General features: G+C 38.0%; 2 protein-coding genes across 5 annotated transcripts in view; both read left to right on the top strand.

Annotated features, from left to right (window-relative positions):
- Positions 1 to 481: 481 nt before the first annotated feature.
- SP6 (Sp6 transcription factor) lies at positions 482 to 23,310 on the top strand (the record flags this gene model as incomplete). Its single annotated transcript, XM_081345440.1, has 2 exons — positions 482 to 619; positions 22,170 to 23,310. Exon 2 carries the CDS (start codon positions 22,207 to 22,209, stop codon positions 23,308 to 23,310), a length of 1,104 nt encoding a protein of 367 aa, XP_081201566.1. The 5' UTR covers positions 482 to 619; positions 22,170 to 22,206.
- Positions 23,311 to 62,132: 38,822 nt separating this feature from the next.
- SCRN2 (secernin 2) overlaps positions 62,133 to 72,089 on the top strand; it is a 16,667-nt gene continuing 6,710 nt past the window's right edge. For 3 of the 4 annotated variants that reach the window (XM_081346434.1, XM_081346433.1, XM_081346431.1), the window contains exons 1-5: positions 62,133 to 62,275; positions 64,093 to 64,281; positions 65,056 to 65,237; positions 69,674 to 69,873; positions 72,056 to 72,089. The exon at positions 72,056 to 72,089 is cut by the window's right edge and continues 182 nt beyond it. In XM_081346434.1, the coding sequence (XP_081202560.1) occupies positions 64,108 to 64,281; positions 65,056 to 65,237; positions 69,674 to 69,873; positions 72,056 to 72,089 (590 nt within the window). In that variant the 5' untranslated portion in view covers positions 62,133 to 62,275; positions 64,093 to 64,107. Of the gene's footprint in view, positions 62,276 to 62,614; positions 62,796 to 64,092; positions 64,282 to 65,055; positions 65,238 to 69,673; positions 69,874 to 72,055 lie in introns of those variants that run through there. The other variant, XM_081346432.1, reaches the window with a different exon arrangement.

The raw sequence follows: 72,089 nt of genomic DNA on the forward strand, positions 1-72,089 counted from the left end.
AAAACGGACTCGTAATTGCAGCGGAGAACCTGAATGTGCCGTCGGTGAACATGAGAATTGTACGCGCGTAACAATCGGGCTTCGAAGAGTAAAATGGGGTGGGGTGCATAACAGTATCTGCAGCCAAGCGTTATTTCCCGGGATCAGGGGCCAGTTGCTGAGTTGAGCCAAGTTGAGTAAAAGATGCGGATCTTTCAAGGGGTTCCTATTGCCTCCCGGCCGAGAGTGTGTATACAAGCGCATTGTGTAGTTATGCTAGCCTTCAGAGAGAGGAGTGTGCGCGTTTTGTTTCTCTACGTGGGACCTACTGCCAAGGCACTTGTCCATACTTGGAAGGGTTAAAGCCATCAGGTACTGGGTGGGGCTGAGGGGCGTGACTTGAATTTACTCCGTCCTTCCCAGCTGTGAAGGCTTGAACCAGTCACTCCTAGAGTAGCTCTTAACTTGCATATACCTGTCTAGCTTCCCTCGGTCACGTTCCCTCGCTCTGGGTTCCCGAGGACTGCCTCACTTCTTCGGATTCTGGATTTTGCTTTGGAGACCGCAACACGTTTTCCTGACAAACCAATGTGGAAAAACCTGCCGCAAGATCGCTGTTTCCACCAGCAAGTTTAAACCAGTATGTAACTCAATTTCTCTTCCCTTCGGTTTCTTTTCCTTCCCTTTTCTTTCGTGCTAGAAAACAAGCCCGCATTCAAAGATGCTGAACTTATGGAAGAGTTAAGCTGCTGTATAAAGACAGGGACTTGCACAACGAAGATTACAGGTGGATAAACGATAAGAAACTTTCATTTTGGCCTCTACTCTTTCGTTACAAACGGTCTAAACTTTTGGCAGATACTTCACTTTGGAGTGCCTTGTGGTGTCCTTTATTCTCTGCATAAAAAAAACTTCTAACAATTATAGAAATTATATTTTTATTTCGTGAGATACTCAGAATAATGGAGTAAATTAAATTTATGCACACGTTTTGCTTGAGCACAAGTCCCGTTGAATGGAGTATGACTTCTCATTGAGAAAGCATAGATACGTTTTCCAATTAAAATAACTGAAAGGAATAATGATTACAGAGAAAGAGGGCTTTGTGTAATTAGAATCAGCTGTATTAGGAAAGTAATATAAACGATCACTTTTCTTTGTATTTCAGTATGAAAGTATTATTTTTGTCAGTTTGAATTTAATCTAATATTCTCCAGGTAAGTATATATGGAATTGTAGTCTTATTGGACTGTACATTTAGTTGCATAAAAGTGACTTAATATTTGTATAATCTAAGAATACAGCTCAGATTTAAAATATTAAATATTGCTGAAAAAAGGACAAGGACCAATAATGTTCTGCTGGATAGTGTAAGGAGATGATTACTAAGCTTGTTTTAAAACTCGCATTTCAAACCCCCAAAAGATCTGGGTAGCACTTGACTAGGTGTGAATATGTTTCAAAGTTTAACATTTAAAGCATCACTGAAGTGATAAAAGTGCTTAGTGCAAGTGTCAGTCCAGCAGGCAGATGCAACAAAACCCTCACTTTGAAAAAATATTTAAGAATTATATTGATATCAATATAAAAATATTGATATAATTCTTAAATATAATTGAATATGATTAAATATGATCAGTATAGAAATATTGATATCACTATTGATATAGATGGATCTTGATTCAGAATGATGTAGAATTTATGAATGAATTTGGGTTCTTCCTTTAAAATAAGAAATCCGTGTTCAAAATTACATTTAAAAGGAGAGGGAATTAGATTTGATCTATGGCTTGATTTAATTACTGTCCCTAGCTCAAGGCCAATGATAAAACATAATCTCAAACTGGAGAACATGGCAGCTGTTCTCTGGTACATGCAGTCTTTCATTATAAGAAATGGAACTAGGCTGCAGGTGATTTTTAGGTTGATATTATTGGTGATTCTCTTTCATTGTATTATTAAAAGCATTCTGATCTTAGGAACTGGTTTCTGACATAGTGTCTGGCTTTGGAATTGGGAAAACTCACCTACCATTAGATTGTGTTTACATTATCAAGATTTATATCATAATAATCTTGCAACTTCACAAATTATATTAATTGGAGCACCCTTTAAAAAAACTTGGTGATATATCCCCAAATGTAATTTGTGGGTGTGAGAAACAGATATTTGAAAATACATGTATTATGGAAAGAGGATTGACTATGGTTCTCAATTGAATATGCATGCATGCCCAATACAAAGTTAATATTCTGTATTGTGTAAAATAATACGGAGGCACTGTTTTGCATAATAAATGCTCTGCGGAAAGCCTTTTATTAAATCTCTGCATTGGGGCTAAAATAGTTATGACTGGTTGATTGATAAACAATTACCATCCAAAGATGCTGGACTTTCTTGGGTTTTTTCTTTGAAAATGTTTAGCGGAAGGTTTTTGAAGCAAAAGCCAAGAAAGTTCAGTTGCCTTTTGGAACAATGGAACAACCACGACCTGGACTGAGAATTTCCATAGACCATGACTATTCAGGTGTGGGGAAGATATATCAAAAAGGTGCAAATGCTTTCATAAGGATAGGGAGATGAGAAATAGGGAGGTCTTTTTTTCCTTTGAATTATGGAAATCCAGCTTAAGTGATTTGCACCACTGCACCACTAAAACCAAAGCTAGGTCAAAGATATATCAGAATAATAATAATAAACCTAGATACAGTTAATGTTGAATACTCATGGAGAAGACAGTTTGTACTTATGCAACTTCCATTTACCTCAGGCACAATGGGTAATGAAAGGGAAGTGGGAATTTATACATTCAGGCAATATGTTAGATCAACTGAAGGCTAACAAGCTACTAGGTGTGCAGGTTTCCAGTTTTCCAAAAATTTCTTGTCATACATTTTTTATGAATTATTAACCATTCATAAAGAAAGAAAAAACATTTCCTTTTCCTTTTTCTAATCATTTCATCATCTTGGGTCATGAAGCAGTCTCAGAAATTTTTAAAAATTTTTTTTGCTGGTTCCTAAACCATTATTGCTGTAATGGTTCAATGCAAAATTTCCATTGTTTCCCATCTATCTTTGGCTGAAACTTCCTAGCAGATGTGCCCATGCATTCATCCTGTTTGTTGTCCTGACGGTTCCTTCATGGAGCTCTGCATGAGGCTGCCTGAAGTGTCCTCTTTGCTTTCTTTGCATTGTGGTATGGCTGCTGGAGTGAAGATAAATCAAGAAAATTGAGAGCTGTTGTGCATGTTCGATTCTCAGTGGGGTACCTATAAAATATCCACTTATATTACAACTGTGATCATTGTAGATTCGTGGGCAACTTATGAAATCATTTGCGAGGGAGATGGGAATGGCTACGGCTGAGTAATTGTATATTCAAAAGGTTATGTTTCTTTGTAGTGAGTGAAGCAAATTTTCAGATAGTCATGCCATGGGTGAAGGCCTGTCATCTTCTATTTTTAATTTTATCCCCCCTTTCTAAAAAAAACAACAAATTTGTTACTTGTCGGAAACCATACACGATCCCATCAAGGATACTTTGTGTGTATTATTTTTATTTATTAAATCTATATGTTGGGCATCTTTCTACCATCCAATTTTACAAATATATTCTAATGTTTAATCAGACCAGCAGTACTTATCTATGGAGCATTCAGAGACTGGAAAACCAGTCGTTTACTTTTAGCAAACAAGCTGAACTAGATATTTCGTGACTCACTGTTCACTTTTTAAATTGCAAGTTACGCCAATTTTCTTTGAATAAAAGTTTTTCTTGAAATGTATTAATTGTATTAGACTAACAAACCAACCCCCAGATTAACATTGAACTAACTAAGGAAAAAACCTGGATTTTCCCACAAAAACTGCCTCACATACGTATAAACCCTACTAGTGTGCTTTAAAATGCTTAGGCTTTCTGATGGTTCTTTAGAAAACTTGATAAGAAGTTCTACCACATATATATTTTTCTTCATGTTAATATTAAACTGGTAATAATTCTGTTGGTGTGGAACAGTGTTCACCTTGGTGATGAATGATGTCCCCTTTCCTTAAACTTTTCAAGAATTGATGTGGAATTCATTGTAGACTTACCCTGGAAGTAATCCTATTGATCTTAAGTTCTGAGGAAGTGTTTAGAGCTGAATTGTATGAGAGTCCCAGTGATTAGAGTTAAGATATGGAATAGGTTGTTGGATTTTATGCATATATCCTCTATTGATTTACTTTCTAATCTTTAGCAAGTCACGTTTTCTGAGCAATCTTTAAGAATAGTTGAACAAAAATAGAAAAATTAGTTTAGTGTATTAAAACATATTGATATCATATAAATTTTGTACTTCAGTTGGTTTTGTGCTCTAATCAGAATGATGATATGGTATTGTGCAACAAGTTGCAGGTGTTCACAGTCCAGTGGCATTTTCACTGTGTTGGAGAAGCGAAACTAAAATTGAAAGAAGGTGAGTCGTTCATTTAGTGAACTTTCCATAATTGTAAACATTGCATTATAGCATTCAGAATTAATCGATTTGTAAAGCAAAGCTGTCCATGATACAAGAGAACTCTGATTAGCCTCTTTCATGCATGCACACACACACAAACACACACACACACACAGAGAATGTGTATTTAGCCATAGAAGCAAATTTGATCAGTCATTTGGAAGCAAAAATCATTTTCATCATTGGGCCATTTTCACGGCCAAAATCAGACTATGCTATAGGTGCCATCCACATTAGGCACTTCCACATATAATATCATTATAATTCCACATATAATATTAGCTACTTCTGAATAAACCTTTAGTGAAAACGGAGTATGCCTATTACCTATTCCAGTATAAAATTCAAATGGATTTAAAAGGAAGGGAATTTCTTTTTCTTTGACAGACCAGCTTAAATCTCACAAAGCTATGACCTATAATATTTTTCTTTTTGTTTTTTGAAATGTTTGCAATACATTTGCAAACATATTTTAAGGACACATAAAGAACAATTTAATACATAATGTTGAAATCAAGACTATTTAGTATTAGTTTTATGCATATTTAGTAATCCAGAAACATGACCCACTTTTTAAAAGGTATTTTTTCCCATTCCAAAGCAATTTCTATTCATTTTCATTAATGATAAAACAATTGTTTTCTAAGCCTTAAGAATCAGTTGTCATTGCTATATAGCTCACATCTTTCATATGCTTAATATGCTTTTATTCAATAATGCCCTTTAAAGTAAATTGTCCAAAGTTTTATTTTGAAACTTTGTAATAAAAATTGGGCCAATTGGCATGTTTAGCAAAGTCAAGATATGTGTATGATGGACAAATGTTTGAAGTTGGTTAACTCATCAAAGCAATGGTGAAAAAGAGTTTAGATAGTGCAGAGTTTGGCCCACTACTGATATGGTTTATCATGTACTATATCTAAAACTTTGCCATGTTTCTAAAACTAACCTAGACATTTTAAGTGGAGATTGCAAATTGCTTGGGTGATTTAAAACATTAATTCTTTGATCCCAATGCCAGTTGCTAGTTATGCAAGTTTTTGGCTATATAGATTTTTGTATGTACCAGTCTGGTCATATGGTTAATGCTTTGGATGCTTTTTACAGTTATTTTTATAACTGTGTAAGTGTGGATGGTTTAAGGAAAGAGACACGTTGCTGTCTGCAAAGCAGGTAATTTGGTTCAAGGTAATTGAAATGAAATGAAAACAGGCAAACTGAACCAAGAACAACGAACCACCTAAGTACCTATAAAACAGGAAACAAGTATGTATATTTATATAAATAATCTATTTGTATGTATGTTTATATAAATAATCTATTTGGATCCAGAGGTTAAAAAAATACTTTTTTAAAATAGACGTGAATAGGATTCTAATCCTGCTTATTTGAATACATCTGGTCCACATTTTTCAATTTTTCTCTGTTAGTATCACTCCAAATTCATTCCCTGAACACAGTTCTAAACTTATTTTGTGGCAAAGCCATATTTGCTCAGTTTTAACCAGGGCCAAGTAGATTTTAAGCTAATATGTTTTTTATTAAAACCTCCAAATAGTATGGAGTAGTAAACATCTAGAATTTAAAAAATTGAGCCCAGGATTATTATTTTTTCCTGAATACATGAATAAAGGTTATGATGCTTCTGCACAAAGTGTCGTCTTGTTTACACCAACTATTCTCCATTATGGCAATGAAAAGGTAAAGTAGCAGTTAAGTTTTAGTTCCAAGTTGCACATTTCTCTTTGGTGGATTTCTGGGGAGGAGATCACAAGGAGAAGATGAAGATGTTTGGACACTTGTAAAACGTTACTCAATTTTTAAAGATATTTCTGTTAACAGGAATTGGAAATCTCTAATAAATTATAAGCATCTGCCAGCAGATTTTGGCTTTTTGCCCACTTTGTTCTATACCATCTAATATACAGTATGTTCTGAAGGGGTGATTGTTCTAAACACATACAATTCCTTACCTGCAAAGGCTACGGTTGCCAGATGGATCTCTTATTCCATCTGACTTTCAAAAAGTAAATTCTGTGGGTTATGTTGATATAAATTTCAAACATTTTGATTTTGTGCTATAAGGGCAAATGTTTGTCTAAATATCTAAATACTTTTGCTACAAAAATAGCTACAACAAAATGATCTTTAGTTGTTCTGCAGATTAAGAAGTATAAATGGGATTACAAGTAGATTTGAAAAGTTTGAACATAATTCCAAGGGTTTTAGCTAACAAAGAAAATACTTTTTCTTTCTGTGATTAGTATTAAGAGCCATGGTGGCGTAGTGTTTAGAATGCAGTATGTGCAGCCTACTTCTGCTGACTGCTAGCAGTTCAAGTCTCACAAGCTCAAGGTTGACTCAGCCTTCCATCTTTCTGAGGTGGGTAAAATGACCCAGATTGTTGGGGGGCAATATGCTGAGTCTGTAAACCACTTAGACGGGACTGTAAAGCACTGTGAAGCGGATATAAGTAAGTGCTATTTCTGTCATAGAACTGAATTTTACATTGATTTCAGCAAATACCTATAGGCAGTTTAGCATTAAATTGTGGTTCAGTTTTTACTCAAGTGCTTTTCCAGCTAGAGTTATGAACAAAGGTATATGGGATTTGTTTTAAAAGATTGACATCATAGTTTTTAATAAGCTTAATTAATTGATGAAATCTATGCTACAAACTTCAGATGCTGTTTTTGAGACTCCTGATGAGCAGGGATACTTTTTTCTTTGAAGTGTGTGGCCATAACTACTTAATGGGACAGCCACTACTGTTTACATACTGGCAGCCATACAAATTATATGAGAAGCAAAATTTAATCTGCAATTAAAACTTTAGTCAGCGGCACTGATCAATGAACTACAGCTCTTATTTAAATATATGTGTGGGAGGGTAGGAGAACAAAGTTTATGAGGTTATTACTTGTGTTCATTATCAAACATCTTTCTCCAAGCTTGTACTCCCAAAACATCATGACCAATCAAATCAACTTAGGAAATATTAGTCTAAAGTTTGACAGCTATAATAGATAAGGTAATTGTGATGAGTATAAGCAAAAGCAGTTATAAATGCTTGGACATTGTTCTTTATATGGAGAGAATAAGTTGAACTGGGTTTAAGATAGAGGTTCCAAGGTTGAATGTGATCCTCATAGTCTTGAATATGACTTCAGAGAACCTCCAAAAGTTATCAAAATGTTACTTTTAATGTTAAAGAAAAAAATCATTTGGTTTCAAAAAAGGGGTCTCGGTATCATAAAAACAGAAAGCATAATAAAAATCAGAATAAAAATGAAACTCTTACCATTAAAAATATACATAATGACCATTTGTTCGGCAAAGGCTATTCAGAATAGCTCTGCCATTAATTAATTATTCACTCACATTTATATGCTTAGTCTTCTGTTTCTAGACAGTTTATGGAAAATGAAATAAAACATTCATGAAATAGTAAAATCCTTCCATAAAACCAATAAATTATAAGCCAAGATATTAAAAACTATAAATAAACCCATAGCAGCTAAATTCCATTTATTTTATGTTGCTGCAATTTTATTTCAGCACGTTGATGGAGACAGATGTTAACGGTGTAAACATGCATTTGATGCAAACTGAATGGCAGTTGGGAAGGGTCAGGAAAGGAAAGGAATAATATTTGCCATTTAAGCACTGATTAAAATATAGAAGCCTGCATTTAAAAAAAAGTTCTAGCTCTCCTGAAGCCTACTGATGATTGTCTTTTTTAAGACAATTATCGGGTGCAAACCCCTTTTTTATATATATTTTAAAGTAGTCTCGTTCAATTTGATAAAAATAATATTCTTTCATTCTTTTTTTCCAATTTTTTTTGTACTGTTAGATGAATATACAAACCTTTGCTTATAATGTGGCAAAAGAACATGAATGTCACATATATCGCTATGCAATTAATATACCAAATTTTAATCATTAATTTTATTTGTTAAAATTGTGAAATACAAAAAACCCCAATATATATTAATTAGTGATTATTCAGTGAAGGAAAAAACTAAATAATGCTTTATATTTTTAATGTTTTATGTTGTAATTATTTTATATTACTGTTTTATAAAATTGTATGCCTACCTAGAGTCTCCTGACAGTGAAATGGGCACCATATAAATTTAATAAATATCTTGCAATAATTAAATGAACTAAACATAACCAACTCCCACTTAATAAATTAAGAAAAATCTAATAAATATAAATACCTATATGTAATTAATTCAGTTGTTTATATTAAATCTAGGCCGCGTAGCAGTCTACTGAGTTATCTCCTTATTTTTATAACACAAAACTTTTCAGAAATGGATAACAAACTCATCCTGAATTCATTCCTTAAAATGAGTGTGATTTACTTTTCAATGATATAGAATTATCTTCTTTGTTGTACCCCAAAACTGACAGTCGATTCAGAGATGACAAATTACATGTTTTAGGAATATAAATCAGCAACATATTAGAAAAAGAAAATTTCTTCCTATATTAAATTGTACTGATTTGAAATAAAAAACTAACTGTTTTTAATAGTTTTTGATGAATGAATTAGTCTTAAATCAAAGAAGTTAGATTTCATATTTTTAATGCCTGGATCCATTGATTTTCCAAAATTGGGAAATTCAGTTCTTCAGTTCTTCTTCAGTTATATATGAAATATATAACTGATATTTTCAATTCAGCTTTTAACACTTTAGAAAATTGAATATTTGACTTCCATTCAAGAACAGCATATCTTAAATACAATATCTCTCCAACTAATACACTGTGTGAGAAAACACTATGTGGGACACACACATGCACACACACACGTATTTGTGTTTGTATATAACTTAATTTTGATAATGACTGAAGAGGTTTCATAATGATGGACTGACTTGTAGACAAGTTCCCCAATGCCTTCCCCAAATCAGTATCTCATGTCTAATAAGCAGTCACATTAAAGCTGAATTACCAACAAAACAAATTCTGAAGCACAAAAGGTATACAATAGGAATTTATTTTATTGAGCAGGTAAGAGAGATTTTGGAAGAGACTTCAGAGTGATGTCCTAACTTGCTTTTTATTTTCTAAATTCTCTGAGGCTTGTTTTCTCCATTACCCATTCAGTATTGTTATTCTTTCTTCAAAGAATGAAAAACAAAGCACCCTCTTGTCCTTCATTTAAGTCAATAAAACATTCACAGGTAATCCTAATGACCAGTAGTAAGAAAGTATAACACTGATGTTAATGGATGGCTTGAGAGCAGTAAAGTTTGAAAAAGAGAAAGTAGAGAAGGAGAAAGAGCAAGAAGACAATGTAAGAGGAAATTGAAGAAACTATAATGTTACTCAAAAACTGCCCAACTAAAGCTTGGACTTGACATTTAACCTATCCAGTTAAAGAAAATCTAGAGAGAACTGTACTATGATATAACTGACAGAGAGCTAAATGATTTTGGTAATGAAATCTAGGAAAGAATTTAAAAAGTTTAAAGTTTTTCAAGGAAAGACAAAGAAGAATAAAATTATTTTAATATGCAAGAAAACAATAACAGAAATCTAGGCATGATATTGACAAAAAATGTATATACTAAAGTGACATAGTGGAAGATCAGATGGTGATTTGGTCAAACAGCATGTACAATGTAGAAAAGGAAGTTCCCGGAAGGTAAATAAACTATTAACTGAGTGGGAAGTATAATATAATGGCATTTAAGAAAATATCACAAATATTGTTTTTAATAATTAGTTGTATACTGAGGCAGGAAACCCTATACCGTCTCAGACAAATGGTTGTCCAATCTTGTCTTAAAAACTTCCAGTGTTGGAGCATTCACAACTTCTGGAGGCAGGTGGTTCCACTGGTTAATTGTTCTATCAGGAAATTTCTCCTTAGTTCTAGGTTGTTTCTCTCTTCGATTAGTTTCCATTCGTTGCTTCTTGTCCTGCATTCAGGTGCTTTGGAGAATAGCTTGACTTCCTCTTTTTTGTGGTAATCCCTGAGATATTGGACACAGCAATCATGTCACCCCTAGTCCTTTTCTTCATTAAACTAGACATACCCAATTCCAGCAACTGTTCTTTATATGTTTTAGCCTCCAGTCCCCTAATCATCTTTGTTGCTCTTCTCTGTACTCTTTCTAAAGTCTCAACATCTCAACATCATGGTGACCAAACCTGGATGCAGTATTCCAAGTTTGGCCTTACCAAGGCATTGTAAAGTGGTATTAACACTTCACGTGATCTTGATTCTATCCCTCTATTAATGCAGCCTAGCACTGTGTTGGCTTTTTTGGCAGCTGCAGCAAACTGCTGGCTTATATTGAAGTGATTGTCCACTAGGACTCCGAGATCCCTCTCACAATTACTTACTATTGAGCAAGGTACCACTTATACTGTACCTGTGCATTTGGTTTTTCTTGCCTAAATGTAGAACATTACTTTTTTCATCATGGAATTTCATTTTGTTACATAGCGCCCAATATTCAAATCTGACAAGATCCTTCTGTATCTTAAGCCTGTCTTCTGGAGTGTTGGCTATTCCAGCCAGCTTGGTATCATCTGCAAATTTAATGAGTTCCCCCATCTATCCCCTCATCCAAATCATTGATGAAGATGTTGAAGAGCACTGGGTCAAGAACAAAGCCCTGGGGCACTCCACTACACACTTCCCTCCATGTAGATGGAGTTCCATTGAGGACCACGCACTGAGTAGGGCCAGTTAGCCAGTTCTGAATCCATCTGGTGGTGATGCTGTCTAACCCACATTTTTCTAATCAAGTAGTAGATTGTGGTCTACTTTATCAAATGCCTTACTGAAGTCCAAGTAAATTATATCCACAGCATTCCTCCAGGTGACTAATTTTGTCACAGGGTCAAAGAATGCAATAATATTTGTCTGCCATGAAGATGGAAACTACATCAGCTCTTTTCCAGTCCTCTGGTAGTTCTCCATTGCTCCAGGATCTTTGAAAGATATAGTTCAGATTCTGAGATGACATCTGCCAGTTCTTTTAGAACCTTGGGGTATAATCCATCTGGTTCTGGTGATCTGAACTTGTCTAGAGTGGACAGGTGCTCTCTTACCATTTTCTTGCTTATTTTAACTTGTGTTTCTAATCTGTTTTTATGGTACTGTTGGGTTAGGACGCTGAGCTTGTCGATCGGAAGGTCGGCAGTTTGGCGGGTCGAATCCCGAGTGCCGCGTAGCAGAGTGAGCGCCTGTTACTCGTCCCAGCTTCTGCCCACCTAGCAGTTCGAAAGCATGTAAAAATGCTAGTAGAAAAATAGGGACCACTACGGTGGGAAGGTAACAGCGTTCCGTGCGCCTTTGGCGTCTAGTCATGCCGGCCACATGACCACGGAGATGTCCTCGGACAAGCGCTGGCTCTTCGGCTATGAAACGGAGATGAGCACCGGCCCCTAGAGTCGGAAACGACTAGCACACATGTGCGGGGGAACCCTTACCTTTACCTTTTGATAGGTTGGACTGTTTTTTCCCTTTGTATAAAGACGGATACAAAAAACAAGTTAAGTAGTTCTGCTTTCTCCCTGTTGCTTGACACTTTCTTGCCACTTTCTCCCACTAATGGACCAATCATTTCGTTAACCTTTTTCTTGTTTTTTACCTGTTGAAAGAAGCTTTTTTTTGTTTGTTATTTTTGACTTTTGTCACAAGCCTTAGTTCATTTTGAGCATTAGCTTTCCTCACTTCGTCTTTGCAGGCTCAGGCTATTTGCTGATATTCTGCATTAGTTATATGCCCCTCTTTCCGCTTTTTATACTTGTCCTTTTTGTCTTTCAATTTATCAGAGAGTTCGTTATGCAGCCAAGCTGGTTTCATGCAACTCTTGCTTTAAATGTGTTTGTTACACTTGTTATCTCAATATACAATTTTGGCACACCAAACAACATATTTATCCACATATCTTGAGTATTAATAATGGGTGCACAATTGATGCATGCCTCTGAATGGAATGGGAATTCAATGAACAATTTAAACAAGTGTACCTTATCTGTAAATATCATACTGAAATTAAGCCTCAGGGTTATAAAATATCAAGAACAAAATATCAGAGAGGCAGATGATATAGGACAGTGATGGCAAACGTTTTAGAGACCGAGTGCCCAAACTGCAACCCAAAACCCACTTATGTATCATTGGGGGTTGGGTGGGTGTGGCCCATTGGGTGGGCGTGGCCCATTGGGTGGGCATGGCTGCGGTGGTAACAACAGACTGGGTGGGACTGAAAAGTTCAATCAATCAATTCCAACTTTGCGAGATCTTTTTTTTCCCCGTGAGAAGTTGAAATTGATTGATTGATTGAACCTTTTTTTTTTGCACACGGCGGCAGAGGCCTAAAGTGAAAAGGTTTTATAAAACCCAGCTGAAGGCCTAGGACTGGGGCGATGGTGTGCATGCCCGCAGAGAGGGCTCTGCATGCCACCTGTGGCACCCGTGCCATAGATTCGCCACCACGGATATAGGAGGTTGAATGGAGGATAAAAGAATGTAGTTTTAGATAAATTAAACTTGCAACTGAAGTGCCCAAAGGGGAAGTAATCCTGTTTCTACCAGTTCTTCCGTAGAAATATTACTTAAATGAAAATGAAACTTCCATGGTCAATTTTGTTATCAAAGAAAATGAAAGACAATAACTTGGGAACCAAAATAGAATTCTTAAAATTAAAAAATCCCTATGAAGAATGGTAAGGATTAAATCTTTTTAATGAGCATGTTTATTTAACATATGGGATATCATACATGAACTAGCAAGCTATATTAATATTTCATCTAGATTAGTAGCACTCAATAAAATAATAAGATCCATGTTCAAATACCAATGTCTAGGCCATCTAACCACTGAAGTGCAGCATGGTTTATATGAAAAAAAAATCAGATAGTGAACTGGTATATGCCCTCAGCTTACAGCTGAGGATAAAATATTGTGCATGAAAATGCCAACATAGTAGAGCAGAATTACTGCTAACAGGATATACTCAAAATGTGAATGTCCATAGTAGTTTTCACTTTAGTCTAATTAAAATAATACTCGTTGTGTAAATTAATTTAATTCACATAGGTAAGAAAAAGAGGCAGTTTGGTATAGTTGTTAAGATGCTGGCATAGAGACTATGACATAGTTATAGGCATAAAAGCCAGCTGGATGACATTAGGCCAGTCACTGTCTCTCAGCCCAACTTACCTCACAGTGTTGATGTTGTGAGGGAAATACAGGAAATAGTATTAGGCATTTCATTGCCTTGAGTTACTTATAAAGTAATAAAGGCAGGATAAAAATCAGATAGATAGATAGATAGATAGATAGATAGATAGATAGATAGATAGATAGATAGATAGATAGATAGATAGATAGATAGATAGATAGATAGAACATTGTGTCAGGGAGGCTAAAAAAGTCTCCTCAAATCCATCACAGATTCTTTCTTGCAATTTAATTAAGATGGATTACAATAGATGCCTTGAATGTATTTTAAATTAATAATTCAAGATCTCATTCTAAGTGCTGAATAAACTTGTCTTCATTTATGAAATATGTAAATTAAAAATAAAGGCAGGCAAAGAAACCTGTTCCCTAAATTCACATGTTTTATCCCAAAAGAATTGCCATTCCTCCAAAGAATTACAGAAAATTGTAACTACGTGAAGGGACTTTGCTTTTTTGTGGGACAAAATTGCTAATTTCCATCTGAGGTGCTTCCCCACTTTAAATTTTATTTGGTTTTGCCTTAATATTTATTGAGGGGGGAATTAAATCTACTCATCTAATATACAAGTTTTGCATTTTTTTTGAATTGGCCTTCTGAAGAAGGTGTTTCAGATTGAATAGGTTTTTGCATAATAATTAGAAAAAAATATGCTAAATTTTTAATTCAAATAAATAGAAGAGATTGTCGTATGGTTCTTTGAGGTGAAATAACACTATCTTAAACCAATTTTCAAAATTGTATGTGTCTACCTGGGAGATTATTACTGTGTCTTCTGGAAAACTCAAGTGCCATAATGAAAACAGAATTGCTCCTATATCTTTGATTCATTAAAAAAATAGCTTTGTTTATGCATTGTGTGCATTTTCTTTAGAAGTTATCCTGTCTTTCACATGAATACATTGTTCTATGTTTGTAATTGATTAGCTTATAATTTTTATAAGTAACAAATATTCAATAGTTTACATTATTTAATAGACATTATTTAATATATACCTTCTTTTAAAGCAGTTGTACGGACTAGGCATCCTACACACACACATACATGGGGTTAGTATCACTAAACACTCTTGATAATGGGACTTTAATATACTATCATATCCTTTCATAGTAAATCTGTTTTGCAATTTAAAAATTAATGGGGCGTAAGTAGCTAAATATGAGTTTTTGTTGTGCTTATGAAGAATGACTCTTTTAGATTATCTTTCTATCCTTGGAGCTTAGTTTAATTAAATATAAAGTAAGACACCAGTTAATATGCATGATATTTTATATGTACTTTCTTAACAAGATTTATCTTAACAGATAAATTTATCTTAACAGATTGGGATAATGTATATATCTGTTGTCATAATTGTTTATTTTGAACTTTAGCTAGCATAATTTTTTTGCAGTATAATGGCCACTGATTATATGTGTGTCTAGTCTCCCCTTGATTTCAAAATGTATACTGGAACAAAAGATACAACACAAATAAAATTTAGGTATTGCATCCAGGATCACTGAAATCATTTGAACATTAGGTACTTAGATCTAACTTCAGATAATCAGCTAAAACTAAATTCACTTACCTGGAGTGGAAAACAAACATCTCTTTATTTTCAAAATGAATTTATGTTTATAAAAGGCATTGCTTTTGAAGAAGTTTTCCCATTTATGTGGAAAATAGGGAGAATGCAATTTTTCAGATGATAAATTTTGCAGATTTTTTAAAATCCGTATTTATATTCATATATTGCCTGATCAATCATTTTTAGTTGATTAGAATTAATAAAAGTAATACATTAAGGCCATAGTATTGTTGAGACTTTAATGTCATGCAAATGTACTGGCAGAAACCCCGGTGAACAAAGTAAGACTTGTTTCTTAGTAGATTTGTTTTGTTCCAAATGCTATTGGCCACCCAGTATAGAAGATACTCATAACTTGGGGATTTGGTGCTAATGGAAGGAATGCAAGCATAGAATAGCCACCAATCCAATCTTCTTAGAGGTTATCTTTTCTAAGCAGACTAACTTTAATTTACAACAGTACATAGAAGAGATTTTAGAGAATTTTATCACACCTTACCTTGAAGGCTGTGGCAGGTTTCAACGTAATTAAAACAAAACATAAACTTCGTAAACAGAATCACTTGAAACACAGCAGTAAAAACACATAAAAACAAATCCCTAATTTATATAATTTTACTGATTGTAAACAAACACAACAAGAATAAATTATATAATCCAAATGGAACTTTTGGGTATGGTAGGTAATATTTTTTAAATGAAGTGATCAGCATGACATACTTATCCAATGATGGTAGCATACTATATATCATATACATCTCAAATAAATATGCTTTTTTTCAAAGAACTGTTGTAGTGGTGAAATAATGTCTTAGTAATATTATCTGAGAAAATATGCTGATGTTTTGCTGATGATTTATATTAATGCTTAAAATTTCATGGATTGCATTTTCTAATCGCTGTGAAGTGTAATATGATTATAGTAAATCAGTCATTGGAATATTTTCTGTCCATAGGAGACCATAGTCATAAACAGAATAAGAAACTTCAGAATAAAAAACAAAATCATAACCATAAAATCAGAAAAGTAAAAAAAAGAAACAGACTACCTATCATCAGACATATCTCTGGTAATCTGCAACTGCATCTTCCAGCCTGTGGTAGAACAGGCAAACTGCGACTCTTCTAGACTAGAAAAATCATTGTCAAATTGAAGATATTGATTCTATAAATTATTTTTCACATGATACTTGTAATTGCAAGAGCCTATTTCAAAGATAATGTTCTATGAATATTAAGCTTTTTTAAAAAAAATTGCTTAAAATCTTAACAAAATAATAATTTGTCCTTAAAATATTTTACTACTGTTTCAGATAAATATCTTTTCTGATAATGGTATCTATCCTTTGTCAGCTGTGCAGAAATGCAGATTGGGTTCCTGAGAAGTTCACTTTTTGATAGAGTTCAATTTTATTCATACTTCTACTCCCTCTTTGTTTTATCATTTTAGGTAGCATCTTTAAATTCTGTGGAATGTATAGTACATCTGTCTCTAGAGCAGCACAAAATATTGTCCAGTTATTCACAATTGTGCACTTTTGTGGCCTTAGCAAAATAAAAAAAGAATATAGCCATGAATTTTCTATTTTCTAACTTTTTCCTACTTGCAAGAGGTCAAAGAGAAAGTAGGGCAAATACTGTGAAACAGATTTTTATTGCTTCAGAATAAATTGCACCTTAAGAGTCATAAGACTCTTCCAAGCATTTCTTTTTAAAAAATGATCTAATATTTAGAAAAATTTACAAGAACATATTACTCTGCACTTGTAACTCACCCATCTTTTCCCAATTCTGTATAAAATATGCTGAGAGGAAAAGACAATCTGATTGTACAATATCTTTTGATTGCTAATGCTAGCAGTTCTCCAGCTAGGTGTTCGATAATGGTGCAATATTGTAATGCACATTAGTCAATAACAACAAGAAAGTCTGATTGAGTGGATGGGTGGGCAACAAAACAAAACTATCATAAAAATGGTTTGGAGAAAAAAACAAGAAAACAGAAGAGAAAAAATATAGAAAGGAAAAATATGAAAAGATTAGATGAAGGACTATTTTGTGTGACACCAAGAGAAGTAATACTATATAATCAGGATAAAATGCTTGCATGGATGAGCTCTGTTATCTTTCCATTAAATAGCTATTTCTATTAGTGGCATTAAAAGATGCTCAAAAGCAAATTAGGTTTATATAGTAAATATTACATATTTCCTAGTAGCAATTCCTCATTCGATTCTCCACAAATGAAGGAAAGTTCCTAATTGAACAGGATTGCCTACAAAATGCGGAATAGGGCTTTCAGTATTGCGGTGTTTATTAACCTCAACTATTTTAAGATGTGTTTTGAACTCTCTAACTGGGTCTCTAAGTGCCACAGCCAACTTGCCCCGGCCAACTCACCGCTACCAAGTTGCCATGGCCAAGTTGCCATGGGATAACTCTGCCACAGCCAAGTTGCCACAGGACAACTCGCTGTAGGATAAGAGTTACGGTAATATTGAAGAAATTGTGGAATAGAATCATTAAAGAAAGGATGCTTAAGGCAAGATGAAATGAAATTGAATGACACAAATTAAAATAATGTTTTAATTATTTTAAATAATTAAACTGGATTATTGAATTGTCCTGTGGCGAGTTGGCCATGGCAAATTGTCCTGCGGCAAGTTGGCTGCAATGAATTGATTGTGGCAAGATGGATATCGTGAATTGGCTGTGGCGAGTTGTCCCATTCCACTCAAACTCCCCAAACAACATATTGGATGGGGAATGCTGGGAGTTCATGTTCACTCATCTTAAAGCTCTTGAAGTTGAGAAACATAGATGTATTGCACAAAGCTTTATTTTGCAAAGCTGATCTTTCCATCAGTGATGAAAATCTAGGATGATTTCACCTCTGACTAAGATACCGGTACCCGCTTTTCAGGAAGTTAGAATTTAACATTGTAAGGCTTCCCCAGATGATTGGTTGAGAGGACTCACCTATCTAAATTAATCTTTACAGGATAATCCTATAGTTCAAGTTATGCTTATGTATGATTATGCCATATTTACCAGCCAAACAGAATACAATACCTTTAAAAAATCTGTAGTATTTAATTGGTAAAGAATTTATTTTTCTGTATTCTGAATTTTTCCAATAAAGGATCATTGTCTTTATCTTTCAATCTTCATTCTCATATTGCAGAAGCCTCCATTTCTCTTACTGCACAATGTTTTCAAACTTATGGTGTTATGTAATATCCTACTCTACATTTCACAGTTGTATTAAAGCAGTTGCAGAGTGTGACATGTGTGACTACTTCCCAAATAGTAGTTTGATAGTGATGCATTAATAGTGGGGTGACCATACATCCTCTTTTTCAGAATGGTTTCCCAGATCAGGTTAAAAATTAACTGTAAAAAGGAAAAGAAGAAACTTTAAATTGCATCTCGACATGATAAGGCTTGGGTAGAAGACTGAAAAGGTGCACAAGCCACAAGGTTAAGGAGATGTCTATTAAACAACTTCCTGGTTGCATGTATGTATGTAACATAAGAGCATGCAAATTTTAAGCAGATATGAGTTTTAAAAAAAACATTCAAAGGCAAGTGGTTCTATTATTGGTCTGGATTCTTCCCATCAGAGAGTTATCTTAGAAGTCCACTGGAGAATGTTTACGCTAATCAAATATTTATAGGGCATTTCTGAAAAGCAAAAATGAGACTGATCATTTTAGCAAATGACCAGCTTTTTCAGCAAAGCAGCTCTTTTATATTTTAAGTTTTTATTCGTCATGGTAATCATTTTTAATACAGTCATTGCCACCATTACATCACAAGTACAGTTTCCAGAATTTCATAAGGAAAGAAAAATAAAAAAAATGAAATAATCTTGCTATCAGTTGCTACATTAGCTTTGGGATTATGTCCCAGTGAATTAATTGGAGGAAAGGGATAATTTCCGAATACACAAAGAAAATATTGTATTTTAAGCTGCCCAGAGTCACTGCTCAGAGTTAGATATTGAAACAGGTGGCATATAAATTTAATAAATAAAACTAAAATTGGAAAGGAACACTGTAGATGAGATATTAGTCATTAATGCAATCATGCAAAATCCCAATCATGATTAGTAACTGGGATAAAAACAATCTTCAACAGTTTACTGAAAATTTATCAAACTTAATAGTAGTCCCAATTTCTTCTGCTGTAATTGTATTTTCAGAATAGGATCTTGAAGGGTAAAGTAAGAAAGACAATGGATAGTTTCTCCTTCCAAATAAATAGAAAGTAATGTATCTCATAAGCAGCATATTTTGGTTCTGTTTAAAATTTAAACTGCCACAGAGAAATCAATAATGGTTTCTATTCATTTTTAAATTGTTTCCTTTATTGCTACATCTTGTGAACTTTTAAAGTTCCTAAAAAATTAATATGTGTCCATTTCTACTTATACATTTATATTCATATGAGCTTTGCTAAATTTACATGTTTTTATAAATACTATAATAATTATTTTTACAGATATTCATATTAGGTAGTGAGTAATAAAATTTGTAGGAATGCAAATTTTGAATATTTCTATATTGATTTTAAAATGCAAAACTATTAAGATTTACAGTAAAAGCAAATCAAATTAGTGTTTCCAATAGCTATGTATTATTGGGACTCTGGAATAAACTATTGAGACATTTTACTTTCCCTTCTGTTGTATTATTGGGACTCTGGAATAAACTATTGAGACATTTTACTTTCCCTTCTATTGTTGGTTGTGTTGTCTCCTTGATTGAGACAAGAAGAAAGGTGGAGTTACAATACTCCTGGGCATCAAAAAGGATGTGATTGTTCACTGCTTGCAAAAGCAGGTTGTTTGGACGAGGAATAATTTAGGAGGAAGATTAGTCAGTTATGGTAACAAGTTGATTTGATCTAAAAAGGGAGGAATGGAAGAGTGATAAATTTGAACAGTTTCTCCTCTGATTAGACCAGGGGTAGGCAACCTCGGCTGACTCAGGAATTCTGGGAATTGAAGTCCATGAGTCATAAAAGAGCCGAGGTTGCGTACCCCTGGATTAGACCTTCCCAACCTGAGGGAAGTCCTAACTACTAGTCCCATCATTCTCCATAAAAGTTGTAAACCAATACATCTGGAGGGCACTGAGTTGGCAAAAGCTGAGCTGACATAGATAGAAGGATTTCTGAGGTGTGTGCAAATACAGGAAGCATAATTCTCCACGCAGACACACAATGAGTCAGAGCATGGTATTCTGGAGAAAGGGATAGGCATTCTTTGGGCAGTTCCATCAACTCTGATCTTATCTGTTTTCTAGACTATCTAGAGTAATTGGTTGAAAGCTGATAGGAGTAAACTTTTTCTATATGGAATAGTCACTGGTTTGTCTTTGTGTGTGTGTGAGAGAGAGAGAGAGAGAGAGAAATTGCAGCGTTTTAAAGTCCGTCTTCTATATTACATTTGAAACATATTTGAAAGACAAAGATAATTAAACAATTGAGATCAGCATTGGTTTTTCCTCCCTCTCTCCCTCCGGAGAAATATAGACTGAATATTTTGTATTCTAGGTACTTGGCAAGCCTTCTCTTTCCTCTGGGCTGAAGTGAGAGTTGTGCAACTAAATGAACTGCATATAGATGATATAATTACTGTTATCTGTTCTTAGAAGCTGACAATTAGAGGGTCTGTCTCTAAGAGAGGCTTTTAAAGAAGGAAAAGAGAGTAAACTATGTTTAAATCTTCTCTCCACCCCATATTCCTACCACAACCATCTCTACCACAGTGCTTGTTTTTCCCCCCTTTAAAGATAAATATAAGATAACTACCATGAAAATATATAGCTAACTTGGTTAGAAGTATCATGGTATGAAGTGGCTCTTGAGAACCATTGTTCTTTCAAGAGACTATGGATATTATGGCAGGTGTTCATATCAGAGTTATTTGAAGGAAATTGCTAGTTTGGCATTGCTGGCTTTAAAGGACTGGAGTGAGGACACACAAAACCACATACCTTAATCCATGTGAACGCAGCAAATTTTTGGAAAGACGGTCATATTTCTCAGTGGAGAGTCTAAGTCTAAGATAACTTCTTTACAGTATATGCATTCAGCAGAACATTCAGCATTATAGGATATTGATCTTTGGATTTGGGATTTCTTCCACATATTCTTTTAATGATATATTTAAAAACTGGCTTTCTTCTTCTTCTGAAGGTTTCAACAGTAATTGTAAACAGCACTGCAAACTATAGTTCTTAGGATAAAAGAAGTTACAACAAGTTCTTTTATAATGGACTTAATTTAAAGACTTAACTTGTTCATCAATGTATTTGTTTTTTCATGTAAGAGAAAGTTTTAAAAATTGCATGTGTTTGTCCAGAGAGTTAATACTGGAGGAGATTTAAATAAGAAAATTCTTGGCTCAACTGTCCAGAACTACTTTTATTTTAGAATAGTTCTTTGTACAAATTCTCCAAACATTGCAAATGAAAAACTCAAACTATTATTCAACAACTGTCAGACAGCATAAAAGATGTACTTTCAAAGATCCATCAGAACACTGAAAATAGGGCAAGCTTTTGAACACAATAATACAAACCATTTTTATCAGCCCCAATGTATTTTGAATTCAGAGCTTTTCCTTAGGAAAATAATTATTGGCAAAAAGTGATAACACAATTTGGTCACAAAATTACTCTCATGAACTTTAAATGCATTAAGTTTTGAGAAGTTTCCATTACATTTTAGGCATATCTTTCCCATTTTGTCAAAAACATTTGGGTTGGAACCCAAGCCAGAAAGTTGGGTTGTGCTAACTAAAAGCGAGTTAATTTTAATTCATGGATACTGTGAGTGGTGATGTCTTACTTCTGTTTCTTCCCTCTTTCTTCTTTCATGTTCAGGTGTGTCTTAGAACCTATTCACCACGGGAGTTCTGCAATGCTCACAGCCGTCTGTGGTTCTCTTGGCAACCAGTGCTCAGAGACACCTTGTTCTTCTCCAAGCCACTTGGAGCTGCAGCCTCTGCAGACATATCAACCTCACACCAGCCCAGAAAGTGGGGGAGATTTCCCATCCCCTCTGCAACCCACAGAACTTCAGCACTTGCCTTTGGCTGCACCTGACACGGAATACTCGGGTAACAGTGGTTACGAACTGCATGGGTCTTCAAGGGTAGATCTGGACAGCGAAAGCCAGCTGCCACCCGGGTCATACTCTAAGCTTTTGCAAGCAACGCCAGACATGTCTCAGCATTATGAACCATGGTTTCGACCTACACATTCAGGCAACACCACTGATGACAATAATGTCAACCCATGGTGGGATCTCCATGCTGGATCTAGCTGGATGGATCTTCAAAGTGGTCTCCAACCACCAAGCCACACAAGTGGTCTTCAGCCAGCATTGGGTGGCTATGGTTCTGCAGAACACCAACTCTGTGGTCCACCTCATCATCTGCTGCCTTCAGCACCACACCTCATGAACCAAGAAGTTATCAAATCCCTGGATTCTACTCAAGAGCCTCACCCAATGGAACAAGCTGGGGATAGTAGTGGAAGGCCAAAAAGCTCAAGGCGTTCAGTGACCCGGAGCTCTGGCCAAGCTGCTTGTCGATGTCCTAACTGTCAAGAAGCTGAAAGGGTGGGCCAGTGCCCTGACAATTCCAAAAAGAAGCATCTCCATAACTGTCATATTCCTGGTTGTGGCAAGGCATATGCCAAGACATCCCATTTGAAGGCTCACTTGAGATGGCACAGTGGTGACCGTCCCTTTGTCTGCAATTGGTTGTTCTGTGGAAAGCGCTTCACCCGCTCTGATGAATTGCAGAGGCACCTTCAGACCCATACAGGAACCAAAAAATTCACCTGCCCTGTTTGCAACCGAGTCTTCATGAGAAGTGACCATCTAAGCAAGCACATGAAGACACACGATGGTGCCAAGGAAGAAGCAGAAGGAGAGGCTAAAACTGGAGCAGAGCTTTCTGCTAAAATCAAACGGGAACCTGAGGGAAGCGCTTCCAGTGCTACTTCTCAACCTAATTGAGCCTTTTTCTTTTCATCTTCTCTCAAGGATATCCGGTCCTTCCTATCTCTGTATAATGGTCACTCCTGGGTCTGTAACGTGGTCTTTCCTACTCATGGCTACAGGATCAATCCATCCTCTGGCATGAACTTTAGTCTGTCCTTAAATGCGATGTTATTTATTTTGTAGGAGGAAAGGGCGATATTTTTGGGACAATTTGGAAAGGCCAGGCCTTTAGCAGTTTTGGGGTGGGACTTCATATTGTACATTTGTTTGGGAACTATAGGAAGATACTGTTAAAAGAATGGTTTAAAGAGGTGGGTGGGTTAAGTGGCATCTTGAGAACAGTTACAAATGGAGGGATGTAGTCCTTGCCTCCTTTCATTTGATAGGTTTCTTGTTTTTGCTCTATACAAAATCACAAACATACCGAGGGTTATACTGGAACCTCATTCTTTAGTTTAAGCTTTTAGAGATTTAAGGGTTTGGATACTAACTGTCCCATGTTTGGTTCCAGTTTAGTAGGTAACATGGTAAATCCAGCTTAGTATGCAAAATGCCAACCACACTTCAGTTTAGGTTTATTTATTTTTTTGGGTGGGGGGAGGATCACGAGTAGAATTCTTGGCTTGCATCTCAGACAGCTACCTCACTTTGTTCCCAAAGCAGAGATCCTAGACCATATCCTTACTTATGGATACAGGTGGCTTTAAAAGTAGATTAGCTTTTTTATGGCAGTTGGTGGCACTTGTAAATTATTGTAACATGGAATAACATAATCCAAGCTTTAAATTTTCCTGAAGTCCCAACTGAAATATAGATTTATATTTGCCTTTGGAGCTAGTGTTTTGCTTAGATTATCTATTAAAAGATAGGTTTTCTAAAATTGTTTGTATTTTCAATCAAAAATGAAGCATCTGGTCTCTCCAGGAGATATGACCATTTCCTTTTCTGAGAAGAAAAAAGAATGAGAAGATAGAGAAATGTGCAGATTGAAGGAACTGGGAAATAATTTTTTTTCCTGCCACTGAAAAAAGACACCTGAATATTTTTGGGTGTAGGGCAGGATGAAAATACCATATTTTCACATAATATGCTGTTCTGTTAATATCTAGAATGCTTTCCTATGATTGGGTGCTTCTTTAATTTCACAGAAAATTAAAGGGAGAAAATTCATGTGTTGATCGAGTAGAAATGGCTAGCACTTTTTCTGTACACACACTTTAAAAACGTATGTTCTCTCAGTCCTCCAAATCTTTTCCCCTACCGTGCCTTTAAGATTTCTTTGCAAGGGAAGTATGTACTAAAGTGCTGGGTTAGGACTCAGTTTCTGATTGCCTCAGGGCAAATTCAGCAATTAAGGATGTGTTTTTGTTTTGTTTTGTTTGTTACATTCTTACTGTAGCAGATGGCAAACTAGTTCAAGCACATGAATTGGTTATAATTGGTTATCATAAATTGAGGCTATCTTTCACTTACTTTAATACCAGTCTTGATTTCCAGCTGTGTAAAAAGTGATTTAACTTTTGCTCACAGAACTGACTTACAAATTTAACCAGGTTCTACAATTAAATCAGATCTGATTTAAGATCTGATCCTAGAACAATTTTTGTTTCAGATGTGGCCTTTATGTCAGACATCATGTGCAAATTTTTGCAAATTGCAATTACGTGTTGTGCAAGCAAAATAATATAAGCATTAAAAAAATCTTATTTGTACTTGTTTTTTTAATTTGGATAGAAATATGCAGATTTCTGCTCAGAAACTGAATGTGGAAGGGCTGCACCATACTGTATACTCTGGATTGCTAGTAATTCTTTTTGAGCCAGGTAAGTGTTTGAGGTATATTTTCACGAATGAAGGCAAATATACGTGTCCCAGGATAATGTTGCAGGATTCAATCTGGGTCGGTCACTGGGACGAGAAGTTTAGTTTTCTGAGTTTTCGGACTTGTGCTGAAACCCATCCTCAGGGAACTTCTCTCTCACCAGAATGGATGTTTTGGGCTATTCTATGCACAGTATTTATGTGATGCCTAGTTGTGTGTAGTTTTTTAGTTGTTGATTGAAGTGTTGATGGCTGGTTATTAAGTCGTTGACTGCTGTTTATTTGTGCTGCCAAGTCCTTGGCTCCTAAGTACCTGATAAGCTGGTGGTAAACAGTACTTCTGTTGATTGACAAGGGGCCCATTTTCCAGGCTTCAATCATTTTCCTGGCTACTTTGGCACCTGCTTGGCAACAACCTTAGTATTCTGAGAAATTGAATTATATCCTTGTTCATTGCAGTGTAAGGCTACCAGTCAGTTTGGGTCTCCTCATCTGACCGCTCCCTTGTGTGCCTGCAATTTGGTGATTAGTTTTTTCCTGTCTGTCCTACATAGTCTTGGGGGCATTGGATGAGTTGCCCTATGACTATGATTGCCCCGTGACCTGCATAGGTTGCCCTTGTGACTATGTAGGACAGACGAGGAAGAAGCTAACCACCAGATTTCAAGAACACAAGGGAGCAGTCAGATGAGGAGACTTGAACTCATTGGTAGCTTTACATTGCAATGAACAAGGACATACATTCAATTTCTCAGCTACTAAGATTGTTGGTCGAGCAGGTCCAAATGTAGCCAGGAAAATGATTGAAGCCTGGAAAACAGGTCCCTTGTCAGTCAACAGGAGTCACCAGCTTATCAGGTACTTAGGACCCAAGGATTTGGCAGCACAAATAAACAACAGCCAACAACTTAATAACTGGCCATCAAACCTCAGTCACCAACTAAAAAGCCACACACAACTAGGCATCACATAAATACTGTGCATAGAATAGCCCAAAGCACATATTCTAGGGAAAGAGAAGTTCTCTGAAGATGGGCTCCAGCATGAGTCCAAAAACTCGGAAGACTAAAACTGTGGTCCCAGTGAGCGAAGGTATATTTTGCACAAAAAGCAGTAATGTCCTTGTGCCCGTCTCTTAATCTCTCAGCAGACTACTTGAGCTTACCATAAACGGTAAGACTGGTTGATACTTAAAATATTTTTTAAGATCAAAATTGGGAAATGTATTTTGAACAGTTGTCTTCACTATAACAACAGCATTAACTTCCATAAAAACAAAACATTTCTCCCAGTTTTCTAGTTTCCCTCTAAAACTTAAGTCCAATACTATTCCAACTGATATTGTAATTCTCTGCTAACTATATTCTATAAGACAGTGAAGTTTTGTAGGCAAATCTGATTTAGGGTAATTTATTCAAGAATATTCTTCAACCCACCCCCAATTTGTTTAGATTCTTCAAAGAAACTTCCTATACCCCACAATCTTACCATTTTTCTTTCTCATTAATGCCCCCACCTGGGAAGTTCTACCACACTGCCTGTTACCCAGTGGGGATTTAACCCATGCACTTTCTGGCTGGTGGCAATGTTCTTGGCTGCTCCTGCCTCCTTCCTCCTGCACAGTATGTTATGCATTTCATACTATTGACAGAAGGGAAGACCTTTAAGGAAAAGAACAAAATCACGTGGGATCTCATGCAGCCTCATAACATGAAGGTGTCCAGACATGTCCAGGCCAGAAAACAAGAGAGGAAGGCAAAATCTAACAACAATTGCTTGGGAAATGCTCATTAAAAACTTAACTCGGCTCAAAGGAAGAATCCTTTTATATTTTTTTCTAAAAGAGGGAGAAAATATTGGCTCTTTCCTTTTAATGTGCTCTCTCAGTCCCTCCAGCATTAGAAACAAAGTTTTTGGCTGCAATTATATTACAAGCAGTTGCAATTACAACGTTTACAAGTTTAGATGGGCTTCATCCATTAAACTTCAGCTAGGGATGTGCAAGCTAGTGATCCTGAAAGAAGATTCTTTGCATGGGGTTCGACAAAACTTTCTTCCTATTAACCAAGGCAACTAGTGACAACAGATTTCACCAACAAAGTATGTTGCAGACAGGGTAGTGGGAGGGAGAGAGTAAATAAAGTGGTTAATTTGAGAACTGAATTTTAGTTTAATGGCACTCCAAAAATTAATATTGGATGAAATGCGATAAACTCAAGCAATTTATTAGCTATTAGGCTTTTATGAGGAAATTCTTCCTAATTTTATATGCCTATGTGTAGAAGTTCTGTAACAAGGACAAGACATCATGCATGTGTTGAGATGCTCCCTAATTTTCCTTCTTGCTTGTAATAGAATGCAGATATTGAAATCAATGAGTTTATACTCCTCCCTGACTCTAAATGCCTGTAATTAAGCTAGAGATTCTCTGGGATGAGAGACAACATGCTCTCCTTACTGTTGCCTTTTACTTTCAAATATTAAGTGGCACATGAGGATTGCCTACAACTCATACATTGTGCCACAATTTGAATAATCACATAAGCGCCTTAGATGGTGACTCGTGTGATCATGAGTGTCGTATGTATGTTGTATGTTTCCTTTAGAAATGCTTTTCACTAGAAATCCTTTCAGAAGGAAACTATCAGCAAAGTTTAAGCTTATAAGATCTTTATCGAGGACCCAGATTGTTGGGGGCAATAAGCTGACTTTGTAATAATGCCGCTTGGGGGGGGGGGGCGAAAGCCCTAATAAGCAGGCATATACATAGAATGAAGGCTATTGCTAAGCACATTGATTTGTGCTTCTTAGATTGTAAGCCGCCCTGAGTCTTCGGAGAAGGGCGGGATATAAATGGGATAAAAAAAAAATATTGTCCTGGAAGTAATCAGTCTCAGAAAGTAAAAGGCAACAATAAGGAGGGCATGTTATAAGCCTAAACTTAGTTTTTTTCTGAAAGGATTTCTAGTGAAAAGCATTTCTGAAGGAAACATACAACATACATATGACACTCATGATCACACTAGAATGGCCATCCTCAGGTTCCACTTAATATTTGAAAATACTTCTTCCTTCTCTTCCTGTTGAACATGACCTTTGCTGAAAAAATCCTCACCTGCTGTGTACGTAGAAAAAACAAGTCCAGACTCTCCACTTCAAAATACATTATTGCTTGTCTGACTCCAGAAATAAAATTGCCTCTGTCTTTATAGATTCCTATCCTCTATTCAAAGGATTGTTCCTGTTCAAGACTGGTTTAAAAAAATTAAAGAACAGCAGAAAAGGTTGGATCTGCTCTTCCTCTAAGCAGCATATTGACTAGCAAATTGGTCAAACCTTGGTCAAAGGTTTCTTCGTTATGGCAAGATACAGTGCATTAACATGACTGTCTTTATTTTAAATTTTGAATGTACACATTCAACATAGCATAAGTATGAGAAAAGGCCTTAATAATGCAAAACAAAAAAGTGTCTCTTGCCTCATTTTTTGTTTCTAAGTGGCTATCTTATAATAGTGACATTTCATTTTCTGGAGAAGACAAGACAGGCACTAAAGATGAGTAGGCCTACATGTCTCTCAGCATATGCAGGGTTGTGTGTGTGCAGGAGAAACTTCATTCCTGTGTGGAAATCCCTCAAGCAATGGCTGCATCTGCCGGCTGCATTTTGTGCAACTTGGCTTGTCCATTGAGTGCCTGCCAAATGCCTAAGACACCTGCTCCTTTCCCACACCCACTTCTCTCTCTCTCGCCTGCCACTCTCTTTGCCCCCGGGGAGAGCTGATGCAGGTGAGGGGGAGGTGGGAAGAGTTCCAAAAAGCCAGAGAAGCAGGCCCAGCAAGGATTCCAATGAGATGGCCCAATTGTGTGGGGCAAAAAAGGGTGTGTTGCAGCACCTGTCTCCTGTACAATCCGGCCCTTACATTTTAATTTTAACTTTTCTGTTAAAAAGAAAGCTGGATGAGTTAGCTCAGTAGGAGGCACTTCAGCTAGTGTGTTGTAAGGATGGTTTGAGAGTATTCATTTGATATTGAGACTTCTTCCCTAATCTAGAGGGGTTTCATCCGAATTTCTTTTTCCCCTCCACTTTCAGAAGATGAGACACACTGATTTTTGCAAGAATGTGACAATTACAAGCCAAAATATTACTTTTTTATTTTCTTGGTCTTTCCCTCCTAAAAGCTCTATTTTAAAACAAAATAAGTTGCATTATGTATTAAATGTTATTGCAATTATAAATCCACCCCACCCAAGCGTAAATATTTGAGCAAATAACAATAGTAATACTTCAAATGCTAGCTGTATGTCTGCAAAGAAATTAAAAGGAAGGGATGAAGGAAGAAAGTAAATACAAAACAATCACGGGACACAGATTTCAAGACCTTGCTTCAGTTCTAAGTGGAAGTTAAAGCCTTGGAGTTGGTGCTGCCAAGATCTGCTGTTTACCCCAAACTTTATTTTTTCATAAAGATACATTTTTAGCCCTTGCATTGTAACATGTAATACTGAAGCATTGTTCTAACCTTATCAGAGTTATCCTAAGTGGCTTTTTTGATTTAAAATAATCCCATTTACAATTTCTGGGCTGTGGTTCAACTCACTGAAGGACACCTATTTGGGTTCCTTGTTGAAGCAGTTTTGCAACATCAGTTACAACAATTAACAGTTCTAGAACTGGCAAAAATGTGTGATAACTACTATGACAAAATAGACTGGATTTACCTATTTATCATCTGGCATATCTTGTATGGACTAGCAATATATATTCAATATTTCACCTAGATTAGTAAAACAAAATAAAATATACATGTTAAAAAGTTCTTGGTTCAAATACCAATGTTTAGGCTCTCTAACTATCATTTATATTAAAAATTGTGGATTTTAAATGCTAATAGGATTTATTTCTTCAAAATAAAATCCAAAGTCTCCAAATTCAGAAGAATGGCACGCATAATTATGGTAGCAATAGTTTCCTTTATGACTTGTTTCAGTCCAGTTTTTATGCACATAAATATTTGAGGGGGCAAATATGGAGTAGTAGGTGGAGGAATTAATGGAAATGCTGTATATAATAGATGATGAAGGTTTTCTTTTAAATTATAATTAGAGGAAATATTATTAACAAGATCTGGAAATTATCTTTTTAAAAGTATCAAACTTTAGGATATTCAGTTCTAGAACAATACCTGACAAATACATTATTCTGCTTGACCTATTTTAGCCCAAGATTTTATGTATGCTTTGATCTAATGAAGAAAAACTCTGTAAAAATGTATAATTTTCCTCGGCACAAATTGGTAATGAATGCATGTTACAACTGAATGGAATCTCCAAGCTACACAACCGAGTCACTGAAATCCATTCAGCTGAGTTCAAAAAAATTTCCTGTAAAGGAAATGCCCTTGGTCTAGTTCTTGGATTGTCAACAAACACAGAGCCAGTTTTACATATATTTTTGAAATCTCTTCCAGGGAATGGGTGTATTGTAGCTTAAAAGATGGAAAGAACTAGCAGAAGAAATATGGAAAAAAGAATTATGGAAAAAAGGGGGAAAAAAGAAACTCATTCCAGTGCAGTAAAAGGGCATCCATAAAATACTGCACATTCTCCTAGTTTGGCTCTTTTTATCCCATTTCTTACTTGCTAGATCTGAGCGATATTTTATGGATCTAATTTTCCAAAGCTTGCCTTATCATTTTTAAAAAAAAACAATGAAAGGAATGGGTGAGTGAACAAAGAGCAGCAGGGATTATTGGCAGTTGAAATGTGGCACCTGAAATACAGGAAGTCCTCAACTTACTATTAGTTGCTTAGTGGACATTTGACGTTACAACAATCCCCTAGGAGTTATTATCCATTTCCAATGGGCACCTCCCCCCATGGTTATGTGACCACATTTTTGCTGCTCAGCAACTGACCTGCATTTACAGCCTTTGGCAGCTTCCTGCAGTCATACAAGACAGTCACATGACAATTTGCTTTGCGACCATCACAACTTACAACTGTAATTATGAGGGTTAAATATGATCGTTAAGTTGAGAACTATCTGTATAGCTCAAAGATGCCAAACCTGATGTCCATGCAGCTGCAAGAGCCTTGGATGCTCTCCCTCACCGTCATTTCAGAAGCTGTTCCTGAATTATAATGTTTAATGTGATAAACAGGGAAAGTATTGAATGCATGGAGAATAATTATGTTAAATGCATTTCATTACATTTTGAACAACATGACAAAGACTCAATGCAGCGCTGAACCCAAAAGAAGAAGTGTATTCCTGCTTATAACTCATCTCATTTGCAGGGCAGAATAGAGGTTCTGTGTTATTTTTTCTCTGCCTTCAGTTGAATTCCTGAACAGAACAGGGATCAGGTGAGAGGTATTGCATATTTTCCAAAAGTAATTTCTGCTTGGAATATTTCCAGGCAGCATAATGTAGGCAGAGGAGACTTACTTGTCTCTGTGGGAAGTGTTCAATAGAGTTAACATATATCAAACTGGTAATCACAGCTTCTTCAAGCCTTCTTGAAGCCAAGAGGAAATTCTTTTGTCTTCTGCCAAATAGCGTATTTTGCCAGTGATCTTATTGGAAAACGACTGATGTAGATCTGGATGCAGGAGATTTTTCCAAGCTTTCATGCAAGGTGGTGTCATATCCAAACACTTCTAAATGAAACAATAACACCTACACTGTATGAAGAAGGGTAGGAATTGCTTTAAAAGTAGTCTCTTTGGAGCCAAGTTCTGTTCTGGAGACTTCATAAACTGTCTATTTAGTTTTCTTGACTACACTGTTTTGCCCCTTTTTCATTATCCACTGTCTATTTCAGTTTTATTTTATGGAAGACTCTTAGGTGTCAACCAGCAGCAGTGAAAATGGAGACTGGAAACAACACCAGAAGGATGTAGAGCAAGCAGTGGATATCCTTGTGGTGGAGGTGACTGCTAGATAAGATGGCAGACTCCACCTCCCCCCCCTTGCTCTCTGCTCTCCACCATCCATCTTTTTAGCTACCATATTTTATGTATTTATTCTCATTGTATTTCTGTCATTGTTTGCTTCATTGTTCTATAATTCTACTTCTGTTTATGTGCCTTTTCATTTTTCTTCCTTTTTATTATTGTAAGCTGCCTAGAGTAATCCCATTCTAGGCAGCTAGTCCCACTTGGTTTATTTAACAAATATTTAAAAACATTTCCCCAATCTTTCTTACCCAGATCCAATGTGCAGAGCCTGACTTGAAAGCATTAGAATAACAAAATGTTACAAATAAGGATAGATTGCAAAACATCTGATGTCAGTGAAAATAAGGTGAAGGTTCTTGCCAATAAGATCTGAGAATAAACTATGGTGTGCAAATAGTGTCCTTTTAAAAATTGTTTTTCCTGTCAGATAGTTATAGCTTTATTTCACAAACAATCCTTTAGCTCACTTTTTACAGTTTAATAATATTTTCTTCTAAAATAAGTCATGACTTGAAAATACTGAAATGTAAGTTGAATAAAGTGCATGTTTTAATGTTAATGTATTTTGTGTTTTGTTTTTCTTTTTTCTGTCATTTTTGTATCATGGTCTTTCTCACTATAGATGGTCACCTTCCCCCAAAATTAATAATTGTAAAGTTAAGTCTTGGGCTACCAAAATCTCATGATAATATGTAGAAAAGGGGGCATAGGAATAGATGTGTGTAAGGGGAAGAGGAAAAGATTACTCAGTGGCCTCAACTGTCCCCAAGAGTTATCCTCAGAGGTGTTGAAATTCCATAAATATAAGATCATATTTGGGATCTTTTCCTAATTTTATCTAACCCACCCACCAGGGAGGGAGGCCAGGTATGTTACAGGTCCCCTTCATCAACGAGATTCTTAGTGGGACCAAGAAAAAGAGTTGTTTCTGTGCTGGTTTCCTCCCTGTGGAACATCATTCCCATGGAGATAAGATTCCTCCCCATCTTGATTCTCTTCCAAAAGGCCCTGGAGATGTGGTTTTGCCAACAGGATCCTGAGTTGACATGGAGCTGATCAAATGTGTTTGAATGCTGTGTCAGGAGAGGTGGTAGTGTTGGATTTATATTTGGGGTTTTATTCTTGTAAGCTACCCAGATTCATCACAAGTGAATTAAATTTAATAAATAATAAAATAATATTTTAGATTGAAGAATGTATTAATAGAACTAGAAAGGTAAAAGTCGGGGCCCTGAAGTTGCCTGCTATGGTGGCTGCATCATTGGTTCCATGAAGGATACCATTAAAAGCATAGTAAAAGATACTACTAAGACATGATTTTCACGTTTTGACCATTCATTTCATTTAAAATGGAACTGATAAAAACAAAGGTGTTTCCCTCTTAATGTTTCAGGCCACATATCAAACACTTCTGGGTTGGATGCACCTTACTAAGTTCTTCCAAATAGAGATGCAGTTACCCCATTAAATGAAATTAATTCCCATTTTAAAATTGACATCAGATGCAGTAGCTTCATTCGTGCTTGGATGTTTTGGCCTCTTTCTGCTGCAGTGACAAGATTTGTTGCAAAGGAGTGTTGCTACAGAAGAAGGTTGGACTATGTAGGCTGTCATTGGAGGGGATACCTGACATGCCATACCTTCCAACTGCTAATATCCAAGTGATAGAAAATCAGGAATGGGCAAAGGAATCACAATTGCAGGAGGATATGGTTAACCCATTTGGTATCTAGATGAGCACTCTAAATCCTTATTCTGAGGAAAAGAGTTTGAGCACAAAACCAAGAGGTAAAGTCAGAAATACTTGTCCACCTGCATGTCTGGCCAGAAAGCACAAGCTCCAATTCCCTATCAGGTCTCTGAGCACTCTTAAGTTCACCAAGTGAACACACCAGTTCTAGTAGTAGCTGTAGCCTCTTTGTTTTAACAACTGTATTAGGAACAGTTGTCTCAAGATTTGCTTTCATGATGCTTCCAGAAATCTAGGGGCAGAAAAGTAGTTTGTTTGGAAGAACTACCGGTATATCTCTCTCATTTACAAACTTCCTGGATTTGCAAATACAGATGACCTTTAATTTTTACCTTATGAAAAAATATCCAACAAATTATTAAGGAAGGGAGGGATGGAGGAGCTGTGTTACAGTATATCTTCTGACTGGTAATGGTTGGTGCCTCTGGTCTGATAGATCCTGTCAAGCCTCAGCCATTGAAGGAGGCTAGGTCACTTTGAGCCAGTCACACACTCACCCAACCTATTTTTTCAGGGCTGTGGTTGTGGTGAAAAAATGGGAAAGAGCACTATATATGTCCCTTTGAGCCTTGTACAAAAGGTGGGATAAAAAATCTAATAAATGAATAAACAATGAAACATTCAATTGATTAGTAATATCAGAATAGCTCACTATTTGGCACACAGTTTTAGTCCCATTTTGTGCTTGTTGCTGTTATGATGAAGATCACTGGATGCTTTAAAGTTGAATATTGGAAAAGGTGTTCCTTCTGAATCAATCTCAAAATTCTGGGGTTACTTAGCAACTTAACGGTTACTTATTAATTTAAAAATCAAAATTATTATCTTGTTACTATTTTGACATTGAGGATGACATCAATGACTCTTGTTCTTGGGTTTTTTCCATTAACATCTGAAACTATCTTTAAGTGTTTCATAGAAAATTGAAAAATAAATAGGAGGATTAGGGTTAGGATTTGTACCCTCTGTGAAATTCTGTGAAGAAAGCAAGATAATGGTACTGAACAAAAGAGAAGCCTTAATTTAGTATGACATGAGAATTTGGGGAAAAAAATCAGATTTTTGGGTGGGTGGGGAGGTAAAGGAAGTTGCTGACTTAGACTGTACACATACAGACAATCTTAACACGTAATTAATTTGAAACATGGCAATTGGTTTTACTTACACTCAGAGTAAGACTACATATTCTTGTCCATTAAAAATATAAATAGAATAAAAATGATGGAAAAGTTGGGGAATTTCCCCACTGCAATTTGTGGGGGTACAAAGAGCTAAACTGGATAAAGACTATTACCTTCCCCCCCAAAAAAAATACCAAATGCCAGAATCCTTCCATTTCAGATCTCTCTACATCTCCTACTCTTCTGCAGACTTCCCATTGAGCTTTGGAAGACTGCCCTAAGCAAAGAGATCATTCTCTTGATTGAATCGATTAATGGTGACTTCATCTCATGCAGTAAAAGGTGTATTATCCAGGTTTAATGGAGAAAACTATTTATTGAGAGTAACTTTAGAAATATGGATCATACAGTTCTGCTTTAAACCTTTTCTATTTGGGTGGTAATGTGTAATGTGTCAATAAGCATTTTAAAAATGGGGAAGGGACAGGTAGGAAGCAAAGCTAAACACACTGTTTTCCAAGATTAAACTAAAAAAAATTAAACCTGTAAAGGATGGAAAGGAGAACATCCTATGAGTTAAATAATTTTCTAATATAAGCTGTGAGGGAGCTCTTCATGGTAACGTAGAGTCTTTTCACACTGCGACTTCACCACCTTATTCAGGCACCAAACCTCAATCTATTTTTCTTTACTGATCTCAGATCTCTGAGATTATGTAGGGACCACCAGGAGTCATTTGGTATTCCCCTCCGGGAGACCAATAGGAGAATGCAAACTTCAGCATTCAGTCAAACCCTATATCTGGAGCTGCTATAACTTCTACAGGTATAAAAATCCTGTCATCTGTATTCCATAAACAAATGAATGCATGCTACCTTCTCCCTATACACATTGGGAATATATCTATTGTGAGTCTTCCCAAAAGTGCTTTTAAAAAAGGCAATTGGACATTCTTTGCTTTTCTTGAAGACATTTCGCTTCTCATCTAAGAAGCTTCTTCAGTTTTGACTGAATGAATGACTAAGAATCCCCACAGATATTTACCGAATGTGAACATTTCTGTTTTATAGAATATCTGGGTGATTGCTGTTAAAAGAAGCACCTCCAAGCCAACTTTTCATTTTAGTTTTCAATACTCTGCATAAACTGTGATATTAAAAGAGCAACATGTGCACATCTTTGCAGCTGGGCCCTTTTGTCAGCAGCTATAACAATAATTACATATGGCGGCGGAGAGGGGGAGGTCAATATGCAATTATCAGGATCTGGTCACTTAAATTCTCTGCAGAGAGATAAGAATAGGGTAGAATAGATAGATATCCAGAGATGGGTGAAACAAGTGTTCCTACTAGTGGAAGAATTCACTGACCACAAATTCTGCAGAGCCACAACATTGCAAAGACAAAAAGAGCTTCCCAAGAGTATTACTGTGTCCACAAGTTATGTATGCCATGCCACTGCAATGCCAGTCCCATCCCTTAGTTTGATAGGTTGCAAGAATAATCTTGAGGAACAAGAGGAACATAAGCAAAACAATGATCAGATAAATGACATGTGTGTCCAAAGCATAAATATAATTTGAAAAAACATCTCAAATTTGACCCACCCTAGATCTCTTGTAGATAAAGATAGGGAGCGAGGAGGAGTTTTCTGACTTACAAGATTCTGTTACTGTAACCCTGTAATAAAAATAGTTAAATATTTATAATTTTGGTTTCCTAATTCTGGTCTGCCTCAAAGAGCCAAGACTTAGATACGTACAAGCAACATTGTGATTGAAAGTATGAAAATGTAAAGCTCATTTTCCAACATCACATTATATGTTTCATCATCTAGGCATCTTTGTGGCTAAGAAAGGATGCCTATGCTTCAGTGACAAAGGAAAAGTCACTTTGCATGTCCTTAGAAACACAGTTTTCTTTTAACAATACTTCTGATAATTTAAATGTTGAGTGAATATTGTATATAAGCTGGCTAATATGACATTTCCCCTTCATGGATTACTGCCTTGTCGTGGCGAAGGGGCTTATGTAATTCAATGAAGCTATGAGCTATGCTGTGCAGGGCCACCCAAGACAGACAGGTCACAGCAGAGAGTTCTGACAAAACGTGATCCACTGGAGAAGGAAATGGCAACCCACTCCAGTATCTTTGCCATGAAAACCCCATGGACAGTACCAAAAGGCGAAAAGATATGACGCTGGAAGATGAGCCCCTCAGGTCGGAAGCCGTCCAATATGCTACTGGGGAAGAGCAGAGGGCTAGTGTCAGAATCCAGTTAGATTTCATTTCTACCTATCTTTTCTGATTAAAAATCCAGCCCTTGTGTTCTACTGGATTCTGTCATACGAAAAAAGGGGAGGAGGAATCATGGGGACTTCTGTTGCTTTCACTTCCTGTCTTCACTACAAAGTAACCTTCAGTTGATTCACTCAGGGTATACTAAACATAGCCTTTCATCCTATGCCTCTCTGAAAGCCATCTGCCTTTCATCCTATGCCTCTCTGAAGATCTTCCCTGTGCCGACAGTGAGGGAAAAGGGGAGGGGGGAAAGATACAACACTTGGAGTCTGGGCAATAAAAGGATTGAATGATCATGCCAACTGAGCCAGACTGATATTATCGTCCCTGAAATAAACACCTAGAATCTGCCTGTTTGGATCGCCCAGAAGAACTGTGGGTTGTTGGGGGGGCTGCTTGGGAACACTTTAAAACGTTGAATGATGGGGAGGACTTCTCAGATCCAGCCTAGGATGCCTTCAGTTAATTTCTCTTAATAAAGATTCCTGTTGGAAGAAAATGTTTCCAAGAATTCTGTCTTCTTAACATGTAAAATTAAGTGGGTCCTTACAGCTAGTACTAGTAGCGCCAGAAAGAATGAAGCGACTGGGCCAAAGACGAAAGGACACTCAGCTGTGGATGTATCTGTGGTGAAAGGAAAGTCCGATGCTGTAAAGATTTTTTCTCCATAGGAACCTGGAATGTAAGATCCATGAATCAAGGTAAGCTGGACGTGGTCAAACAAGAGATGAGAAGACTGAACATCGATATCTTAGGAATCAGTGAACTAAAATAGACAGGAATGGGTGAATTTAATTCAGATGACTATCAGGTATACTACTGCGGGCAAGAATCCCTGAGAAGAAATGGAGTAGCCTTCATAGTCAATAAAAGAGCAGGAAAAGCAATACTGGGATACAATCCCCAAAATGACAGGATGATCTCAGGGCGAATCCAAGGCAAACCATTCAATATCACAGTAGTCCAGGTCTATGCCCAAAACCACTGGTGCTGAGTTTGTCGATCAGAAGGTTGGCAATTTGGCGGGTCAAATCCTAAGTGCTGCGTAACAGAGTGAGCACCTGTTACTTGTCCCAGCTTCTGCCCACCTAGCAGTTCGAAAGCACATAAAAATGCAAGTAGAAAAATAGGGACCACTACGGTGGGAAGGTAACAGCGTTCCATGCGCCTTTGGCGTCTAGTCGTGCTGGCCACATGACCACGGAGATGTCCTCAGACAAACGCTGGCTCTTCGGCTTTGAAACGGAGATGAGCACCGGCCCCTAGAGTCAAAAACGACTAGCACGCATGTGCGGGGGAGCTTTACCTTTACCTTACCTTTATGAAGCCCTACAGCACCTTATAGAACTAACACCAAAAATGATGTCTTTATCATCATTGGGGATTGGAATGCTAAAGTAGGAAGCCAAAAGCTAACCAGAATAACAGGCAAGTTTGGCCTTGGAGTACAAAATGAAGCAGGGTACAGGCTGATAGAATTTTGTCAAGAGAATACGATGGTCATAGCAAACACACTTTTCCACCAACCCAAGAGATGGCTCTACACCTGGATATCACCAGACGGTCAACACAGAAATCAGATTGACTATGTGCTCTGCAGCCAAAGATGGAGAAGCTCTATACAGTCAGTAAAAACAAGACCAGGACCTGACTGTGGTTCAGACCATGAGCTTCTCATTGCAAAATTTAAACTGAAGAAAGTAAGGAAAAGCACTAGGCCACTCAGGTATGAACTAAATCATATCCCTGCCAAATATACAGTAGAGGTGACAAATAGATTTAAGGAATGCCTTTTTAAATGAACAGTGCAAAGAAATACAAGAAAACAATAGAATAGGGAGGACCAGAGATCTCTTCAAGAAAATTGGAGATATAAAGGGGACGCTTCATGCAAAAATGGGCATGATAAAGGACCAAAATGGCAGGGACCTAACAGAGGCAAAAGAGATTAAGAAGAGGTGGCAAAATTAAACAGAAGAACTATACAAGAAAGAGCTTAACATCCCTGATAACCACGATGAGGTGGTCCTTATCTTGAGCCAGACATCCTAGAATGGGAAGTGAAATGGGCCTTAGGAAATCTGAGCAACAACAAAGCTAGTGGAGGTGACAGTATTCTACTGAGCTATTCAAAATCTTAAAAGACGATGCAGCAAAAGTGCTACACTCAATTTGCCAGCAAATTTGGAAAACTCAACAGTGGCCACAGGATTGGAAAAGGTCAGTTTACATTCCAATTCCAAAGAAAGGCAGCACCAAAGAATGTTCAAACTATTGCACCATTGCACTCATTTCACATGCTAGTAAAGTTATGCTTAAAATCCTACAAGCTAGACTCCAGCAGTATGTGGATTGAGAACTACCAGAAGTACAGGCAGGATTTCGAAGAGGCAGAGGAACTAGAGATCAAATTGCCAACATATGCTGGATCATGGAGAAAGCTAGGGAGTTCCAGAAAAACATCTACTTCTGCTTCATTAAGTATGCTAAAGCCTTTGATTGTGTGGATCACAACAACTGTGGCAAGTTCTTAAAGAGATGGGAGTACCAGAACATCTTATTTGTCTCTTGAGAAACCTATATGTGGGTCAAGAAGCAACAGTGAGAACTGGACACGGAACCACTGATTTGTTCAAAATTGGGAAAGGAGTCCGGCAAGGCTGTATATTGTCGCCCTGCCTGTTTAACTTATATGCAGAGCACATCATGAGAAAGGCAGGGCTAGATGAATCAAAAGTTGGAATTAAGATTGCCAGGAGAAATACCAACAACCTAAAATATGCAGATGATACCACTCTAATGGCAGAAAGTGAAGAGGAACTAAAGAGCCTCTTGTTGCGAGTGAAGAAGGAGAGTGCAAAAGTGGGCTTGAACCTTAACATTAAGAAAACCAAGATCATGGCATGCAGCCCTCTCAATTCCTGGCAAATAGATGGGGAAGAAATGGAGGTAGTGACAGATTTTATTTTCCTGGGCTCCAAGATAACCGTAGACGGGGACTGCACCCAAGAAATTAAAAGACACTTGCTCCTGGGGAGGAAAGCTATGGCAAATCTAGACAGCACACTAAAATGCAGAGACATCACCCTGCCAACAAAAGTGCTTATAGTCAAGGCTGTGGTCTTCCCAGTTGCAATGTATGGCAGTGAAAGTTGGACCATAAAAAAGGCTGAACACCAAAGAACTGAGGTCTTTGAACTATGGAGCTGGAGAAGACTCCTGTGAGTCCCTTGGACTGCACGCCGTTCAAACCGGTCAGTCCTAGACTGCTCTTTAGAAGGCCAGATCCTGAAGTTGAAACTCAAATACTTTGGCCACCTAATGAGAAAGAAGGACTCACTGGAGAAGAACCTAATGCTGGGAAAGGTTGAGGGCAAGAGAAGAAGGGGAGAACAGAGAATGAGATGGCTGGATGGATGGAGTCACTGAAGTAGTAGGCATGAGCCTAAATGGACTCCAGAAGATGGTAAAGGACAGGAAGGCCTGGAGGAACATTGTCCATAAGTAGGACACAAATTCGCAACTAACAGCAACAAAAAATGTGACATTTAAAAGTCACCAAATAATTACATAAATATATATGTAAGAGTGGGTGGGTATATGTGTACAACCCTCAAAAAATATTTTAAAATAAATGTGCACTCATCCATGAAGTCCCATAGACTTAAAATCAATCCTAAGCCAAGCAATATTTTTTAACCAAAATTATATTGTTCACATTGCTAAAAGATATTCAGCTGCCATGATGCGTCCATGTCTACAAAGATCCGGACAATGCAAGCAAAAATTTCCCTGTGACAGTCTATGGAAGCAAAAGTTGGACTCTGAAGAAACAGAGTAGCAAGAATACAGGTAGTCCTCAGGTTACGACTGCAATTGAACCCAAAATGTTGGTTTTTAATTTAGACATTTGTTAAGTGAGTTTTGCCCCATTTTATGACCTTTCTTGCTACTGTTGTTAAGTGAATCACTGCAGTTGATAAGTTAGTCACACAGTGCTCAGTGAATCTGCTTTCCCACTGACTTTGTTTGGGAAACAAAGGTTCACTGTAACTGTGAAGTCTCTTTTCTCAGTGCTGTTGTAACTTTGAATGATCACTAAATGGACTGCTGCAAGTCGAGGACTACCTGTATTCATGCAGTTAAAGTTTGTCTCCTGAGGATACCAAATAGCCAAGCAATCAAAGAAATGGATCATTGAACAAATGAACCCAGAGTTCTCATGTGTGCCAGAAATGATATATCCAAATTAACCCAATTCATATACATTATGTGAAGAATTGACTCCAGAAGATTTTAATGCTGGGAAAGATGGAAGGAAAAAGAAGAAGAGGGTGACCAGACAAGGTGGATGAGTTCAGTTACATGGCAATGAGTGCACATTGGGGGACTGGAAAGAACAAGTCAGGTCTAGATCGAAAACCTATCTATGTAAATGCTAAAAGCTGATACTATATCAATTTATAGAGATAAAATTGAGTTAATAATAGAACGTTTGTTTGGAATTCAATTTCTGTAAACCTCAAATTTATTATAGTGGCTACATTCATTCATACATAAACTAACAGAAAATAATCCAACCAGAGTCTTAAATTTCAAAAGAGCTGATTTTAACAAACTCAGAGAGAATCTAGGAAAGATTCCATGGATGAAAATCCTAAAGGGGAAAACAACCCAAGAAGCATGGGAAACTCTGAAAAATGTGATCATAAAAGCCCAGTCCAGCACAATACCATTGAAAAAAAAACAACAAAAAAAATTCAAGAAACCAGCAGGGCTGCACAAAGGTCTCTCAGACAAGCTGAATGACAAAAAGAACAAGTACAAAAAAATGGAAAGAGAGACAAATAATTAAGGTTGATTATCAGCAGAGAGCCAGAACATGCAAAGATGAAGTCATACGAAAAGCAATTTTTAGTACATTTAGGCAGGAAAAAGGTATAAGTACAGATTAGGTGAGACCTGGCTCAAAAACAGTAACTGTGAGAGGGACCTTGAAGTCCTAGTGGACAATCACTTGACTATGAGCCAGCAGTGTGCAGCAGCAGCCAAAAAAGCTATACAATCCAGGGTTGTATAAACAAAAGCATAGAATCAAGATCATGCAAATTATTAGTACTGCTTTATAAAAACCCTAGTGAGACCACACCTGGAATACTGCAACCAATTTTGGTCACCATACTACAAAAAAGATGTTGAGACTTTGGAAAAAGTTCAGAGAAGAGCAACTAAAATGATCAAAGGCCTCGAGACTAAAACATATGAAGAACGGCTGCAGGACTTAGATTTGGCTAGTTTAAAGAAAAGAAAAAACAGGGGTGACATGATAGCAGTGTTCCAGTATTTGAGGGGCTGCTACAAAGAAGAGGGCATCATACTATTCTCCAAAGTACCAGAGGGCATGAGAAGAAACAATGGTTGGAAACTGACCAAAGAGAGAAGCAACCTGGAATTAAGGAGAAACTTCCTAAAAGTGAGGACAACTAACCAGTGGAACAGTTTGCCTCCAGAAATTGTTGGTGCTCCATTGCTGGAGGTTTTTAAGAAGAGACTAGACAGTCACTTGTCTGAAATGGTATAAGTTCTCTTGCTTGAGCTGGGGGCTGGACTAGAAGAACTCCAAGCTCCTGCTTTGTCCTGTCCTGTCCTGTCCTGTTTTATCATGTTTGTTTTCATATAGCCAAACCAACAAATCCTATACAATCCTATACAACAGTTTGCCATCGCAGCCACTGCGGCCGCTGGAAGGCGAGCTCCTTCTTCCATGTTCGATTTCGCACTGCTGGGGGACCCTGGAAAGGATCGAAAGTCACTCTGTAGGGGCGACAAGCAAGGAGGGGATCCCCACTTGATTATGGGAGGGCAGTAGCCCTTCCACTAGATCTGGGGCAGCCCTCCAAACCGGCAGATGAAAGACCGGCCATAGAAATATGGCCTGTCACTAGGTGCAAACAGCCGAAGTCAAACTTACCACCAGGCACTTCTAAAGCAGCGCGTATGAGACTGGGTGAGATCTGAACCTCTCTTCAATCCTAACTATCTTTTTTACCTGTATAAGCTGCCCAAAGTATTTTCCACCCTGTGGAGAGAGGAAAGGAAAATTCTATCCCACCCTCTAAGAGCTGCAGCGACTGACTATCCAGGGGAATTTAAAACGTTGAAAGAATAATCTTATTTTAACTGGATTTATATGTTTATAAAATTTGGGAACCAAAAGATTTCTTATCCCTATTGATGATTTGGGTTTTTACTTACAAAAAGAAGTAAAATTGAAAAAAGAATTATAAAAATTTTGGGCTCAAAAAACCTTAAGATGGTGATGAATTGTGGTAAAGGAAACTTTGGTTACCTAAAAGTTATAAATATATTAATATTAAATATTTAAATTTAAATATTGATGGGAAACTAAAAATTGGGAAAAACTAATTACAGGATATTGATTGTCTATAAAGATTGAGTGTTAAAGCAATTAGGACATGTATAAGCTAAAAACTATTGATAAATGTAACAATGTTATTTTTACTTAATTGATATAATAAGAATTGTATTAGCTTAAACATGAGACAGTAAGTACTAAGGAAAAAAGAGATGCAATATTTAATGTGGTAGTTTGAGATTTGTACTAAAGACACCTGTATGTTATTAAATTATTGATTAACCCAGCCACCACGTTGCTTTTTAAATACTTAAATGTAAAACTAGAAAATCAATAAAACTTAAAAAAAAATATACAATGAATGGCCTTGTAATAGAGGTAGTCCTTAACTTACAAACATTCGCTCGATGACCTTTTAAAGTTACAACGGCACTGGGAAAAGTGACTAAAGACCATTTTTTACAGTTATGACCATAGTATATATCCATGGTCATGTGATCAAAAGTCAGATGCTTGGCAACTGGTTCATATTTATGACAGTTGCAGTGTCCCATGTCATGTGATCACCTCTTGTGAACATCTGACAAGCAAAGTCAATGGGGAAGCCAGATTATTTAACAACCAGGTGACTAACAACTGCAGTGATTTACTGCAGTTGTTGCAACTGTGGCAAGAAAGATTGTAAAATGGAGCAAAACTCACTTAACAACTGTGTCACGTAGCAACAGAAATTTTGGGCTCAATTGTGGTCATAACTCAAGGACTACCTGTATGAGGGCTAATCCATATAATACACTGAGCCAGGAACCAATATTTATGCACTGTGGTTTTGGTACACAATTACACTAAGCCAAAATCAAATAAACCTCATGATGGCTCACTGCAAAATATCAACTGGAGCAATTTTTTTCATGGGTTTCCTAGAATATCTGGGAACAAGTGAACAGTGTTTTGAATTAGCTTCTGTGGAACTAGAATTACAAGGGTTTGCCAACATTTTCTTGATGCTTTTGTAATCCTCAGACACAAGCTTTGTTTCATGCCCACCTTGTAAATCTCAGTATGTATATTTAACTTGTCATCCAACTTGAACCAAAAGAGAGTTGTGAGACTGGCAAAGCACTAACATACAGAAGTTCTGATGTATGGGATATAATGATCATGATGACTTTTACATGCTAACTCATCCAAAAAACGGTCTTCATAACAGGGAAAAAATAATACTTGGAAAACCAGTTATAATGCAGCACTCTAAAACTATAAATGGTGCTAAATGGGAGATTGTGGGATATGCTATGGAAGAGTACTTTCTTTTAATTATAGAAGTGGGGTGGTTGGCTGTTTTGGTGGAGATGGCACCAAAATGCACAAAATTACACTCATAATACAGTACATTTCTCCAAAGAAGGAAGGAAATTTATTTATTTTTTAGTTGAAATTTGCTAAGAAAGACTTGCAAATCTTTTTGAAAATCCCTTCTATTACAAGACATTCTTGATTGTAGGACTTTGAGGAATGCACATTGTCCCATATGAATCTACAAAGTAAGAGTTCACATAATATGCTAGCTCAAAATGTGGCTACTTGTTTGAAATTTAGCATGTTGTGTAAACTGAGCCACTGTTGATGATAAATTAGGGTTATGGTATAGTCTGACTGTGGTTTACTGAGAATCATAGTTAAGCATTCAACAACTTGATATGATACATAAGTACAACCAATGGCTGTGTATGCACAAATTGTCCCATTGTTAGCTAATAAATATTTATCAAATTAATTCAGTTGCTTGAATTCTCATGGAATATTACTAAAAACTTGAGCACATTGGTTAGACTTGCTAATTATATTGATCAATGAACTAGCCAATGACATTTTAACTGAGTATCCTGGGTGAATCCAGCCAATAAAATGTCATCCAGACTTAATGTCAATCAACCAAAGGCATAAGTCACAAGTCACTTTGAACTCCTTGATTTCATTAGGTGCTGGGAAAGATTGAGGGCAATAGAAGAAGGGGACGACAGAGAATGAGGTGGCTGGATGGAGTCACTGAAGCAGTAGGCGTGAGCTTAAATGGACTCCAGAAGATGGTAGAGGACAGGAAGGCCTGGAGGAACATTGTCCATAGGGTCGCGATGGGTCGGACACGACTTCGCAACTAACAACAACAACAAAAGATGATTAAGTCAGGATCAAGTCCAGAAAAGGATACAAGAAACTTCCATTGTGAATACTTTGTGTAAAAGGAAATTGACCATGATAGGCAAATCATCTTTTCTAATTTCCTTCCTCCCCCAAAAATCCTTTCTACTAATTAATAATTTCCTCCAGCTTCTGAGGGAAAATATCTAAAACGGGTTCCCAACAGTACTGGGCCGTGGCATGCCAGCAACCAGTCTGCACAAACAAGCAAAACCCCATCCACGAGATGCAGGCAGCATACAAAACCACACACCCTCCGGTCCGCAGAAAAACCTCTCTCCATGGAATGGAGCCCTGGTGCCCAAAAGATTGGGGACCTCTGATCTAAAAAATACTTTGAAAGTTTGCATAAGATGGTAAGACTATTATATCTGGACAGCAAACATTTAAATGATGACTTAGGTGGTAGCATACAGCCTTCTAAGGGGCTTATTACCCAGATTGTATAGCCTTAGAGGGTCTTTGGGTGATATACAAGTTGTCCTTGACTTACAACCATTTGTTCAGCAACAGTTTAAAGTTACATGGCACTGAAAAGAGTGACTTATAACTGATTCTCGCACTTATGACTGTCACAGCATCCCCAGTTACATTATCAATATTCAGATACTTGGCAATCAGCAGGTATTTAGGATGGTTACAGTATCCCAGGGTTATGTGATTACCATTTGTGACCTTCTCAGCCATCTTCAAATAAACAAAGCCAATGAGGGAAGCCAGAACTGCAGCTAATTGGTTAACAACTGTGGCAAAAAAGTCATATATTTGGGTATGACTCATTTAACAACCTCCTTGCTTAAAAATGGAAATTCAATCATTAACATCCATTTATATTTTGGCCATTTCACACTTTCTTCCTAATCAAATAGGTTAGGTTTAGGGTTATTGATAATGGTATGCAGTTACCTCAGTGAATTTATATACCTACACAATAATCACAAGGATACCACACCGATCATAGCAGGAAAAATCTTTGAGGGCATATGAGATTTTTAACACTAGTAGACTGCAAAAAAAAAAGGAGGAGGAGGAGGAGAAGGAGGAGGAGGAGGAGGAGGAGGAGGAGGAGGCAAGAGCTGAGTATTTCTGTGACTTTGAATCATCATCAAGGGAATTTCAGCAGGTAAAGCTTGTCATTCAACTAAATGTGATTTTAATTCCTTGTCTACAACTCTTAAATTTGGTAAAGCTTGTCCTTTCTTGCATCTGGCTATCCCAGTTAATCATCATATTTTCTTTAAAAAAATGTCAATTTCACATGAAAGGAAAAATGAAATTGACAAAGATCTTGATAATCAATTATTGTGAACTTGTGGCTGAGGTAATTAGGTGAGGGTGCTGAATTAAACTATCTGCTTCAGCATTTTGTGCTCCTTTGCAGGCAGCAAGAAGCTTCTGGAGGCTAATATGTGTATTCAAAACTCTGCAAACAGTACTTCAACCAAACCATAAATGTTAATATATTGGCTGTATTTCATATCTTTTAATCATCTCATTATCATATATTGTGGTACTGAACTCAAATTATATAAGGGAATGGTCCCTTCAGGCTATCATAAATTTACTACAAAGCAGCATGCAATATTGTCCTGGTTCACTGTATGCTTACTAAATTTGAAGTAAGCCTAGTAATGCAATGGGATCCAGCAGTTATAGTACTGCGTTGTCTCATAGACAGCCTGAATTCTAGTATGATGGAGGCAGGGGTAAAGATAAGATGGTTATATATACTTTGATTTAAAAAAATCGTTTTGGAGGGGATATCCCTATTTAAGCAAGACTTTTGATTTGTTTGCTACTTTAAAAAGGGGCGTAGGAACAAAGATAGTGAAGGTGATGACCTGCCTCTCACTAGAGATTCTCCCGGGATTAGTCAATAGGTGCCTGTAACTTGAAGCTACATTCGTCTCATGATCACCATCAAGTGAGTATAGGGTATGTGAAAATCACGCTTGTTCAAGAATATAAAGGAAAAACACCATTTCTTTCCAAAAGAAAATCCACTCACAGGATTTACCATACAAATCATGTTTAAAATGATCATTTAGAAAGTTTGTTCTGACCTTGGGAATCATCTGTTATCACACCCTTTTCCAAGCTCTGTATAATTCCGTTGAAGAGTAACTGGAGATACAATCTCCATTGCCCAATGTATGTGGGGAAGATCTTTTCCCCCCTCTAGCTTGTTATTTCAAAACACATACAGGGAGGAATCAGAGTAACTCCCTTGATCAGCCGGTTGGGCAGGACCAAAATACTTCCGACCTAAAGCCTAGGCTCACTGTTGGGCTGCATTCTTCTCCTAGGCTTTTTTGTAGCCTTAATGAAGGGAAAAAACATTAATGTACTGACTTGAAATCCTCCTCCTCTCCACCTCACTCATTTCAAAAGCAACATCAGACTAACTGGTACTACTTTGAACTTTAACTTGCATAAATAAGTCTGATTGAGAACAATGTTTCCCTGTGTTACTTTTAATTCATTTAACCATATATCGGCACCACCCAATGCCCGAAATACCTGAAGAAGGAACAGCTAACACTGAAATGTATTTCTCCCATCCATATTTTAATTAAATCAACTTTCCCTGAAAAATTCCAAAAAGTTTGGTTAGGAAGCCCTCAGCCAAAAAGGTCTCCATCCTATATGCCTTTAATATGAGCATTGGGATGTTCACAATCAACAGCTAGTTTTAAATAGAAGAGGTTAAGAAATTTCCACACTACAAATTTATAGTGAGAAAGTAGACTTTTGTGACATCTGCATTGTATCATTATTGTTTCCCTCTTGTACAGATAGTTCTTGACTTATGACCAGTTGCATAGTGAACATTTGAAATTACTGGAAACCTCCCAAAAGTACTTACAACCCAGTTCTAAAGTTCTGACAGACCACCCTCCCTGGTGGTCACATGATCACATTTCAGGTCCTCAGTCTGGCTTGCCTTTACAGCCATTTTCAGTGTCCCATGGTCATGTGGCTACAATTTACATTTTTACCAACAGTATTTATTTCCAGTTTTGGCAAAAAACGATCCATAATCAATAATGGGTTTGCTTAATGACTGCAGCATTCACTTAACAACTGTGGCAGTTGCTTTATGGTCATGGTGTATGCTTAATGACCATTGCAAATAAAGGTTGTAAATTGTGTCAGTCACATGATGACTCAATTTACGACAATCAAAACTTATGACCACATTGGTCAGACTCCATTTCAATCGTAAGTTAAACACCACCTATATTTTCCTTATACATCTTTTTTCACAAATGCAGAATTTTGGGGTTTTTTTGGAAAAAATGAAACAGTACACATATGACATAGGCAGGTATACAAATGCAATTAAAGAATGAATGAATGAATGAATGAAACTTAACATAGATGACATGTCATAAAAAGTTAAGATGGCAGCTGCAACCATGTGACTGAAATATGCTGTTTTTGTTTGTATCAAGTATGTGAACCACATTAGAAAGGGAGCAGCCACCATTGTGCCTCTTTGGACCACCTTTGCAGTCAATTCAAAATGTTGCAAAGAATCCAAGTGCCTTCTTTTCATTGTCCTCTTGTTGTTTTCTTTCTAATTTCCTATCTCAGTTAGGAACTTTACTTAAGCACCATCTCTGTGCACTTGGGTCATATGCACTGTCACACAGCAACTAGAGAGCCTTGTACTTCCACAATTGGTGATTTAAATGGTAAAATCAATGTTTTATATTTAATGCCTTCATTTCTGTCAGTCTGTAAACTTTTTCTTTGAAAAGATAAAAAAATATTATAAAAAGGCATAAAATGTAAGTAAAAATAAACTCCACAAAAGAAGTCCAGAGTTAGTCTGGTGTTGTAGCAAATAAATAAAATTAAAACATCCTGCTAAAAGAACAGCCATGAAATAAAAATAAAATCTACTTAAGACTAAAACAAGTTATCAAGATCAGGCATAATAAAATAATCTTATAGAGTTTTAGCAGATATACTGGAAGAGTCTGAAGAGACTCTTCCATCAAATTGGCACCATATCTAAAAAGCTGCCTACTTCATTCCCAGCTGATATTGGTTTGCTGCAAGGTCTGAAAACAAGTACCCTACTTATTCAACTTTGGCTGTCCTGAAACCCATTCCTGAGCCATCTGCATCTCAGCTTTTAAACTTATTTTTATTTCAATGGCTTGAGGAATAGGAAGATGCTCTCATATCCCAGATCATCAAGATTTGAAAGTTGCACAGTTAATGAATGTCCAAGGTCTACAAAAAAAAATCCCCCTGGAATAAAAAAAAATGGACATAATTTTCTCAAAGGGTCTCATCATCTATAGCAGCTGAAGGTGGAGATTCCAGAGCACGGCCCTAAAAGCTAATGCTGGCTGAACCAACCGGTTGCAAAGGAGGGAAACCTGCAGATGAAGCAACAGGGTGTAACACCATCCATATGCCTTGGGTACAATCAGAGGGAGGAGGCTACTGGAATGGGGGAGTATTGCTCACTATATCTTGCATTCTCCACCCTCTTCCATGATGTATTTTTTGAAAATCAAGTGGACACTTTCCCTGCTGCCAAACAACTTGTTCAAACTTGATTCAAATGGGTGCGGTCCTCTGTCCAGTCTCCAAGGCAAAATCACAGCAACATCTGAAAGAGAATGTCAATTACAGGCCAGTTGAGAAATGGGTGTGTGCCAACCAGGAAAATCACTCGCACCCACCTGGCAGCACTCGGAGAGCATGAGGCAGGAGCTTGGAATTCAGACGCCCAGGAGCGAGCCAGAAGCTAAAGCCTGTTGCTCCATGGATCACTCCATAGGTTGCTTCTGGCATGAACCAACTTTAGCTCACTGATTCTCTATATGGCATGATTTTGTTAGCAAATATTGTTCTTACAGGGTTTTTTTTAATTTGTCCTTCACCTGTTTTCAGCTGCAGGAAATCTGACTTTGGAGGAAAGAACAGCACAATTGCTGGTTGCCTTAACACAAGAAGGAACAACTCACACATTGCTCCTTGAAACTTTTAGTCTTTGAAGCATCTTCCTCATTTATTGTCAAAATACATAACTGTCAAATTTTAGCATCAAACCAAAACTTAAAAGTAAACACAACAGCAGACCAGATACAAAAAATGACTTTGTATGGTTGCTACACCTTGATTTTTTTTAATGCATCCCCACTCCTTGCGGACCTATGAAAATTATCTAAGACTGTTTATGTATAAGCATTAGGAATAACTTCATGTATAATTTGAAATTATTGAGAAATTAAATCCTTCTTTCCTTCCCTTTCTGTTTGTTTCCCTATTTATTTATTTTATTTGGTTTCAATTTCTCAAAGCAGCATTCATTTTTTTTAAAAAAAACACACAAAATCAATACTATTAAAATCATGATTGAAACCAGTCCCATTAAAATAATTAAAAATAGAAACACTTAGCAATGGTGTTTCTATCTTGTTATATATTGGAGGGCAGAGCTTTAGAAAGGCATCTCCTGCTGATGCAAAGAGATGGGCAGGTTTTGGGAGAATACAGACAGCTGAACCTATGATCAATTAGGAAAGTTTGTTTTGGAATACTGGCATAATTAATGGATCCATCAGATCCATTTTTATAATACATTGAAATATGCAATGACTTGTCAATATTTATCTATTTATCTGTCTAAATAGAAGTTTGAATTTTACTAATCAAAAAGTACTGTACAATTATTCCATCATTCTCTAATAAAACAATTTTCCAGGAGAGAAGGGAACTGGGAAAAGATAAATGGTTATAAATGGAATATGATGATATCTAGACACTGCATCTGTCTAGGATGAGAAAGATTGTTTGGGAGCTTCTGTATAATACAGAGTGTCTTTTGTATCAGGATACTCCCAATTAAGGTTTATTATTGAGTAATTCTTATTTTGCTAATCAGTTTGCTGTCACTGATACGGTTCACATTTCACGCCTAAGGAGTTATACAGTTTGTCTGATTAATGGCTTATTGTGTTGTATGAATCAGGGCACTGTGGTTTATTAAACCATGGTTTCTATGAACCAGCTTTTTATATTTTCAAAAATGTTTTCATTTCATTTCATAAATTTCACATCATGAAATTACGGTACCTTATGATTAGGTGGACAGTGATTGGTAATTTTGCCTCCAAACAAATGGCATGCAAACATTTCAGAATCAATCTACAGTATTTCAAATTGGAAAGACATCCCATTCAAAATGTGCAGATCCAGCTTATAAAATGTCTGCAGCATCTGTTGTTGTTGTTAGCTGCGAAGTCGTGTCTGAAGCATCGCGACCCCATGGACAATGTTCTTTCCTGTCCTCTACCATCTTCTGGAGTCCATTTAAGCTCACACCTACTGCTTCAGTGACTCCATCCAGCCACCTCATTCTCTGTCATCTCCTTCTTCTATTGCCCTCAATCTTTCCCAGTATTAGGCTCTTCTCCAGTGAGTCCTTCCTTCTCATTAGGTGGCCAAAGTATTTGAGTTTCAACTTCAGGATCTGGCCTTCTAAAGAGCAGTCAGGGTTTATCTCCTCTAGGACTAACTGGTTTGAATGGCTTGCAGTCCAAGGGACTCACAGGAGTCTTCTCCAGCACCATAATTCAAAGGCCTCAGTTCTTTGGCGCTCAGCCTTTCTTATGATCCAACTTTCACAGCCATACATTGCAACTGTGAAAACCATGGCCTTGACTATATGCCCTTTTCTTGGCAGGGTGATGGCGCTGCTTTTTAGTATGCTGTCCAGATTTGCCATAGCTTTCCTCCCCAGGAGCAAGCGTCTGTAATATCTTGGCTGCAGTGGTGATCTGTGGTGATCTTGGAGCCCAGGAAAATAAAATTTGTCACTACCTCCATTTCTTCCTCATCTATTTGCCAGGAATTGAGAGGGCTGCATGCCATGATCTTGGTTTTCTTAATGTTAAGTTTCAAGCCCACTTTTGCACTCTCCTTCTTTTTTTTTATTAAAGAGTTTTACAAAAACAAAATCTGTCACTACCTCCATTTCTTCTCCATCTATTTGCCAGGAATTGAGAGGGCTGCATGCCATTATCTTGGTTTTCTTAATGTTAAGTTTCAAGCCCACTTTTGCACTCTCCTTCTTCACCCGCAACAAGAGGCTCTTTAGTTCCTCTTCACTTTCTGCCATTAGAGCGGTATCATCTGTATATCTTAGGTTGTTGATATTTCTCCCGGCAATCTTAATTCCAACTTTTGATTCATCTAGCCCTGCCTTTCTCATGATGTGTTCTGCATATAAGTTAAATGGGCAGGGCGACAGTATGCTGCCTTGCCGGAATCCTTTCCCAATTTTGAACCAATCAGTGGTTCTGTGTCCAGTTCCCACTGTTGCTTCTTGACCCGCATATAGGTTTCTCTAGAGACAAATAAGATGGTCTGGTACTCCCATCTCTTTAAGAACTTGCCACAGTTTGTTATGATCCACACAATCAAAGGCTTTACCATAGTCAATGAAGCAGATGTTTTTCTGGAACTCCCTAGCTTTCTCCATGGTCCAGCATATGTTGGCAATTTGATTTCTAGTTTCTCTGCCTCTTCGAAATCCTTTCTGTACTTCTGGTAGTTCTGAATCCACATACTGCTGGAGTCTAGCTTGTAGGATTTTAAGCATAACTTTACTAGCATGTGAAATGAGTGCAATGGTGCAATAGCGTGAACATTCTTTGGCATTGCCTTTCTTTGGAATTGGAATGTAAACTGACCCTTTTCCAATCCTATGGCCACTGTTGACTTTTCCAAATTTGCTGGCAAATTGAGTGAAGCACTTTTACTGCATTTGTCTTTTAAGATTTTGAATAGCTCAGCTGGAATACTGTCACCTCCACTAGCTTTGTTGTTGCTCAGATTTCCTAAGGCCCATTTCACTTCCAATTCTAGGATGTCTGGCTCGAGTTCAGTGACCACCCGATCGTGGTTATGTGGGATGTTAAGCTTGTTCTTTTATAGTTTTGCCACCTCTTCTTAATCTCTTCTGCCTCTGTTAGGTCCCTGCCTTTTTGGTCCTTTATCATGCCCATCTTTGCATGAAACGTTCCCTTTATATCTCCAATTTTCTTGAAGAGATCTCTGGTCCTCCCTATTCTATTGTTTTCTTGTATTTCTTTGCACTGTTCATTTAAAAAGGCATTCTTATCTCTTCTAGCTATTCTCTGGAATTCTGCATTCATTTGGGTGTATCTTTCTCTTTCTCCCTTGCATTTCATTTCCCTTCTTTCCTCAGCTATTTGCAAAGCTTCCTCAGACAGCTATTTTGCTTTCTTGCATTTCTTTTTCTTTGGGATGGTTTTAGTTGCTACCTCTTATACAATGTTGCAAACCTCTGTCCATAATTTTTCAGGTTCTCTGTCTATCAGATCTAATTCCTTAAATCTATTTGTCACCACTACTGTGTATTCATCAGGGATATGATTTAGTTCATACCTAAGCGGCCTAGTGCTTTCCCCTACTTTCTTCAATTTAAGTCTAAATTTCGCAACAAGAAGCTCATGATCTGAGCCACAGTCAGCTCCTGGTCTTGTTTTTACTGACTGTATAGAGCTTCTCCTTCTTTGGCTGCAGAGCACATAGTCAATCTGATTTCTGTGTTGACCATCTGGTGATATCCATGTGTAGAGCCGTCTCTTGGGTTGTTGGAAAAGTGTGTTTGCTATGACCATCGTATTCTCTGACAAAATTCTATCAGCCTGTGCCCTGCTTCATTTTGTACTCCAAGGCCAAACTTGCCTGTTATTCCAGTTATCTTTTGGCTTCCTACTTTAGCATTCCAATCCCCAATGATGATAAAGACATCATTTTTTGATGTTAGTTCTATAAGGTGCTGTAGGGCTTCATAGAACCAGTCAATTTCATCCTCTTCAACACTGGTGGTTGGGGCATAGACTTGGACTACTGTGATATTTAATGGTTTGCCTTGGATTCTCACTGAGATCATTCGGTCATTTTGGGGATTGTATCTCAGTTTTGCTTTTCCTGCTCTTTTATTGACTGTGAAGGCTACTCCATTTCTTCTGAGGGATTCTTGCCCACAGTAGTATACCTGATGGTCATCTGAATTAAATTCACCCATTCCTGTCCATTTTAATTCGCTGATTCCTAAGATGCCGATGTTCAGTCTGTCATCTCTTGTTTGACCACGTCCAGCTTTCCTTGATTCATGGATCTTACATTCCAGGTTCCTATGGAGAAAAAATCTTTACAGCATCGGACTTTCCTTTCACCACCAGACACATCCACAGCTGAGCATCCTTTCGGCTTTGGCCCAGTCGCTTCATTCTTTCTGGCGCTACTAGTACTAGCCCTCTGCTCTTCCCCAGTAGCATATTGGATGCCTTCCGACCTGAGGGGCTCATCTTCCAGCGTCATATCGTTTTGCCTTTTGGTACTGTCCATAGGGTTTTCATGGCAAAGATACTGGAGTGGGTTGCCATTTCCTTCTCCAGTGGATCACATTTTGTCAGAACTCTCTGCTGTGACCTGTCTGTCTTGGGTGGCTCTGCACGGCATAGCTCATAGCTTCATTGAGTTATGCAAGCCCCTTCACCATGGCAAGACAGTAATCCATAAAGGGGCAGCACCCGTAAGCCCCTGAAATTTCCAGTGTGGTCTTTGGATATTCTAATTAGGGGGAGGGTACAGACTGCAAAGTAGGTGGAATGTTGGAAAATCTGGCAAATAGGTGATTATCATTTGGGTCTAGTCTGGCATTAAAATCCCTTGCAATGACGACATGGGCAGTGGAAAAATATAATCGAAGAGCATTGATGTAATTTTCCACTTTTCCCCAAAAACCAACAATATATGTTTGAGACATATATAGAAATTAATGAGAAGCAATTTCTCATTAGCTTTTGTGCAAGACTCTCAAATGAGTCTAAGATAACACAATCTTAGTGTTTAGAATGGTTGAAATATGGATGTTCAGACCAGCATGAAGTCCCCTCCTCCAATGCCAGGAACTGCTGAGAGGGATCATGATTTATGTCCCTCAGTAAAGAGAGCATTGGTTGACCACTGTCTCTTGGCATACGTAGCTTATAAAAGCAAGGTCCCCATTTCTGTCTTCCCATCCAGCCACTGTCCCAAGAGAGCAAGAATAGTGATTCTGGTGCAGAACTTCCTTGCTTGCTGTCATAGGGGGTGACTGGGGATGTATTGAGGTCTATTAATGAATGATATGGCTTACTCAGTCACTCTAAAGATGCAATGAGATCCAAAATTCCTTCAGTATGTAGGAAGACACATTGGTTGTAATTTGGCCTGCTTTTGCCATTCTTATGCTGCTGTATAGAATCAGATGATGTTTGTGGTGGTTTGCACTTAACATGGTGAACATTAGCAGATTGTTGTTTCATGTCAGTATAATTCATTGAAGGGGTTGGTTCCACTCCAGCGATGTTCTTCCTGCCTCAAGAGCTGCCATTATCATGATTTCATGTGATTCCTAGGAGAGAGGTTTGCTTGGGAGGTTGGAGCATGTGGCAGTTATTGGGTATGTTAAGCTGCAAATACCCATTCATATTCTTGGTGCAGCCATCACCTGACTCAGGTTGTAGTTCCCAGGGTTTTAGGAAATCAAGACCTTCCCGTTAACTATCAGCAAGCATCCAGCTTTTTATTCTTTGAAGTTTCTAAACGTTGTGCTATTTCAATGTGGGGCAGGGTGGAGGGATTTTGACCTGCTCTAGTGGCTCTATGTCAATATTGGCCTATCTAGATTCCATAGGACAGAGGAGGGGACCACCATTTCAATAGGTCTCCTCTTAAAGTGATGGAAACTGTCTTGGGTAGTTGGTAAAACCAGATTAATTAGAGGTCTGGCTACTTTGTGTGTTGCCACTGGAGTTTCTCTCAAATTGTCCAGTCTTTTAATATTAGCTTGTTCTGAATTTGGCAGAGTACTAAAAGAGTTAATCAGATTTATTTTCAGAAGGTCATCTGTACACTGTCTTGCTGTGGGTAGAGTCTGAGCAGTCATATTCAGGGACAGAATATCTAGAGTGACTCACATTTATTCCTTAAAGTGGCAATACTCTCTTGGCCAGATTGACTTAGGAATGGGCTGAGTTTCTCTGAACAAAATACATGTTGTAGATCCGAAGATTGGAAATGAAGCAGAAAACACCTTATTTTAAACATACTGGGAATTGTAAATAAAATTTGTTCTCAGCTTCTGCTAGATGTAAGCCATGCAGCCTGCTTAAATCAGTCAGCTGCTTCTCAGCAATGTAATAACTGACTTTAAGATAATTGTTCTTTTTGTTCTCCATCAGCCTCCATTTACTCTATTATTTAATATTTGCAAGGTGAATGACCTATAAAGCCCTAAATGGCTTGGGTCCGGGATATCTGAGGGAGCACCTGCTGCCGGCATCAAGTTCCCTTCGTCCTGTGTGCTCCCACAGGGAGGGTCTTCTCAGGGTACCGCCGGTAAAAGATTGCCGGTGGACAATACCCAGGGGGAGGGCCTTCTCAGTGGGTGCACCGGCCCTTTGGAACCAGCTGCCTGTAGAGCTTAGGACTGCCCCTGACTTCCGTTCATTCCGCCGGGACCTGAAGACCTGGCTCTTTGAGCTCTCTGGCCTGGACTAATTGGGGTTTTAATTGGTTTTTAACTAAGATTTTTATATTCAAGGTTTAATGTAATCATTTTAATTGTTTTAAATTTTGTAATTGTGGTATTGTTTCTTTTAAAAACCTTGTGAACCGCCCTGAGTCCTACGGGAGAAGGGCAGTACATAAGTCTAATAAACTAAACTAAACTAACTAAATTTGTTTAGACTGTAGATGGTATTTACAATTAAATGTCTCTCTCCTTTGGTTATTGGAGACTTGTTTCTCACACTTTCCCAGGGAAGTGGCCAGTTCTCTCCAATGGTTGCTCTTTCTGTTCCCAGGTGTAGAGGTAAGGTTGCCCATGTCCTCCCTACTGGCTGCTTTGTGGCAAACTTTATACAGGAGACCTGTGTTTTAGCACGATTATCATTTGGCTGGTTCTCAATATTTAAGGAGTGCATTTAGATGTTAACTAAGGCAACAAGTCAAAGATAGAACTGTTTGTGCTGTCAGCAGATTTCACCTAGTTAGAAAGTCAGTTACATTTTCATTCTGTAAGTTTACCAGGTGAGTATTCACACCCTCATCCTGTATTAACTGTGCAGCTGCAGAGCAGATTGCAACTGTGAGTGAGTGTGTGTGTGCGCGCGTGCAGGTGAGAGTTCTTTTCCACTGAAGAGGAGATTTGCAAACTCCTGACTTTCAATCTCTGCTGGTAAATTTATTCTAAAGCATCATATCCAACAGAGGAATTTGAGAGAATACTTACAGGAGTTGGCTGCCTGCTTGTTAGATAGCTGTCGACTTAGTAGATTCCATTCCAGAACGTGTACCATGTCTCTTCCTTCTTTTTCCCATGATGATTAGCAGTGTCCTGGGATTTTCTCAGCTCTTCTTTCAAATGTTGAGGCTTCCAATAAGGTAGCAGAAAGTGGTATTTGAAACACTAGATTAAAAATATATATATATTCTAAAATAATTGTTTTCAGCTATGAGACAGGAAATTAAACTGGTTCAATTTGAAGATTTCAAGCTTAAAAACATTGTTTATTAGTCAACACTTCTAAAATGACTAAAACAGTACATATCAAATGTAAAACAGATGACACCATTATTCCCTATTCAAAAGGGGATGCTTTGAACTCAAAACAGTTTGAATTAGAAATGCTTTATATGTCCTTCTTTAGACAATCAGAGCAACTTAAAACTTCTACTTCAAAATACGGCAAAGAATCCTCCTACTCTGCTAAGTGAGGATCTTTGCTTCAAAGTTCTCTCTGGATGGCACCATATGAAACACTAACCAAGATCCTGTTATGAGATGAGAATAAACTGTAATAAAAGAGAACAAAAACCAGGATCTAGCCATGAGGCCATCCTTCTTTGCAAACCTGACTGAAACATGTCTGAACTACCAAAAATGACATGGTACGTGTGTTACTATTTTAGTACGGTATTTTGTGATACATTGGCATTACAACCTCCAGATTTCTTAACTAGCATTCTAAAGACCATGTTGAATAAGGCTGATGTGCAGTTTGCACACCATGTTAGTGAATGGTTGACTTTGAGGTTTGCTTCAAATCTGTGAAACAGAAATAGGACAGAATGGGAAGAAAGCTTGGGAAAATGCAATCATTTTATTGATCTATCAGTACTTCTTTTCTCTATGAGTTAAAGCAATGCCAATGAATATATGATTTCTCTTCATCTTTACAACAACAACTCTGGATAATTAGGTGGAGAGGTTATGAAAATGTCACCTACTGAATGCCAAGATCCAATGGCCAGTTGAAACTAATCTCCTCCCACCACCACCACCCCAGGAATACAATGGACAAATGTGAAGGGATATCTTAAAGTAGTTTTTTCTAAGTTAATGCCTTTCAGATGAATTGGGCTTCAGCTCCTAAAACTGGCATAATTCATCTAACATATCTGAAGCTGACTAGTCGAGAGATGGGTGATTTGAACAAATTAGTGCTAAGTAATGGTTAGTGCACCAGGCTGAGACAAGGGGGCATCCATGGGGGCAAGCAGATGACAAAGGTGTGTCTTGATGTTTTTGTGTAAATGACATGATTTAGGAACATACATCACACACTGTGATATCAATCATACCATTTGTGGAATGATGTAAGGACATGTTAATACAATTGTTGCTTGCTACTTGTCACTGCTGTAGGTAGATTCTGTGGAACTCATTGATGACTGTATACAACACACCAAACCCAGATTAACAAAACACGCTTTCTGTGTTAACATGCAGTGACCAAATAAACCAAGTTATGATTTATTGTGATAGCCTGATTCCCACAGTATGCTAAGAGGGGGGCTGAATTCCTACAATATTAAACATCCCAAACAACTCAACTTCTTTTTAGCCTATCTAGCTACTTATCTCCCTTTTAGCTTATCTAAGTGAGTTATGCAAACCCAGCCAATGACTTTGTCGAGAATATTGATGCAGGCATTCTCAATTGTGGCCCCTGTAGAGGTGGTGCTTTCTGCCTTTGCGTTAAATCATGTGAAGGGAGGTTTAGGGGTGATGGCCTACGCTGCTGTATTGACCACTTGAGGCTTAGAACAGGTATGTCCTGTCACAGTGCCTGGCCCTTCATTTTAAGGCTCCCCCCCTCTCTTTTGCAGTGGGTTCTCTTACTCTGTCCAAACTATCTTTCTTATTTCTCTGATAAACATATAAGTGGTAGAAGTGGGGAGAGCAGGAGAATGGAGCTTTGGAGCGGCAAAGCCAGAGAGGTGCTTTAAATGTCTTTTGTAATTTACCAGAAGATTGTTGCACCAATTTAACTTGACACCAAAAGTGCAGAGGGCAGTTCAATTGTACAGAGAAGCAGCATCCTTGCTATACAATAGTCCCTCATAGCTTTGGCACTCTTGAGAATCTTCCAAAAGACTTACAAGATACAAGGCACTTGTGCCTGAAGCATTGCAGCATTTAAGCCTGGTGATGAAGCCACAGCAATTTTACTATAGAGCTGCTGGCTGCAAAGCAGCTTTTCAGTTGCCACCATAAAGAATTGGGAGTTATTTTTTTTAGAGTACAGGTAGTCCTTGACTTAAAACCACAATTGAGCCCAAACTTTCCATTGCTAAGCGAGACAGTTATTGAGTGAATTTTGCCCCATTTTATGACTTTTTTAGGGATGTGGTGGCTCAGTGGGTTAGGACGCTGAGCTTGTCAATCAGAAGGTCGGCAGTTTGGCGGGTTGAATCCCGAGTGCCGCGTAACAGAATGAGCGCCTGTTACTCGTCCCAGCTTCTGCCAACCTAGCAGTTCGAAAGCACGTAAAAATGCAAGTAGAAAAATAGGGACCACTACGGTGGGAAGGTAACAGCGTTCCGTGTGCCTTTGGTGTCTAGTCATGCCGGCCACATGAACACAGAGACGTCCTCGGACAAGCGCTGGCTCTTCGGCTTTGAAACGGAGATGAGCACCGGCCCTTAGAGTCGGAAACGACTAGCACGCATGTGCAGGGGAACCTTTACCTTTATGACTTTTTTGCAGTTGTTAAGTAAATCATATGGTTGCTAAGCAAATCTGGCTTCCCTCATTGACTTTGCGTGTCAGAACCTAGCCAGGGAAGGTTACAAATGGTGATCACATGATCCCAGGACAGTGCAACTGTCATAAATATAAGCCAGTTGCCAAGTGCCCAAATTTTGATTACATGACCATGGGAATGCTGCAATAGTCGTAAGTGTGAAAATTGGTCATAACTCATTTTTTTCATTGCCACTGTAACTTCGGTCATTAAACGGTTTATAAATCTAGGCAGCCTGTGTATGGTAGCTTTATGAAAACATCAGCTTAGCTCAGAAAAACAGAAGGAAGAACCCATGATTATCCCATGGGCTCTCTTTGGGGTAAATCAGAGGGAGAGAGAAACTGTGCCAGACTTTCAACATTCTGTTATGATAGCTTATAATACTACGCTAGTATTCCTCAATCTGGGCTGCTTGAATATGTGGACTTCAACTCCCAGAATTCCCCAGCCCAGGGGTACTAGCTGACTCAGGAATTCTGGGAGATGAAGTCCATGAGTCATAAAGGAGCCGAGGTTGACTACCCCTGCCCCAGCCCAAATCTTCAAGGGGCTGTGACTGAGAAACAATGCCCTACAACAATTGAGTTTCAGGAGTTCGCGTAGTTTCTATTTCCTGAATAGGCCTGCCTTGAAGGGCTTGACAATCACTCTGTGGAAGGATGTAATCTTTCTCCTCCTCCTACTTCAAGTTCAGATAGAACCTTTACTCTTCTGTTTCATACCCAAGGAAAAACAGGGGTCGGCAACGCAGCCAGCTAAGCAATACATATATCTCCTTGAAGGGGAAGAGAAAGATGTGAGGGGGGCAACAGGGTGGTCCATTTGCTACACGGAGCGTAAGTTCTCTTGCCCGTAGATCTGAACCGGAGCCAAGTCCAAGGACAACTTCCCTTGCCGCGGAGCTGTTTAAGAGATTTGCCTTCCTAAACATCAAGAATAATTGAAGCTGCAGCGCCAGACTCTGAACCTGATGGGTGACTGTAGTTTAAGATATCTACAAACAGGCAGCTTGGAAAAGTCTCTGGGTAAATAATTTTTCTTTTAATCCAAAAATCAGTAGCACGTCTCGCCGGACCAGTTTGGGAAGGTTTCGGTACTGAATATAGTCTGTTGGCGCCACCTGGCGTCGCTCTCACTGACTGACTCTCTCTCTCTCTTTTAAAAAAGACTTTTTGCAACTTCCGGCCAGATCCCAGGGTAATTCAGTTTGATGGTCAACGTGGCCAAGTATTTCCCTCGCCTATTGCCCGGGCCGTGATAGATCCAGAAAGCCCGAAGAAAGCATAGGGTCCAGAGTTGAAGGGATCTCCGGTGAGTTGAAAGCGCTAGAGAGGAATTGGGGCTGGAAGAAAACGTAGTCAAGAAGCCGTGGGTGGTGCAGAAGGGGCGGGAGCACACGCGGACGGGAAACGACTTTTGTAATGCTTCGTTGCTTTATCTCAGTCGTTTGTATTGGAATGGAGAGGGGAGTCTCCTAATAAACAAGAACCATTATTTCAAAAGTAGATGAATGGAGCGGATTGTTCATTAGTTGCAAAGAAAAGGAAGGGAACTGAAAGTCCAAAAAGTACGATTGCAGGACACGTACACCTGAGATTCATTAAATCACTTGTAATCCAATTCACTCTGTTCTCGCGGGACTCCGGACCGAAAAATAACCACGTGACCTGAGTTTGCGCACGACAGTAGGCTAAACTGTGGTTGGTTGGTAGCTCTGTTTATGGTGCGAAGGCAGCTTGACAGTGGTAAAATGTCAAAAGGAGGGCTGGATTATCGCTGCAGGTTAACTTTAAGGAGAGACCTTAAAGGGGATCTGCGCTGAACAAAGGAGGTGCGTCGCATTGCAAAGGAAGATTTGCTACAATATCTAGGCATACTCTCCACAAGAAAAGAGATAAAGAGGGAATTTTTATTTTTGCACCTCAAAGTGGGGATTGTTGCTGTTGATGCAGTGCACAAAATCTAAGATGCCCAAGGAGTAGGAGATCGTAGCAGGAGAATAAAGAAAGGCCAAAAAGAAAGATTGGACAAATATATAATTTATCCCTGATATTAAAGGAAGAAATTGTGCCAAATCCTATTTAGAAAGGTGGTTTTAAAGAGCGTTCAAAAGGAAATACCCGACATATGTATTCATATTATCTCATCTATATTCTTTAGTTTAAAGCTCTGTAGGAATGTAATGAAGCCTACGTGGCATAGATAAAACATCCCAGTAATACCCATTTTAAAAAATCCTTTCATATAGAAAACTTTTCGTACATTGTAGTTTGGAACATGTTAGGTTTACAGGTTAAGGACAATTGTGGCCAATTAATTCATGATTTCAAGAAGTTTAAGAAGAATTGAATCCTTACTAAAAAGATCCTGTTTATTTAGACTGCTTTTTTGGATGGATATGTAGCTGCTCTAAGTGTAGAATGAGTTGCAAGAAGCCAGCTAGAGGTTCATCTTCATTGTCTCTAGTCACTAGAGACGGGCCGCGGCAGCTTTCCCAAGAAGCGGGGCCGCTGCCCGTTCGCGCGGAGGTACGGAGACCTGCCGACGTTTGGGGAGGTTTGGGGAGGTGCGCGCGCACCTCTCGGAATGGGTAGCGGCGCCGCTTCTTGCGAAAGCTGTCGCAGCACGTTTGCAGGCTGCCGAAAGCGGCAGCTTTGCAGATGGGACGTCGCCGTCACGCAACCAGGAACCGGTTCCATCACACATAAAAAAAAGGCAACCGCGCGCGTCCGCGCATGCGCGTGCATGGACGCACGCACGCGGCTCCCACTTTTTTTATGTGTGATGGAACCGGTTCCCAGTGGCTCTTTTCCTTTTTCGGGTTGCCGACCCCTGCTCTAGTGTGATATAAAAGTATTTTACTCACCATTTTTGAGTAACATGTCATGATGTCACGTCCATCTAATTCTAGTCTAGAGGCCATTGTCAATTGTTCTGTTTTGGTAGTGATGGTTTCCTTCTTCTCTCAAACAAAACAAGGTATTTAACTATCTGGAGCCAATCAGTTAGTTTTGATTACATTTTTATTGATTGTGGAATGAGAGATGATCTGCTGTAATATAGGGGAAAAGATTTTTGTTCAAAAAAACAGAAAATGAAAATTGCAACATTCAACCTTCTCTTTCTAGTTTTACACAGATACAATGGCCAGCCTTCACCCCCCTGTACCATCTTCCTGCGACTGCTTTGTCTCACTTCCCCCATCCTCTTTTGCCAAAGAGATCATTTTTGGCAAGAATTCAGATCGGCCAAAAGATGAAGTTCAGGAGGTTGTCTATTTTCCAGCTGGATGTCATGTCAAAGGGACAAAGGTTCAGGTGAGTTGAGATCTGTCACTGGAGAGAAGGTTGCTTGGAAAGGTTATTCGAACCTCATTGGCTAGGTGCAGGAATTCAAATAAAAAAATGGCTCACAACCTTTTAGTTCATTCACCATGGACTGACATGCTTGTCAATTTTGATGCATGAAATCTCCAAATAAGGTAAGAGCACAACACATTCCAAATGTGATCAAGGAAAAAAATAATAATGAGATCCATCCAAAGCAGTCTTGTAGGAAAACACACCCATCCTGAGAGGAAAGTTGTGTTTAAAATAGAAGGAAAGTATTTTTGTTTCCAAAGATAAAGGTAAAGGTTCCCCCGCACATGCGTGCTAGTCGTTTCCGACTCTAGGGGCCGGTGCTCATCTCCGTTTCAAAGCCGAAGAGCCAGCGCTTGTCCGAGGATGTCTCTGTGGTCATGTGGCCGGCATGACTAGACGCCAAAGGCGCACGGAACGCTGTTACCTTCCCACTGTAGTGGTCCCTATTTTTCTACTTAGTAGCTCTTGCTCTTTCCTTGTATTTTTTTTAATCACAGTAAGTAGCTGTTTGCCTAATCACGTAAAAATTCTAAAGGCATCCTCAGGTTAGCATGGCTCTTCATGACATATTTTGTGACATTTATGAGGTTTTCGTGACCTGAGAAAAGTTTGTAATTTCATTCTTCCTAGTGGGACTTTGTCTTACATGTTATGGTAAATCAGGCTTGGAGATAGAGCAAGAATTAAACCTCCAGAATTCTGATGTATGTGGCTTGTCTTTCTCCACAGTGTACATATATCGAAGTGGATCAGGTAGAAAAGACACATGCAGTGATCCTGAGTCGCCCTGCCTGGCTGTGGGGAGCTGAAATGGGTGCCAATGAACATGGTGTCTGCATTGGCAATGAAGGTGTGTGGAGTCGAGAGCCAGTTGGGGAGGAGGAAGCCTTACTGGGCATGGATCTTGTCAGGTAGGAAGCAATGTGATGTATTGTGTGACTTGTAGAACCCACACCCAACACCTGCATATTTTCTGCCTCTCTGTAGCTGTATCATTTAGGCTGTTTGCCACAATGCTGCATCATCACTGAGCATTATGAGATAATATTGCTTTTGCTTCTGGCCTCCTGTCAAGTCAGCATCAGAACTAAACTGCTTTATTACTGATGAGATAGGAAGACAGACTCAGGCAAAGGCCACATTCGTACATTAACCATGATTTCTGAACTGAGTTTGAACTGTAAGTTCAGAAGAATAAGTTTGTATTTGGGGGTCAATTTCCCATCTTTTCTTCTCCTTCAGGCAAATTATTTTGCCATTTGGCCTTTCAGTAGAATAAGTATTTTAACTAGCTGCATCCTCTTAACAACTGCTGTATATTGTAATTTTTTTCTCAAAATTTGAAATGTTTGCACTAAACCTAAAAGATTAGGGCATGGGGAAGTGGCAGGCTAGCAGTGCATTTATGATTGCCAAGTATATTCCTGCATACCACAAGTATGCCTCTTGCTTCCTTAAGAATTGAGGTTTTCAAGCATCTGAAACAAACTATAACGTTTGGCTTGTTCTTTCCCTTCTCTAAATTTGATTCTAAAATGTATGGATTTTCTTTAACTTTATGTCCCGCATAAGCACCTCCCTGTGTTCCTGGACTGAGAAACTTTGCTTGACCTCACTCATGCTTTAGTTACCTCCTGGTTGGGCTATTGCATCATCTTCTATATGGGTTGTCTGAAGATCTTTCTGGAAGCTGCAGTTGGCCCAGAATGCAAGATGTAGATAGTTATGGATACAGTTGAGTATGTCCACGTAATGTCACTATTTGTCAGGTGCAATTCAAGGTGCGGAGTTTCATCTATAAAATTTTACGTGGCACAAGATCAGTTTATTTTTAGTATTGCCTTCCTTCATTTATTTTTGCCTGTCTGTAGGCTGACACCATCCCACATGCTTAATAGGATAAGTACACTTTAGGTCCTTTCCTTGAAGCAATGTCATCTGATGAGAATATAAAAAAAACTCAAGAGCAGTGACATGCCTAATACAGGTAGTCCTCAACTTACAACCATTTCTTTGATGACCATTCAAAGTTCCAACAGCAATGAAAAAAGTGAGTTATGGCCATTTTTCATACTTACAACCATTGTAGCATCCCCATGGTCACTTGATCAAAATTCAGATGCTTGACAACTGCCATGTATGTATGATAATCACGGGGTCCCAGGGTCATGTGAACATCTTTTGAAACCTTATGACAAGCACAGTCAATGGGGAAGCCAGATTCAGTTAACCATGTTACTAACGTAACAACCGCAGTGGTTTTATTAACAACTTTGCAAGAAAGGTCAGAAAATGGGGCATACTCACTTAACAACTGTCTTGCTAGCAACGGAAATTTTGGGCTTGATTTGTGGTCTTTAAGTTGAGGACTAACTCGTATTCCTTCCTCCTGTTTTCCCCAATAACTCTGTAAGGTGAGTTGAGGTGAGAAAAAGTTACCTGCCCAAAAATCATCTAGCCAGTTTTTATGCCTAAGGAGGTCTAGAACTCAGAGCCTCCTGGCTTCTATATAGAAGTATTTTTATTAAACGTTTTAATTACAATAGTAAAAATAATACAAACAAAAAAGAAATAGGAAAAAAGAATAAGAAGTGCAAGAAAGAAAAAAAGAAAAGGAAAAACTCAAGAAAGCGACTTATTCATCAGGTGAAGTATAAACAATTTTACTGTCTCTCCACATCTTAGTTAACAGATTTAAAAGTCTTCACCCATAACTCAACTAGGCAGGTCAAATAAACAGCATCTTTTCAAAACTGGATATACCCACAGTCCAAAGAGAGCTCTGAAGTGATCACATTATTTTAAAAAATATGAAACTCATCATTCCATAGCTCTTCATTGTAAGCAAATCCAATATCCAACATCCTTACCAATTTAGATGTCAGAAGTCCAGAATGAACCTCCCAATATAACATGTCCCATTTTAAGTCTGATCAAATAACTTTATGTTCCTTCCTTTTGCATAAAATTATCTTGTTCCTTAATTCATTCAAATGATTATTGACCCTTGAATTCCTTCAAAACTTCAACAAGCCTCCTTAAGAATCCAGTAAGTAAGACATTCAAATTACTCTCTTGAATTAGCATTTTTTATTTCTTAATTTTTAGAGCCTCATTCAATTTTTGGGGGGGTATCCAGTGAAAGATTCTTGTTTATTTTGTTGTTCACAGTTATGTCAGATAAGTTCTGTTCCAAATATTTTTCTGTAGTAGCATCTATTGGTATAACAGTTTCTTCTGGGAACAGAATATTCAAAAAGCACACAATATACTGATATGTTGAACTCAGATCAAAGTCCTTCAACAATTCCTCCACAAAGTCTCAAATGCCATTATAATTGTTTATCTTGTTACATATCCAATATTGAAAATATTTTTTCTTTCCCATGAAAATGCATTTATTCTTTAAAATTGATTTCAAAATCTTAATATTAAGGATTGAAGGTACTCACTCAGTATTTCCAGTCTTGTCATTTTGAAAGTATTTTACTTCTTTAAAGCAGTTAAGCACTTTCCAAAGATGGTTAGCAAAGGAAGTGCAAATTTAGTGTCCTTTGAAGTCTCTCATTGCGGCTGGAGCAAGAATGGCAAATTCAGCGTCCTTTGCAGCTTCCTCATGAAGAGCAACTGTGTGGAGAGAAATGTGTACAGATTTCTTTCTTTCTTTCTTTCTTTCTTTCTTTCTTTCTTTCTTTCTTTCTTTCTTTCTTCCTTTCCTTTTTCCTTCCTTCCTTCCTTCCTTCCTTCCTTCCTTCCTTCCTTCCTTCCTTCCTTCCTTCCTTCCTTCCTTCCTTCCTTCTTCAGAGAGGGTTGAAAGTCTTGATCTACTTATTGGCTTCTTATTCTTAGCTGTCAGCTCTGTCAGTCCTTTTGTAGAGCTGTCTTTCATCTGCCATTTTTTCCCACAGTCTCCAGGTTTCTAGGCCACACTTTATCCACTGTACTAAACTGGCTTTCCATTCATTGTTATGATTTTAATTGTAACTGTAACTATTCAGAATTGCAACAGTTTGCATCCATCCACATTTCCTTAGTTAATTTCAATTTGATTTAATTGATTTTAGACTAGCAACTAACCAAACTTAGTTGAGTTTTCCCAAACCAAAGTAGAATCAACTCTGATTTGTTCTCAGATAAAGGTCCACTAAGAAATCCAAGGCTGTAGGCCAGGGCTTTTCAACCAGTGGTATGGGTACCACCTGTGGTACATTGGCAACTGGCAGGTGGTACGCGACCATCCTAGAAATGTAGTAGTGGGGGAGGGAAATGAGCTGAACCGGTAGCAGCACCGCACAAGCCTGAGCAAGAGATGGCTGGAGTTTCAGGGCTTTCAAGGTTCAGCGGAAGCGCCAGGATCAGTGCCAGACTCCAGCTGGAGCTTGGCGCTGATCCCGGCGCTTTTGCTGAGCCCAGAAGAAGCGCCAATCAGCTGGAATGTTGCAGCATCTCCAGGGTCTTGTGATTTACCTTCAGATGCTTGGCAACTGATTCATATTTATGATGGTCACAGTGTCCCAGGGTCATGTGAAGTGACCAAAGCCTGCTGCAACCACCCACCAGAGGGGGGCAAAAATAAAAAACAAACACCACCCCACCCCACCCCCGCTGCCAAGCCTCAACAGAAATGCTGACAACAGTGAAAACCTTAGACAGGAGGAAGAGCACCGCCAGGTGGACAGGCAGGTGTCCTACTTGGCTGTGGCTTGGGGGGCACGTTTTTCAGTGCCATTGTAACTTTGAACAGTCACTAACCGAACTGTTGTAAGTTGAGGACTATCTGTACTTCATCACTTTTTTCTTTTCTTTTTTTTCATCAAGTTTTTGACACCTTGCTAGGTGACTGGTGGTACTCGGATGTTGCCATATCCTAAAAGTGGTACAATGGGTGAAAAGGTTGAAAAGCCCTGCTGTAGGCTAAGGGAATTTTTTTTAAAAAATATATATATCGAGAAACAAGGCAGAGCAAACTTGACAAGAAACCCCATAGCTATATCCATGATGTCACCAAGAGCTAATTCCAATTTGAAGAAGTCTCTAATCTGACTAAAGCCAAATGGGTTTTGGAAGCTATTTTAAGATGTAGGGTTGCTATAGAATGCAGGGAATGGTGTCTATTCCTCAGCAATGTGAACTAGGAAAAGATTATGATACTGTTGCTGTCTTAATCTATTGAACAAATTTATATCCCATTGACATTCTATCATGGATCTTCCTCCTTCCCCCCAAAGACCCTTTATCATATACATTGAAGTAATAGGTTGCTTTTTTAAAAATATAAATTAATATATTAATTAAGCAGTTGACAAACACATTTGAGATATTGATAGCAATGAGTGCTATATTTCAGACTGGGTCTGGAGAGGGGCAGTAGTGCCAGTGAAGCAGTCCAAGTTATAACAGCCCTTTTGGAAAGCTATGGTCAAGGAGGCAGCTGCAAGGAGACACCAACTCCTTTTGTCTACCATAATACCTTCCTCCTGGCGGACCGTACTGAAGCCTGGGTGTTGGAAACAGCAGGACAGTTTTGGGTGGCTCAGAGGATCCAAGGTGGGCATTTGGTTTACCTGTTTTTTAAATAAAGAATGTACTATGACACATTAGAAGGGTGCAAAGGATTTTGAGTTTAAAATATGATATTTCAATCTCGTCAGAAGTATCCTTATCTTGTTCTAACTTTATTAAGAATGATTTGAACGCCAAACAGCTCCATTTTGAGTTGGAACACATGGTTCAACCTTGAATTATTTTAAGTGTTGAACATTTCCAGTAAGGTTAGAAAGCAGAAATGTACAAACCCCATCCACCACCTTATTTGACCTGAAACAAATATAAATTTAATAATGACATCAAAGAAAAACTATTTTGACTATACCTTCTTGCTTATGTGTGAGTAAGTTTCACTTCATTCAGTGGCCTTATTTCTGAGTAACCATGCATAAATTTAGGTTGTAAAATTTATGCCTGCTCTTTGCCCAAACTGGCATTTTCTACTATAATTTGGCATTCATTTCCTAGGTTAAAACATTTTTCCTGGGCCATGGGACTTTTTAAATCCTCAACAAGCTTCTTGAAAATTGAGAATCGTGCAGAACCCTGCTTATGCAGTCCCGGGGCTCAATCTGACAGAATTACAAACATTCCTCAGCACAGTTGTCAAATTTGTACTGTGACTTCCTGCATTTCAAGAAGGAAAATTATTTAAGATTTAAAACCTAAGGGAAAATCCAAATACCCCTTCATACAGAGACAAAAAAAAATCCTGCTTTGCCCATCTATGAGATGTCATCTGTCCATTTCTTATCCTCATTCTACTTCAATCCCTTCCGAGGTTTACTTCTGTATTCCATTAACAAAAAGTTAACCTCCTCAGTTGAAAACATGTTTATATGAGTTGCCTGGAAAGCTACCATAAAGATAAATTAAGATTCCTGTCTTTTTTTATCAGTTATCTCCTCCTTTGATTATAAAGGATGCCGTGTGTTGGATCTTCCCTGGGAGATTCAAATATTTGTAAGAATGCTCTTCCAAGAATTAGCATTGATTGATCTATATCCTTCATAAATATTTTTCTGCTTTCTTTTGGGCCTTTCTGCTATTTGAACCTGAGATTTCAAAATGGTAGAATATAATGGAAAACAACTTTTCCTATCCATATAAGCTGCTTGGACATTTCTTCAGGCTGTAATCCAAAATGTTATTGGAGTCCAGCTGTCATTAGCTTTACAGATTGCTGATCTGGAAGATCAGGGAATGGCATTTATAGGTAGTCCTCAATTTATGATCATTTGTTTAACAACGGTTTGAAGTTACAGTGGCCTCACAAAAAGTGACTCACCATCTGACCTCAAAATTTTGACTGCCAGATACCTTCCTCCATGGTCACTTGGTCACAGTTTGGGTGCTTGACAATCCGTTCACATTTAACAATGGTTGCAGAGACATGCAGTCATGTGATTGCGATTTTCAACCTTCCCACCAGATGTGGTGGAAAGCAGTCCAGATTCCCAAGTGGGAGGGGCTGCATTCCAGAGGATCTAGAGACAGCAAAGTTTAGATAGCTAGTTGGAAGAAAGAAGGTCAAAACAGCTCCTCCCTAGAAATTCTCAGGGAGATCTTTAATACTGCAAATACTTTGCTTTAATTTGGCAAGATTTCTGTCTATAGTTATGAAACAATAAAGGAAACTGCTTAGAAGAAACTCAGCATGTCTTTCTTCATTTTTGAAGCTAACAAGCAAAATCATTTGGGGAAGCCTGATTTGCTTAATGACCATGGTACAAATGTTGTAAAATTAGGTCCAGTCACGTGATGACTTGCTCAACAAGTGCATCACTTAGTAACTGGAATTCCAGTCCCAGGCATGGTCATAAGTCAAGGTCTACATTCCAAGTGAGGCTATTGAAAAAAAAAGAAAAATGCCATGGAGCCCTAGTAGTACCGTGGTTAATGTTTAGCATTTCCAGGCTGACTCTGTCCACAGCCTGGAGTTCAATCTTGACAGGACTCAATATGCATACTCTGTAAACTGCTTAGAGAGAGCTGTAAAGCACTGTGAAGTGGTAAATAGATCTAAGTGCTATTGCTATTTCTTCTGTGTGAGATGAGGAGAAAAGAGAATGCCTTTTCTAAAGAAGGCTGTCAGAAGTTCTCATATAAGAAAGACTATGCCAGCAGTAGACCAAATTCTAATGTTTTAGTAAACAGTATTATCTTTCCTCCAACCACACAGAAGGGGCCAGGAACATTTCCAACCAGTTAACTAT

This window comes from Vipera berus (genome assembly GCF_964194415.1).
Source record: "Vipera berus genome assembly, chromosome: Z".
NCBI lineage: Eukaryota > Metazoa > Chordata > Lepidosauria > Squamata > Viperidae > Vipera > Vipera berus.